Source organism: Centrocercus urophasianus, unplaced genomic scaffold (assembly GCF_019232065.1).
Source record: "Centrocercus urophasianus isolate 14NV4802_14NV808 unplaced genomic scaffold, USGS_Curo_1.0 seq_18, whole genome shotgun sequence".
Lineage (NCBI taxonomy): Eukaryota > Metazoa > Chordata > Aves > Galliformes > Phasianidae > Centrocercus > Centrocercus urophasianus.
The window spans coordinates 3,760,121-3,829,134 of record NW_024884733.1 but is presented as its reverse complement, the minus strand read 5'-3'; the positions used below and the strand labels follow the sequence as shown (position 1 = coordinate 3,829,134).

The 69,014-nt window shown below is 50.5% G+C and overlaps 2 protein-coding genes across 4 annotated transcripts; both read left to right on the top strand.

Moving 5' to 3' along the window:
- The first annotated feature begins 3,645 nt into the window (after window positions 1-3,645).
- LOC122160746 (quinone oxidoreductase-like protein 2) lies at window positions 3,646-8,620 on the top strand. 2 transcript variants are annotated; one of them, XM_042819598.1, is made up of 10 exons: window positions 3,646-3,688; window positions 4,157-4,280; window positions 4,440-4,536; window positions 5,378-5,436; window positions 5,775-5,840; window positions 6,037-6,146; window positions 6,304-6,385; window positions 6,825-7,006; window positions 7,478-7,621; window positions 8,390-8,620. In XM_042819598.1, exons 1-10 carry the CDS (start codon window positions 3,669-3,671, stop codon window positions 8,391-8,393), a joined length of 888 nt encoding a protein of 295 aa, XP_042675532.1. In that variant the 5' UTR covers window positions 3,646-3,668; the 3' UTR covers window positions 8,394-8,620. The 2 variants fall into 2 exon arrangements, with proteins under 2 accessions (XP_042675532.1, XP_042675531.1); XM_042819597.1 differs by having other exon boundaries at window positions 7,393-7,621.
- Window positions 8,621-15,186: 6,566 nt separating this feature from the next.
- Window positions 15,187-26,252, top strand: LOC122160950 (protein transport protein Sec16B). Of its 2 annotated transcripts, XM_042819978.1 has the most exons (26): window positions 15,187-15,225; window positions 15,594-15,840; window positions 16,037-16,143; window positions 16,342-16,447; window positions 16,560-16,650; window positions 16,805-16,931; window positions 17,136-17,287; window positions 17,713-17,774; window positions 18,851-18,986; window positions 19,496-19,720; window positions 20,014-20,111; window positions 20,683-20,764; window positions 20,852-20,969; window positions 21,106-21,217; window positions 21,431-21,536; window positions 21,782-21,922; window positions 23,381-23,494; window positions 23,677-23,746; window positions 24,472-24,660; window positions 24,900-24,958; window positions 25,072-25,191; window positions 25,389-25,487; window positions 25,657-25,735; window positions 25,815-25,858; window positions 25,960-26,016; window positions 26,117-26,252. In XM_042819978.1, the coding sequence occupies exons 2-26, from the start codon at window positions 15,620-15,622 to the stop codon at window positions 26,180-26,182; spliced, it is 2,781 nt and encodes a 926-aa protein (XP_042675912.1). In that variant the 5' UTR covers window positions 15,187-15,225; window positions 15,594-15,619; the 3' UTR covers window positions 26,183-26,252. The 2 variants fall into 2 exon arrangements, with proteins under 2 accessions (XP_042675912.1, XP_042675913.1); XM_042819979.1 differs by lacking the exons at window positions 15,187-15,225; window positions 16,037-16,143 and having other exon boundaries at window positions 15,604-15,840; window positions 25,960-26,252.
- Window positions 26,253-69,014: the final 42,762 nt, after the last annotated feature.

The window sequence follows — 69,014 nt, the reverse complement described above, 5'->3', positions numbered from 1 at the left end:
GCTCCTCTCTGTCCACAACTTCTGCCTTTATATAAAGATACAAATATTTTTGCCTTTATTCTGACACTTAAACAGCGCTGTCGTTGGCACAGTCATTACCCAGCCATAAAGCTGCTCCAAGCCAGACCCGACTCTCCCATTTCCAGCCATCCTGCTCGCTGTCCTGTTTCATTGTGAGCTACAATAAATAAGGGCATCCACACAGTGAGTTACTGCACCTTGGCTGAGAGCCGTGACCTCCCTCTGACGATGCTGTAACTCAGCTCTGTGGTGTGGCAGGATCGCCCACTCGAACCCAAAGGTTTGCCTTCTGTGCTGAGTGTCACAGCTGCAGGACTCACACGATGGCAGTGAGCCGACTGGATTTGAGTACCTCCTACTGGTGTAGTGGGATGCACGATGGAAGACATATAAACTATTTCAATGGAGAAGTCCTGCCAGCCCTATGACCAATTGATGAAACCTTACTTCCTGGGGTTTTATGTCTCATGCTTGACTGAGAGCTTGGCCTGAATTTTGCCCTACAACTAGGTTGTTCTCTATGCAATTGGGCTCTGCTTTCTGGATTGGGATGAGGTGCAGTTTTTTTGTTGTAGAATGGGAAGATGCACCTTGCTGCCATTTCCAAACTGATTTTGACAATAAAGAAACCTTCCTCAAAATGTTGTTTTGTGATCAGCAAAACCAGTGCAACCTGGTTTTCCGCCAGTTCACATCCCAAAGCAGAGTCATTGGGATCTGGCAAAGGGTGGGTGCCTGCTTTGCAGAGCCTTGTTGGATCTTTCTTTACCTTACCTCCAGTGTTCATTATTCCTACAGGAATTTAATTATCTCTTGGACCCTTATCACTGTTTGAAACAGATCAGCTGGCTCAACACTTACTGCAGTTGTAGGAGATGAAACACAGGACAATGGGAGAGGGGACATCCCGTGAGTTTGTGTTGTCAACCTCAATTTTCTGGGAAATAAGGGTTAAAAACATATCCTGCTATCCAAGAAGAGTTAAACCAGGCAGGAGCCTGTTGAGGATTCATCCTTTTCTCCCAGTGACAGGCAAAGGATAATTCTTGAACGTGTGTTGCAGCATGGCATAGCCCCTCACCTCCTGACCTGTCGCCTGTGGAGAGCCAGGACACCCAGTAACACTTCCTGGTTGCTTCCTGTCCCACACCATGCCTTGCATCGTGCTACCCAAAGGCCTGGGAGCTGAGGGTGTGCAGGGCTGTTCTTTTTGCAGAGAACATCAGCACAGATTGCCATAATGACACCACAAAGCAGTAGGGCAGCCAATTTCTCTGTCCTATGTTCTCTTTACCACTGCTCGTTCCCACTACTGCTGATAATATACTCTCCAAGTTTATCTTTTAGTGGCCATAATCCAATTAACTTGATAGTTGAGGTTTTTTCTCTGCAGTCCCCTCCTCTCCTTCAGCCTGCTCTGAGCTTGCATGGGCAGCTGTGGGGAAGTGGGGACGGAGCTGCTTGTATTGCGAGGGAAGGATGTGGCTGTTGAGCTTCTGCCAAGAGAAGAATTGCAGAGTTTTTAAGAGTTGCCACACGGAGCTGGGATGACAATTTACACAGGATCGGCATGGGACAGCAGCGACTGGTTCTCATCAAGTAGAGTCGGCCCACTCCCAGTGCAACCCAAAAGTGGACTCTGAAATTTCGTGCTCCGTTGGGAAACAAAATCCATTCTTCTGCCTTCATTTGTGGGTTTTGGGGCAACATAAGCAATAATAAATAGCAGAGATGACTAAAATAGGAAGAGTGACAGTAGCAAAAATAGACATATTTTGTAAATAAGGATGTCCTGGAAACAAAGATGCCAGAGTTACATGCTCATTGGTGCAGCTGTTCTGGCTTGAGGTCCTCTCAGCCCGTGATGCAGCAGGCATTTGTGAAGGGAGCATGACAGTGACCCAAGCACATGTGTAGGATTCTCTCTGTGAGAAGCAGAGCCATAAAGCTGCTCGTAGCCCTCACATTAACACAGAGGCCCTGGGACTGGAACTTTGCTCAAACTTATCCCAAAGTTCTCCGCCAAGCAGCACGGAGAGGAACTGCCGCATCCAAAGCGGACAGAAGGAAGCGCTTTCTCACGCAGCACATAATTATATTCTGCAACTTATTGCCACAGGATGTCATGGAGGCCAAAAGCATAAATGAATTCAAAGAAAAAAAAAGAAAGGATTAGATGGATCCGTGCAGCCTCTGGCTCAGGAAGTCCCCCCGCCGCCGAGTGCCGGAAGCCGGGAGGAAAGCTTGCTTTGTGTGCTCCCTTTCCGAAATCCTTTCCTAAGCATCTGCAGCTGGAGCAGCCAGGGTTGCTACCCACATCCCACTGGACATTCCTTATGGATGGAACCTCAGCCCTGTTTCGTTCCCTTGGACCTGCTGTACCAGGGCTGGGTGCCAGAATCTCCACGGCAAAGCCCATTTGGATGGGGATGGTAGACAGTGTGCACGCTGATTGAAAAAGAGCAAAAACAGCGTGGGGGAAAGTTAAATATTAAAGAACGTCCCTCCTTCATCTCGTGCCAGCTGCCCCCAGGGTACGTGTACGGATGTTGGGTTCCTACCTCGCCTTGAGCTTTATGCTGCTTCAGCAAAATTCTAATTTTTCTCTAATGGAGGAGAGGAATATCTGGTCCTGTTGCAGTGGGACAGTGTCCTCTGAAACACTAAGTGGCCCCGAAAAAGGGCTTTTGAGAGCCTTTCCTGCCAACAGCTGCCCGTGGAAGGGAAAATGGAGCTGGAAAAGCATGCTGCAGCCACATGGGCATTGTCCCTCTGATTTTGGGAGCTCTGTGCCACTGGTCAGGCGCTCTGAAGCGGATCTGAGAAACCCTGCAGCTGATGTGAAAAGACATGGGGCTGGCACTGAAGAATATTGTCTTTAAGTGGACTTTTTGGTGATCCCATATTATCACTATTAGGTTGATTACCCCCAGGCTGCCGGAGCTGATGGCAGTGGATGGTGGGTCAGGGTTTGTCTTTGGGCTGCGAGGAACGAAGGATTTATCCCTACTTTTCTTGTTGGATGACTTGGAGAGTATTTTGAGAAGCGAATAACCACTGGATTTGCTTCCATCTGCAGGAACACGGGCTTCTCCTCTGAGCTCCTATCTCACTGCTTCATCCATGCCTCTCTGCTGCGTTTCCGCTCCGTGTTGCCTAAAGCAGCAGATCCCTGCCCACGCTACTGGGAGCACAGACATGTGCCAGTGCCCGGCCCGGCGCTGTGGCTCCCTGGGGAGGCGGCTGGCTGCGAACAAAGGCTGTGCGGAGACGCGCGTGGGCCGCTCCCGCAGTCCCCATCCTGCCCTTAATTACGAGCTAAGCGGTGGCTAATAAAGATGAGGCAAAGCAAATAGATCGAGCCGCCGTTCTAATTAAACGGCGTGCGACGGGCCAGACTCATCTGTGCGACAGATCAGCACGAGCCGAGAGGGCTCCACGAGCGTTGGATGGAGGCTGCATCGCTCCGAGCGGGGAGCGCAGCGCCGCGCATCCCCTCGGCCGGCACCCGTACGGCCACGCTGCTCACGGGCTCGGCACGGCGCTACTGGGCGCTGACACCTCCCTCGTGGCCAATCGCTGCCCAGCGCGGCCCGGCCCCTCCCCGGGCGGGCGGTACGCGGGGTCCGGAAGGCAGCGGGAGCGGCATGGCGGCGGCGGCGCGGCGGTGCGGGGCGGCCGGGCGGAGCAGAACGGGAGCGCGTCCACATCGCGTTCCCTGCCCTTACCCATCCATTTCAGAGTCCCCTTGCCTCCTCCCTTTCCCCATAAACTCTCTTCATCGTCTATCCCCCTAGTCCCCATTTCCCCTCTTCCATTCCCAGTCCTTTCCTCTATGACCCCCTATACTCCCTCTCCATTCCCTGTCCCTCCCATTCCTCATCTTTCCTATTTCACCTCCGCCCATTCCAAATCTCATTACCCCCATCTCAACTGTTCCCCATTTCCCCTCCAACCCCATTGTTTCCCATCCCTTTTCCTTATCCACCCCACTCCATTCCTCCACCCTTTCCCCCATCCCTCTCTCCATATCCCCATCACTCCCAGTTCCCATCCCTTTCTGCCCTACCTGTCCTCCCAGCAGCAGTGAGGGGTTGGCACTCCCCTTCACAGTTCCCCTTCACTTGCCTTCCAGGCTCTTCACCCTGAAGCTACCTGCCCAGCATGGTGCCCGGGGATACCGAGCAGCACTCTGCATGCAGCTGGCACAGCCCCTGCTTGTGCAAGACCTCCCAGCCCCTCAGCTGCAGCCATGCCAGGTGCGTGGGGATCATTGGGCATCAAAGGGAAGATTGGCTCTGGGTCTCTGAGCTGTGGTACACACGTTGTGTGGTCTCCACCAGGCTGGGGCAGTGTCTCTTTTAAATCTCTGCTCTTGGCTGAATGTAGGAGTTAATGTTTGTCCCCTTCTCTCGCAGGTCCGTGTGCGTGTCCATTACTGTGGGTTAAATTTTGCTGATATCTTGGCCTGCCAAGGGTTATACCAGGAGAAACACACTCCTCCGTTCACCCCTGGTGAGTGGGTGACCAGATGTCATAGGTGACCAAGTATCACATCCTATGGGAATGAGCTGCCTTGGAGGTCGAGGACGCTGCTGACTTGAGGCAACTTCTGGGGTCAGTAGGATCACATTTGGCATCCTCTGAAAAATACCCAGTGCAAAATACTTTGCCTTTTCAAAGAGCACTAATATAGAGAGAGCAACAGCAGATATCACCTTTGCTGGAAGCTGAGAAAACTGAGACATGCAGTGCTTTGGGGTAGGCAGGGTCTTCCTGTCTGGAGCCCAGAGCTCTTGCAGCTCAGTGACTGCCACAAGCGCAGGTGGCAGCTGTGCCACTCTAACGTCTGCACAAGGTCAGTCACTGTGTTGGCGGCACCTCCTGTCCCCCTGCAGCATCTGTCTTCTGCAAAAATGCATTGGGATTCTGAATTATAAGGAATTCTTAACGAGAGGTGTTTGCTGTCTCTTGTGCTGATGCTGCCATCTTCTGCCCAGTTGGTGCTTTGCTACTGAGAACTTCAAATCGTAGAATCTCTGAGGCTGGAAAAGCCCTTTGAAATCATCACGTGCAGCTTCTGCATGGCCTGGCCCTGGGGCTGCTCCATGGGTGGGTGCTCAGCAGCCACTGGAGCAGAGCCCAGGGATAATTTCCTCACATCGTGTTGTTACAGCTGATGCTTGGAGGGCTTGGGGGCACAGCAGTGCCTGTTGCTGGAAGGTTTTCTCCCAAATTCCAGGTGCTGGAAGCAAGAGCTCATGACCTGGCTCTGTTAACTGAGGTTGCTGCTAATTGTGGGTGTGAAGGCGGGTTGTGTCAATGTGTGCCCCATGTGCATGTACTTATCCTGCAGGAATGGAGTTTTCAGGGACTGTAATGGAGACAGGAGAAAACGTCAGTGCTGTGAAGGAGGTGAGAACAACATGGGGATGTAGGGAAACTCAGCATACAGTTAATGCAGTCACTGTTGGTAGACACAGCTTGAGCCGTTCACAGTTCCTTCTGAAAACATAGGAAAATGAAATGCGCAATTAAGAGGGGGCTGCACCATTTGGTAATGCATACAAACAGGCAGCCCAGAGCCCCATGATGGAGTCACAATCCCTGGAGGCGCTCAAGAGCTGTAGAACTGAGAGACATGGTCAGCAGGCATGGGTTGATGGTTGGACTAGATGATCTTATTGGTGTTTTTCAACCTTAAGGATTCTGTGATTTCTCTCCCAGTCTCCACACAGTGACTGTTTTTGCAGGGTCACAGGGTGATCGGTGTGTCTGGCATCAGCGCTATGGCAGAGGAGTGCATTGTCGATGAGAAGGTGAGAACACCAAGCATTTGGGTTTCCCTCTGAGATCAGCACTTCAGCCCTGCCACAGCTGCAATGGGATACAGCATGCTTGGGGCATCTTTTCCAAAACAGCATGCATCTACAAGATGCAAAACCTCTTTAAAAACAAGTCCTTTCACATGGTGAGCCCCAGTGATGCTGTTAGCCCATTGAATCCCACATACAGGCACTGTGGCAGATCCCTGACAACGTGTCCAGTGAGGATGCAGCAGTGCTGCCCGTTGCTTATGGCACAGCCTGGCTTGCTCTGCAGCACCGAGCACATCTGCAGCCACGGTGAGCAGCTTCACTTCAGTTCAGCACAGCCCCCAGGGTGACTGGGACTCAGCATGCCCTGATGGCAGGACGATCCCCATGCTGCTGAAATATTGCTCTATGAGGGAATTATGGGCGTATTTCTATTGTGCTTTCTCATTCTTTCTCCTCCTGCCAGGGAAACAGTGCTAGTGACAGCAGGAGCTGGAGCCACTGGCCTTGCCATCATTGATCTGGCTGTCAGCGTGTTCCAGGCAAAGGTACTGAGGTGTTGTCCTTTTCACCTGTCCTCATATGCTCCAGCCTTGGCAAGCAGGTGGCCTGGAGTCACAGTGATACAGTGGCAGAAAACCAGGATCAGGCATTTGCTGTGTCAGACACCAGAACCACAACCCTGGTGCCTCATTTCCCAACTTTACTCTACCTTCATTATAGATCCCCCACTGCCCCCTTGGGCAGCACAAAGATCCTTTGCATCTGCCCCATGGGTCATCATTTCAGAAGGGGGTTAGAGTTCTGGAACTCCTGTTTCCAGCCCCATGAAAATTGTCGCCTCAGTGTGCTTCTTTTGATGCACACGAGAAAATATTTGAATATACATAAGGAGAAAAGTGAGGTTTCCAACTCCATTTTCTCTAATTAAAATAAGCACACCTAAAAGCTGAGTGGCTGCAGCACAGGCTTCCCCTCTGCTCTCAGGTGATAGCAGCAGCTGGCAGTGACCCCAAGTGCCAGCTGGTCCTGGCAAATGGGGCAAGCCATGCAGTGAACTACAGCCAGAACAGTCTCAGGGAGCAGGTGACAGCACTCACAGGTGGCAGAGGGGTCAACGTGGCCATCGATGCTGTTGGTGGGGACATCTTCAAGGCGGCCCTGCAGAGGTGAGTGAAAGTAAGAGGTGATGCTACTGGCATGCCTTGAGCAAGGTGAAGCTCTGCCTGCCTCAACTGGTGATCATAGAATATGAGAGAGACCATAGAACCATTAAGGTTGGAAAAGGGGGGTTGGTTAAACCCCAGCCCATTCCCACCATGCCCACTGACCATGTCCCTCGGTGCTATACCTCCACAATTCTTGAACACCTCCAGGGACCTCCCTGGGAAGCCTGTGTCAAAATCTCACCACTCTGAGAAGAAACTTTTCCTAATATCCAAGCTGGAGGATGTATAAGATGCATTTGCTCAACCCCACATGGCTTCTTATGGCCAGGGTAGCATATATTGCCTTGGGATGAGGTTTCAAATACCTGTCACTTGTCTTCTCGCAGTCTGGCTTGGGAGGGCAGGATTGTGGTGATGGGTTTTGCTGGAGGGAAAATCCCCTCAATTCCTGCCAACCTGCTGCTCCTGAAGAACGTGTCAGCCATGGGAGTGTACTGGGGTCGGTACCAGCAGGAGGACTTCCCCCTTTTCTCCTCTGCCATGTCCTCCCTTCTTCAGTATTGCCAGGAGAGAAAGATCCATCCACACATTGGAGCGGTCTTCAAGCTGGAAGAGGTACACATGACACAGAACTGTTAGCCAAGGCCTTTTTATGGGGGCAGAAATAGGTTTGTCTATGCAGTTAGACCCCTGGCACAGAAAATGCAGGAGTCCTAAAAAAAATATTAAATCAAAAAATCCCATTTTCCCTCACCCTTTTTAATCTTCTTCCATTGGGTTTCAGCCAGAGAGTTGTTAACTTCTGGTTTGTTACTGCAAGGCCAGAACTGCAATGTGTTCAGTGGGGAAATCATAAAAACACACGCTGCTACACCAAAGAGTTCGTGGTCTTAAAGAATAATGTGCTGGGATAATATTTTCGAAGTGGATTAGTGGATTGTGATGTGCCTTCATTTGCATTTCCCCCCAAGCACCTCTGAAAGTGCTCAAAACACTTCTTTTCCCCCCGTTACGATGGTCTTTCAAGCCTTATATAACAGCTCCTTAGAAATGCCCACGTAGCCCCCATCCAGCAAACAGGGATGCAAGGTGGAGGAATACCCAGGAGCTTGTTGACTTCTGAGTTGTTTCAAACCCAGCATTGGATTCCAGGAACAGAAAGCCCAGGCTCAGATACAAAACATGAGCTCTTTGTTCACACCAAACAAAACATTACAGCCTATTGTACAGCCCACATAAATACAACCAGACCCTTGGTTTAGCTTAACCTCTTACTGAGTGAATAACACTGCAAACATTGCAGTACAGCGACTACTTCCACATGTTCTGCACCTCCTACCCTGATGATCATCCCCATAAGCACTCAGAGTTTTGTGCTTGCAGGTGAATGAAGCCTTCAACCATGTGCTTCAGCGCAAGTCCACTGGAAAGGTCATCATCTCCATGAAGTAAAAGGGCTGTGAGGGATTTCTTGCATGGCTGTGCATATGGTAGACTGGAGGACCCTCAGCCGACCTTGTGCATGTCCTGCATCATCATACGTCTATAAGAGCAGTAATTTTCACAAGGCTCTCTGACCTTCCAAAATCATCAATAAAGTTATATGGCACTCCACATCTGACCCAGCAGCATTTCTGGGGGCAAAGAGTCACGGGGCTGGTGTGGATGTAAGCTGGATTCTGGCCAGCAGTAGGCTGTGAGCCACTTTTCCCCCACTGGGAACAGCTGAACTTCCTACATTGGCTGCGGGAGGAGAGGAAACCAGCTCAGTTCCAGCCTTTTCCCCACCCTTTTTAATACATTTTGAGCTGGACAAAGAAGAAGATAATTAACTTGAGTCCTGATGATGCTCATTTGTGAGCCACTGGGGTAGGTAGTGGAACAGTGCCCTGCCAAGCACCTGATGAACACCTTGATGGAACACTTGGATTTGAAAGAAAGAGCAATGGGGAGAACCTGGGGGTGAAGCACAGAGCAGTGACGGCTCCCTCTGCCTGCCCTGCCAGGTGCCTGCGTCTGCTCCTGACCCCACATCAGCTGGCTCAGTCCCAGGAGAGTGATCACAGTTGCAATTACCTCCATACCCATTATGGCAAACAAAAGCAACCCAAAACTCTAGTAACATGCATGCTATACTCTTTGAGGCTTAACAGGAGGGACTTGAGCTTTAATGGACTGCAGAAACACAATAGTTGAGCCATTTGATCTGACAATACTTAAATTTGTCTGCACTGTGTCCTGCTGTTCCAGCTCCCAGTGTTGTGTACGCTCTGGCCCCAAAGACTACTACAGCATCACCTCATTATGAAGCACTGCAATAGCCCTCCTGCTTTCCTAGCATGCCTCCACTGCAGCAACTCCAGCTCAGCCATACTCCCCTGCTTGCTGCTGAGCCTCACACCCCAGAGGAAATTATTTAACTCTCATCCATCCTCTAGAAGCCTTTCAAATTCATCATGGTACATGCAGCTTCTCCTTTCAGAAGAGTTTTTTTTTAAGCTTATTCCACTGGTAATAGCAGGAAACTGCCTGCTGCAGTGAAGGATTCGTCCAAATAAGCTGAGAGCCATAGCTGGGCTGTAGAAAATGCCCAGCTCACTTCAGTGCTTGAGCTATCACCACACTTTAGGTAAACGGGCTGCCTAAAGGAAAAGCTCTAGCAGAGGCTATGGTACAGTGACTTCAGCCTGCACTGCTTGAGCCATCTCCTGGGTGTTATTGATAACATTTACAGTTAGTGGTACCTGACAACAGAAGAGGAGGACCCTTGCCCTATTCACCTACTAAGCTTCCCACAGCATTTAAGGTCAGTGCACTCATTAGCCTTCAGCGCTCATTAGTTTTTAATCACCACCCTTCTATCAATTTGCTTAACTGAAATAATAACTCTGGTTTCTTCAGGTCACACCACAGGGGATCCTCAACTTAATTATGCAGAAGATGTAAATAAACTGATTTTAAGAATGCTTAATCATGCTAAAATTGTTCTATGACGAGGGGCTCTGAAAAAACCCTCTCATAATTATTTGAGTATTGCTTACCTCTATCACACCTTGATATTCCCCTGTTGAGGGAGAAGGACCTTCAGGCATTCAGGGGCACCATACCTTACCTCTTCAGTAATTAAGACAACTTGAAAAACCTTTTACTTGTTGTTCTCAAACAACAGTTCCAGGCAATGGAATAATAAGCTGTTCAGCTCATAGCTTTATGGTACTTTTTAGGCTTTACTAACTACTTCTCAGCCTAACACACAATTCCTACAGCCATTTTTCTCAAGTACTACCAACAACCAGCACTGGAATAAAACTCATCCTGTTCTATTCAATACATAAACCCCTCAGCTCCCTCCGAGTGCTTTCATTAGCCTTAATGGCCATGATGGGCCTCACCTGAGTGTCCTCACCCATGGACTGGGATCCTATACAAACTCAGCTCAGGAAATCATTTGGTGTTTTTTTGAATTGTGTTGTAGGTGCACTATTTTTTTAGTTTACCTGATTTTGTTTTTTTGAGTTGTGAACTAACTTCATTGCTGGATTTCAGGCCTTACCTCTATAGGTGTGCTTAGGAAAACATCTTTCTTAGAAAGAACAGTGAGGTATTGGTACAGACTGCCAGAGAGGTGTTAGAGCCTCTACTCCTGGAAGTGTTCAAGAACTGTAGAGGTGTGGTGCCGAGGGCTGTGGAAAGTGGGTATGATGGGGTAGGTTGGGTTTGATGTCAGGTTTTTTCAACCTGAATGAACCTGATATAAGGGAAGTTTCAAGACCCTTGGCTGTCTTGTTCCCATACTGGGATGGATTCTACCAGGCTTGTTTGCTCAATCCAGCAGCATTCTGATGCTCCTTTAGCTCATATCTTGAGTTTTACTGCTCATATTCTGGTATTAATACTACGTCTGCTTGGCCTTGAAGATCATCCACTATCCTAGTGGTTTCTATGTAGCACCCATGGAGCACTGAGGAAGGCTTGCTCTCCATCCTGGTCCTGGCACCCCAACCTGAACTGCACCTCCTAGGTGCTGTGAGAATGTACTGCATTACACCCAAACTCTATCCATCTGCCTTGAGATGAGCTCATAGGTACCAATGAACTGCCTACAAGTAGTGGTGAGTACCTGCTGCCTCTTGCTGAGTGCTTGCTATTGCCTACCCCTGAGTGAGGGGGTAGTAAGGCAATGGAGGAAAGGAGCATGCAGCATGCCAGGGTGTGTTGCATCCCTGTTTGGTAATAAAGCAGTAGGGAAACAATTGCAACTACCTGCAGGGTGCTGCCTTCTCTGAGGCTGTGAAGGATTTATCCAGCTCTTCAAAGCAGCTGCAGTTTAGCTACTCGCAATCTGCAAAAATTGGAGTGGAGCAACAGTAAAGCACAGCTTTCAAAACCTCATTTTCCTTTTTTCCTTTCAAGCTGACAATAAGATTTTAAGAAAAACTTTGAATAATGGATACACTTTTGAATAATGGATGCTCTGTAGCCCAAGTCCCTTGCCTTTTCTCTCTGTGCCTGAGTGAGAAGGCTTCTAATTGCCAGGCACGTGGAGAGGAGGTGTGGAGCGCTTTGTCTCTCGCACTGCTGATTAACCAATGTGTACGTGCACATTAAAAATTCAGAGGTGGGTAAGCACATCCCAGCCCTGGGCTGTGTGCTGTGCACCGTGGCTTTTATCAGCAAAAGATCTGGCACAAGATGTTTTGCATTTGTTCTTGTTTTCTTTTTGCTGTGGTTGAGCATAATCCTCCTTTTTGGGGGTCAGATTTGGCTGTTTCCATGGAAGTGCTGTTCCTATATGCTGGTCGGGGAGGGAGTTTTTAAATAGGGCTACCCAAACCAACACCTGTCCTGAGGGTTATGGCCTTGTGGGGGCTGTCTTTTGGGCCGGTGTATGTTTTTTTGTGCTGGATTCTCATCTGCTCCATCCCTTTGTGCTGCTCAGTGTTTTGAAACTAATATTACGTGTGCTGGTGCCCCTCTGGCTCCTCAGTCTGCCCAGAAATGCGCCAGTCTGGAATATTTCTTCTCCAAGCAAACAGTGATGCAGTGGCACAGGCTGCCCATAAGAGGTGGTGGGGTCACCATCCCTGGAGATGTTACGGAACAAATGGAGATGTGGCAATGAGGGATGTGGTCAGTGAGCATGGTGGGGGTGGGCTGATGGTTGGACTTGATGATCCTAGAGATCTTTTTCAGTCTTAATTATTCTATTATTTCAACCCTTGATGCTAGAGCAGTGAAATAGCTGTGGAGGTGCACTGAGGTGAAGCGAAGGGTCCTCTGGTCTCTGCTAATCAGGCATTTTTAAGAACCTCACCAGAGGAGGTTGCCAGCCGGATGTCTGCCTTCACACAGCTTGTTCCCTCTCAATTCTGCAGCTTCTTGCCTCAGAGGGTAACTACAATTTAGTTTTATTTGCCAAAATTTGACATGACTTGAGACTGTGATTTACTGGCCTTGAGGAATATGGTCTATGTAACCGTGGAGGGTGTAAGTGGCTTTTCATGGCCCAGGAGTTGTAAATTGAGATGAAAAAAAATGAGGGAAACATTACTGTCCAACTTTACAAGGTAGCACTAACAACAGGACACACTGAAGCCATCTGTAACTGTCATGGGTCTTTATGGTCCCTGATTGTGTGCAGTAAAGCTCCTGAATGAACCCTGTGGTCTCTAATGCAGAGGTAACCAATGCTGAGTGCCGGAGGAGACACCAGATGGCAATCTCTTCACGAGCTTGCTTGGTTGCCTCAGGTCTGAGGGTTTGCAAGCTTTCCTTAGGCTGGTGCTTGCTGGGGGCCTGGGGAAGGGTTGCTGCTACAGCAATGCTTGCTGGGGGCAGTGGGAGCATTTCCTCTGCATTTTCATAGAATCATTTGAGCTGGAAGGGACCCTTAAAGGCCATCTGGTCCAACCCCCTGCCCCGAGCGGGAACACCCACAGCTCCATCAGTGCTCGGAGCCCATCCATCCTGACCCTGTATGCAGGGATGGGGCATTACCACCTCTCTGGGCAGCCTGGGCCTCACTGCCCTTATTGTTACAAAACTCCTTCCTTGTACCCAGTTTAAATCTCCTCTCCTTTAGTTTGAACCCATTTCCCTTCCCATCACTGCAGACCCTCCTAAGTTGTTTGTCCCCTCTTTCTTATAGCCCTCCTGCTTGCCTTGTGACAATTTCCAGGCTTCTTGGTTCTCTGTGACCATTTTCAGCTGTTCTGTGTTGCAATGTGGCAGCGTGACCCGGGCAGTGTGACAGCACTGGGTTGTTTCTGTTTGTTTTTATCAGCAGACAGCCAAATTTGCGATGTGTAGTAATCGCTGCAAGGCAGTTAGCAAGTGAGATAAACAGCAATTTTATGGCTGGGAAAACAGGCAGGAGGGGGCTGCAGGGAAAGGTGAGATGGCAGCGGCTCCGAGCACCTGATGGAGCTATAGGTGTCCCTGTTCAGTGCAGGGGAGTTGGATCAGATGACATCTAAGGGTCCCATCCAAGTCAAATAATTCTATGATTCTATGACTGAACTCCCTACTCAGTCCCTGTTATCCTTTGGGCATCTCCTAGAGAGATGTGCAGCAGCGTGGCCTTCATTTGGGCTGGGAAATACTGGCAGCAAAGATATAGCATCCACAGCCAGGAGCCAGGAGCAAAGCTTCCTATTGATGCCATTTAAAATAACGATCTCATCTCAAAACTGATTAGAAACAACATAAACCACCTAAAAATACGGCCAGGGACTGCAGCTACCTGAGTTTCTTCTTGGGGTGCAAGGATGTATGCTGATACATCCTCTGCAATCAGGTTTGGTGCCCAAGGTTCGGGCTGGTTGTGAGCAATGCTATGCATGCCCCAGGGCATGGAGAAAAATGTTTTCCATCTAATTGTGACATGGTGACAATAACAGGGAAGCCTTTTAAAGAAAAAATAAATAGGGTTTTTTTTATATATAGCAAGTGCTGTCCATGCTGTGTACTGCCTGCTTTGCAATATATGCTTGATGGCGTTCACAGGTCTGAGTGTTTCCTGGAAATCTTCCTAATATAGAAATGCATTGGCTAGAGGAGGTGCAAGATGCTGCCCCTCTCTTTCCACCCTCTCTCTCCTTTTATCTCTGCTTCTCTACCCTCACTTCTCATATCCCAGCTCCTTTCCCTGGCTCTCCTCTTCTAACGTGTTTTCCTGCTTTCTTTTTCTCTTAAATTGATTGACCTGTGTGTTTTAAGCTGGCTTGGCTCACAGCTGTTTGTTGGTCATGCTCTTGCATCTCCTTCTCACACAGTGCTTCCCACATACCACACCTGAGTGTGACTGCTGCTTTCCTGAAGGTCGAGCATCTTCCCTGCAACCCAGAGCACAAAGCATTGCTGGCAGCAGCTTGAGAAACCACTGATGAGCTGAGCATCTCCATGCAGCTGTGAAACCAGTAGGAGAGACTTAATCCCATCCTGCATCTTGCTGGTGCAAGGATTGTGCTTCCCTGCTTGGTGTTCCTCTGGGGCTGGCAGCGTGGCTGAGATGCTATTTTTCAGTTGAAACCTTAAATTCTGTGGAGAGTGAGTGCTTATTTCTTGGGGTCTCTGGGGAAAATTTCTTGCTGTCCCAGCGGGGTAGGAATGTCATTTTCTGAAATCTCTATCATGTGCAGTTTAAATGGGGTTTTCCTGGTGGTGTGGGTGGGATTGCTGTACATTCTGCTCTTCCTCCAAGGCCATTTTGCTTTCAATATAGTTTTATTCTGATGCAATTTACCTTCGTCCCCTCCATTTTCACTGTTCTGGGGGGGGATCATGAGGAAGAAGTTGCAGTTGCCTATAGAGTAAAGGTGTTGCTGCAGAGTAAGGAATTAAGGCATCACTGGGGTGAGCCTGCAGCCTGCCCACCCTGTGTCCCATGCTCAGCCCAATAGAGCAGATGATATTTTCTTGAGTTAACTGAACAGCTTCAATGGGCTTTATTTGTTATTTCTTCAAACAAATGGGAGCAGTGTTAGGATGGGAAGAAGAAGTGTGGATCATGTCTTAGAAAAAAAACCAACAGCCCAAAAGGGGAAAAACATCTTTGGCTTATTTTTCTTATTTTTTTATCTCGGAGGCTCATGTCAGGCTCTATCTCAGGTGGAAGAGCCTTGACTGGTCCCGGGCTGGGCTGGGAGCTGCTGCCCTTTGTCCTCTGCAGTGGCAGTGGACTTTGGCAGTGGCGCCGGGGAGAGGAAGTGGGGCAGCAGGTGTGTGTACGGCTGGTGGGGGTGGTGGGGACCCCGTCCTATAGGGGATCCAGGGGACCTGCACCGGGGTGGGAGGACTTGCTGGGTCCATCGAGACCCAGAATGGCCCCTGAGTGCATTAAAATCTGAGTGCGAGGGGGTGATGTGCAGTTCAGTGATGGCTTGTTGCATCCTGGTGTTTTAGGAAAGCTTCAGGTGGAACCAAAAGGGAAAATGCGTGTTTTACCCCTGCTTCCGCTGTAGGCGTTTTGGGAACAAAGGGCGGCAGCAGGGTCGGGAGGTGGGAGGAAGGTGGCAATGGGCTTCAGAGGAGGTTTTGGGGTGGGTGGAGAGCTGAAACCTGCAGGGATGGGTCTCGCTGCCTGCAGGCCATCGGAGCTCTTGGATCTGCTGCATGGAGCCCTGGGCCCCATCGCGGCCACCTCCAATGCGGCACAGCCGAGCTGCTGGGAGTGAGCAGGCAGAAGGCCGCCATGGGACCCCACTGCCCTGGAGGCCCATCCTCCCTGGCCCTCTGCCTCGTCCTGGCTCCTGGGACCCTGGCAGGGACCTGCACCGGCCGGCGTCCCGGGCTGAGAGCTATGAGAGCGGCCATGCCTTCCGAGCCTACTCCAGGTGGGAGCCAAGGGCTGCTAATGCAGAGCCCCCTGCCTCAGGAATGAGTGTTCTGTGAGCTCCAGAGCTTGGTGGGGAGGCTGCTTTGGTCTCCATCACCTCCTGCCCTGGAGATCCCATCTGTAGGTCTGTCTCTGGTGTAGTCCAGTCTCTGGTGAGATGTCCTCTCTCAGCTCCATGCGTTACACTGTTTCAGGCAAGGATATGAAGACCCCCACTGGCAATACCCAGCAGCTGCCTACAGGGACAACTATGCTTACCAAAGTCGCCAGTGGCAGCCCACAGCCTGGCAGGGCGACAGAGGTACCTCTGGGTCCAGGGATGGACCACCTGTGGTGATGCTCTCCCCAGGATGGGGGATGTTCTCCAGGGCTTCTCTCAGGGCATCCTGATCTGCATGGCTAAAAATCAGCATCAACCCAGGGTACAGGCTAAGTGTGGGGATGCTGATGGAGCTGTGGTCTGTGCCTGACTCATTGCTTTGCTTTTCTAACTCTCCAGATGTGACACGGGTTAAGCCTCACAGCAAGAGTACTGCTTATAGGGACCAGCACTACTACAAGGGCTACCACCCCAACCTGGCTGCCAGCCCCTCAGGGCAGGATAGGTAAGGAGGTACCTGGGCTGTGCTTCCAACTGATCCCATCATTTGCTGCAAAACCAGTGGGTTTGGTGCCAGTCTCCACATGTCCAGCTTCCACATCATCTCCTTTCCACAGGTCTCAGACCTATGATGCATATAAGGAGGGCTTCAGGCATTCATGGGCTGGGGTCAGCAATCTGGGGGAGGCTACTGGCCAGCCTCAAGAGGTAATCCCGAAGTAAGCAGGGATAGAGGAAGGCTTGGGGCTCTCACAGGGATTTTGGGAGCCATTTCTGTACCCCCTCCAGCTGGGAGACAGTGAGGAAAGGTAAGTGAGTTTTAAGGATTTATTCTCTTTTTCCTTGCCATGCCACGGGCCAGCCCAGCCTGCTCCAGAAGTACCGTGAGTCAGGACTCAGCTCTAGTGGCTATGAGCTCAGCCAATACATCCATGATGGAGCTGAACCGGACACTGCATTTTCGGGGAGCTGGAGCCCTGTGCAAAGAGGTGAGGGCAGGTGGGGGTCTTGGTGAAGCTCTGGCAAGGGGGGAGCAAGTAAATAAACAGCAGATCTCCCAGCATCAGCTGTCTCATAGCTTGAACCTTGGCTGGAGGAGGTCCAGCAAAGGGCTGCTGTGGGGTGTATGCATGGTTTGGTGGCTTTGCCATGGTGGGTGCAAGGAGCTGTCATCTATGTGTCTTCTGCTTTAGGAGGGTCTTTGGAGTCAGCTGTGGTGGCACCCCTCAAGTACCCGCAGCCACACATGCCAGTCTGCTTGGGAGCTGGAGGGCAACTGGTGCTGGTGCGTCCCCACCGTCCCACTGGAGGGCAGCTCCCCCTGGTTGAGCTGCACAGCCTAGAGGTAAACCCTGGTTCCTCAGAGAGCCTGTAGTTCCCTCCCTAGAGCTGCTTCTTCCACCCCAGTAGGGTCAAATACCATTGCTTGCCTAAGTGGGGCCCCTCAGCCACCTTCCTGTCCCCACTGCCATCTTGCCTCCATCCCTATGATCTCTTAGGCCTCATTCTGCCAGCCATATCCATTCCCTGAGCCCACCACAGCCTCCCTTCCTTGCCTTGCAGATGCCATCTTAACAGTCTGGTCCTTAGCACTGGATTCTATGTAATGGTTTAGGGTCTGTGCTGTGGGGGGTTAACCTTAGGATGGCATGGAGATTGAATTCACCAACACAGTTAAATCCTTGGCCAAGACACTAAACTTTCATCTAGTCCAGTGGGTGCTAGCCTCATTGCTGGGGTCCAGCTGCTGAATTTGCTCTTGATTTTCAGGTAATCCTTCAAGGCACGAAAGATCAGGAGGAGCTTCAGGCCTTCCCAGGGCCCCTGGCCAGGTATGGACACAGTGGGTTGCAGACCGGTGTCCTGTGCTGGCACAGCTGGCATCTCTCCTTCAGCAGGAGATGAGCCTGAGGCAGGCATTGCTGCCTCTGTGGCTTTGGGAGGTGATGTGTATAAGGGCCATGTCTGGGTTCAGATAGAGAACCCATCCCATCTCTGTGGTTTTGATTGGTTTGTGTTATGGGAATTGGCTTTTTTGGATATCCAAAGGGTGTGGGTTTCGTGTGGTTTCTATCTCTGACCTTATTTTGTGTTCATGCCCTGGCAAATTGATGGGACATTTCCTTGGCCCTCTAAAATCGTGAGATGTGCTGTGGTTTAGGCTTTGCTAAGTTTTTGCCCTCTGAGGCTGCTGAGCATCTTTGTGCAGAGTGAGCCCAGGGATCAATCATAGCATGTTGAATCAGGCTGGCTCTCTGTCATCTTCATTACACCAGAGTGCAGAAGGAAAGCCATTTACTGAGCAAAAGGACTGGGGAGACCTGGAGATCCCTCTCCTGCCTGATATTCCTGTGTCTCTCAGCCTCTTTTGCTGTCCAATTGTCAGTTTTTTGTTTTTTTTTTTATTGTAAGATGGAATAGTGCTGCTTGGTTTGCGCATTGCTTGAAGTTTTCTGCCTTTCTTTCAGACCTAGAGGGTTTATATGGTCACAGGTGTCTTTTTCCCTGTGCCATGCCAATTAATCAAGTAAAAGATATTGCCTGTGTGTGTACCTCTCACAGCCTTGGATGTTTGTGGCTATAATGGCACTGCACTTAAGCAAAATGGAGGTTCTCTGCAGGTTAATTGATGAGCAAGTTAGTAGGAGGAAAGAGAGGGTGTGAGATGGTCTCAGAATCTCTGAAACCTGCAAAGTCCTCATAATGACCAATTTTCATAAGTATCTTTGAGCTTAGTGTGGCTGATGCAGTGTGTAGTCATTGACTACTTAGGATCTTCTCTCTTCTGTCTTTTACTTCTTTGAGTCTTTGTCATCCTTGTCAGTGAACTCAGAGATGCTTTGGCTCTTAATTTGTCCTAGATTGCTCTCCCTTAGGTTCCTTTGGATGCCTTTCTTTGCTGCCGTAGGGAAGATCTGCACAAGGTAGATGTGATGACATTTTGCCAGCAAAAGATAGCCTCAAGCTGTGATCTCTCAACACAGAGAGGCAGAGATTCAGCTCTTCTCTGGAAATTCCTGGTCCTCCTCTGCCGACAGAATGGGGTAGGTGCCCCCAAGAGGGGCTGACCCTTTTGATCTTTGTGCTGAGGCATGTTAATATGCTCCTCACATCTTTCTTGATCCAGCTGCTGTTTGGTGGGGTGCTGTACCTTGAAGTCATCCCATTCCCAAAGTACCATCAATCACTTTGGTTCTGTCTGGGTATTTGGAGCAAACCTCTGCTCCTGGATTGCTTTTTGTCCTTGTGAAGTGCCAACATCGCAATGCAACAACAGCTCTGAGAGAGAATTTTGCTGTCTTTATTGAGGAGACAGCACTTGTACTTACAAGCAGACTAATCCCTTAATCCAATGAATTCTACCCAATCTAATCTATGGCTGCTCCTTGGGAGCAGGTGAACAAGATCATCAGAACAAGTTGAGCTGGCTACTTTGCCCCCGAGAAGTGCATGCTAGTGGCCAAGGCTGGTCTTGCTGGGAGCAGTGTGAGGGCTGGAAGTGCCACAAGGAGGCAGCCTCCATCGGCTTTTCTCCTCCCCTTCCTTTTCACAGTCCACGGTGGGCTCGGACGTGGCGGAGCTGCTGATGCAGGACCGCCGTCAACAGGAAAGATACAAGAGGCAGGAGCCGGCGTTGGGCCCCGTCAGCCTGGTGGATGAGGAGTGGCGGCAACTGGGAACACTGGACCTCATCACAGGAGAAGTCCCTCCTGTGGTGGAGACACAGGCACAGATAGTGGAGAAGTTCACCAAGCTCCTCTACTATGGCAGAAAGAAAGTAAGCGTGGTTTGGGAAATAGTGCTGATTATTTTTTGTGTTGGCTTCATGGGCGTCCTTAAAGGGAAGGGTGGTCTAGAAGTGCCTTGTGGTTGTGGCATCCTTCAAGTTGCATTTGTACAACATTTGTCACTGTGGAAGGTAGAAAGCTAAGGAGGCCTTAGTGAATATACTTTGTGACTGTATATAATACTGCATAAATCCAATGGGATTTGGGGCTCTTCTCCAAAATGAGGAGCAGGGCAAGGAGTTGAAGTGTGTGCAGACCCCTTAGCCCTCTGCCTTGACTTCAGGATGCACTGGTTTGGGCCATGAGAAACCAGCTGTGGGGCCATGCTCTCTTCCTGTCCAGCAAGATGGACCCTCGGACCTACAGTTGGGTGCTTACTGGGTAAGCTGGGGAGGTTAAAGCTCTGTGACTTTGCTGAGCACAGATGACCTTGGGTGCTCTTAGCACCTACCGAAAGAGCCCTGGTTTCACCTGGACATTTTTAGAGGAGTCAGAGGGGACGAAGAGCATCGTTGAGTTCTTCAGGCTTCCTGATGGATGGGAAGAATTAAACTAGGGGTTGGGAGGCAGAAGGAAAGCTGTTTCTCAGAGTCATGGGATGGTTCTGTTGAGTCCTTGGTTTTGCCCTTAGCTGCAGGTTGGCAAAGGGTGGGTGGTGAGAGCCGTCTTTACCGGGATCCAATTCAGTCTGAGTCATTCATTCCACTCATACGAGTGTTTTCTGGCAGAATTAACGTACTTAGTCTGGATTGAATTGATCCCTTCAGGGAGAGTTAAGCAAAAATTTTCTCCTGCGTAACTCAAATCCATTTAAGGAGGTTTTATCCAGCATTGTCCTTGAGACTCTGCTGGAGGCAACACAGATCCCCAGCCTGATGGGGCCTGCTCTCCTTTTTGCCTTCCTTTCCCCAGCAAGTACAGCTCCCTAGGATGTGCTTTCCTGCCTCCACAGGTTCACCAGCACATTGGCCACCAACGACCCTCTGCAGACCTTCTTCCAGCTCATGTCAGGAAGGATCCCGCAGGCAGTGCAGGTCTGTGAGCAGCAGGCTGGCCCCATTGCCCACCTCACCCACCTCGTGACAACTACCCTGCCTCACCTTTGCTTCCCTCTCCTCCAGAGCTGTGGGGATGCCAGGTGGGGAGACTGGAGGCCCCACCTGGCCGTGCTGTTGTCCAACAAGGTGGGAGACCTGGAGCTGAACCACCGGGCCATCGTCACCATGGGAGACACCTTGGGTGAGCTGAGGCTACTTGAGAAGGAGAATGGAGTGGTTGGGTTGGAATTTGCCTGTGAGTTTGGAGGCCTTCACAGCAATGCTGAGCACATGTTGCTGTTCCTCAGGGCTAAGTTCTGTGTCTTTCTCCCACCCAGCTGGCAAGGGAGCAGTGGAGGCAGCTCACTTCTGCTACCTGATGGCAGATATTCCATTTGGTTACTTTGGGGTGAAGGCAGACCGCATGGCTCTGCTGGGCAGCAGCCACCGGTGAGTCAGCCCAGCCCTGCAAGGCTACATCTCCAACTCTTCCCCATTCCTGTGATCTCTTCTGCAAAATAACAAAAACAAAACAAAACTTTAGGTGTTTTACTGCCCATAATGGCAGCTGTGCTCTTCCAGCTGTGTCTGCCACTGTAGCACAGCTTGGGCATGCAAAGCCTTGCTACTGTGCCCTAAACATCTCTCTCCTCTGCTCTGCAGCCAGGCATTCACCCATTTTGCCACCACTGAGGCCATTCAGCGCATGGAAATCTTTGAGTACTGCCAGCAGCTGCAGCACCCCACATCCTTCCTACTCCCATTCCAGGTATAGGGTTCAAGCAAGAACAGCTGCTGCTCAAAATGGACTGAAGGCACCCCAAAAGCATCCTCTGCCCTGATAGAGCTGAGACGGAGGTTGCTCTCCAAAGTTTGGCTCCTTGTTGGGTTTGGGGGACACTAGCAGGACTGTGCTGGCCAAGGGGCTGCTCCAAGGCAGGGAACTGAGTTTTGGGCTCTGGCTTGAGTGGGAACATCTCCTTGCTCCCATCTCATGGCTGCTGTTCTCCCTAGGTGTACAAGCTCCTCTATGCCTCCCGCCTAGCTGACCATGGGATGCCAGCCCAAGCGCTGCTCTACTGTGAGCAGATCGCTACTGTGCTCCTCCAGCAGGACCCAACCAGCCACCCCGTCCTGGCCCAGCAACTGATCAAGGTGAGTTTTGTGCCTCTGTCATATGGATCCTGCATGGGGATGTTGCTGGGGGCCTGCTGGTTTGGGGATTTCACGTGGGTGCCTATACTTATCAGTGTGTTTTGTGCCATAAAGGGTAGGAGCTGTTCGGAGACAAAGGACTTTGGGGTTTGGATATCCCCAAGTCACCTCCCCCAGGTGCTTGTTGTCCCCGTGTTTGTGCATCCAAATGTCGCAGGCTGCATGCCTCCCCCCATGACAACACCTTTGTGTGGGCAGCTGGATGCTGCTGTGCTGCAGGAGCTGCCCCCAGCCCCAAAACTTGGTGCTGCACACTGCAGCCCCCCTGCTGCATCACAGAAACCTATTTACTGCCTAACAGCCTCTCAGATCTGCCGTTCTGCTGGGGATAATGCTCCTCCTGGGAGAAAACACTTTCATCTGAAAAACCAGTGCATTCATACACACTCTTGTCTTTGATGTTTTAGACTGTGTTACAAATTATGATACACATTAGTGTTTGATTAAGACTTCCCCTCTTTTGAAGCTGGGGACGATATACAACCAGGTGCTGGTTCATTAATATTGGATCAAAGTGCACATTAGCTTTTGGATTAAACATTCCCCCCGTTTAGGAGTAATCATGCTTATAATTTCCTCTTTCCTGCCATTGATTTGGGATGAGTGCATGTTTGCACAAAGCTGGGACACACAGGGGTCCGTCTGTGCTGGGCAGCTCTGGCCAGTCCCTGTCCCCAGCATGTGTCTCATCTGGCTGTCACCAGTGAATCATAGCATCATTTGAGCTGAAAGGGTCCCTTAAAGGCCATCTGGTCCAACCCCCTGCACTGAACAGGGACACCCACAGCTCCATCAGTGCTCAGAGCCCCATCCAGCCTGACCTTGGCTGTCTGCAGTGGTAGGGCACCACCTCCTCTCTGGGCAACCCATGCCAGTGCCCCACCAGGGTGTGGATACAGACCAGTCTCTTGCTGGAGAAGTGAAATGTGCAGCAGTACTGCAGTGAGGGACACGGGGGAGACAGCGGAGCGTGGAAAAAATACAGAGCACAACATGACAGCAGGATGCTGTGGTGGGGGAAGAGGGGGGAAAAGAAAGAAGGTGATGTTATCATGTTGTTCTGGGCTGTGAAAGCACAAATGGCATGTGTGAGACAAGGAGGTGATAATCCCCCATGCTTGAGGGTCTCAGCTGGGGCACTGTGCCCTGTTTGGGATGCGCAGCACAGGGACAGTGCCAGACTGGTGCAGAAGAGAAGAGCTCAGTGATAAGAGGTGAAGGGAAAAACGACCGCAGGGTTGTTTTCTGCAAGTCAGATAAGGTGGAGAGGAAAAGGGTGCAGGGGGCTGTGATAAAGGTCTGTGGGAAAAGCGTGCGGGAGGCTGGCTTTAGGTAGCAAGGATCGAGAGGCTTAATTTGCAGTGAGGTCAGGAACAGCTCTGTGTCCCTGCACCACAGCTGGCTGAGCGACTGAAGCTCTGTGACCCACTGCTACTGGAGATGCCTGAGCAGGACCTGGCGCTGGAGCCTGAGTGGCTGCTGCAGCTCCGCACCCACTGCCAACACTGCGAGGTGAGGAGCAGCTTTGGGCGTGCTTTGCCTTCTGCTTTCCCCTCCTGCCCTGGGGTGGAAAGTGGTGGTGGTGGTGGTGGTGGTGGTGGTGGTGTTGTGCTTCTTGTGCTGCAGTGTCCTTTGCTCTTTTGCCCCATGCCACGTTTTTCTGTCCCCTTTCTTTGCTCTCTGGCTACCTGCAGGTACAGGATGACCTCACTCCAGAGGTGGCACCAACCCAGCCAGAGCCCTGGGATACTGCAGCCACCCCAGGTAAGGAAACAAAGCCCAGAGGGCCCCTGCCAAGCAGCTAATTCCTTGAGCTCCAGGTTACCCCATGGGTGTTGTGTGCCCATCCACAGAGCCCCATAGAGATGCTATAGCCGCCTCCATCCATGCAGTGCTTATGCGCACCTGGCTGCCTGGTTGAGTCTGGTTTTCTGGAGATGCCAGCACTGATGGGTGGAGAACTGATGCAGATAGGATAAAAATGACAAATCTCTCTGAGCCGTTTCTTCCGATCAGCTTTCCTCACTGCTGCCAAATTCTCTTTTGAGGAGCTCTGCCTGGCAGTAAAAAGGATCATCAATCCTGATTGCCTCCTGCTGCTATTGGGGTTGAGGCTACGATCATCCCTGTCTGAAAAAAAAAAAAAGAAAAAACAAAACAAAAAAACAAACAAACAAACAAAAAAAACAAAACACAAAAAAACCCCCAAAAAACATTGCAGGTGGTTTGGGATTGCTCCTTCAAGCCATGGTCTCAGCAGTGCTCCTGCTTTCCTTGCACCTGGGGCCTCCCTGCATTGGGTCAGGATCCTGCCTGGTGGTACCTTTGGCAGTGGGACGGAAGATGCAGTACAGTACATTCCATGTTGTCCCTGGGGTCCCTGTTCACCCTGGCAGCTCATGCTGATGTGTAATGGAGAAGGAAAAACCCTCTGCACCAGCTCTGATGGACTTGCAAATGGTGCCGTGAGCTTCAGGTGTCTTTTCTAGGCAGAGAGACGGACCATGAACAACCTCAGAGTGATGGTCCCCAGCATGAGCAGTGGTATCAGCCTCCTGTGCCTGATCCCCACCAGGATGTGTCCATCCAGCCCCAGGAGGTTGCAGTGTTGGGCATGGGGCTGACTTCCCAGGAAGAACTTTGCCCTGAGCCCTCTCTGCAGGCAGTGCCAACAGCAGGTAAGTGCCCAAGTGCATCTCCCCATGCCGTAGCAGTCATGAGTGGTGTCTCCTGGGAAGCGTGGTGAATGCTACTGCTGCCACACCAGCACCTTGCTTCCCTGAATCATGCTTCACCCAGATTCAAGGTCACAATCACCTTGTCCAAAGCAGTAAAGGACTAAAACCACCTCTGGTGGAAATGGGGCAGGAGCAAAGTGGGCTCAGCCCTGGCCGTGCCTTCTCCATCTCTCATCTAGGCGATGCTGAGGAGCCCCAGGATGCCCATAGGGTGCAGCAGCCGGTGCTGGCAGAGCTGGTGAGTTGGGGCAGTCACTGCATGGTGCTTGGGGTTGGGATGTGGGATTTGCATGGTAGGTCATGCTTGTTGATCCACAAGTGCCATGTTCTAGCCTTCGTCTCCAATGCCAGCAGGAATTAAGCACAAGGGCTCGCTCAGCCTCAGAGAGCTCCACGGCATCCCTGGAGGAAGGCAGCCAGACATCCTCAGACAGCACTGCTGAGGAGCTGGAGGGGGCATCGGAGGACAAGGTGAGTGGGTTGCAGGCAGATGACATGTGGCTGTCTCTTGCCTGGCCGCCCTCTCCCAGCCATACCATGGGCAGGATGGCATTGACAGCCACATGGGGACATCTGTCTGTGTGGGTGTTGATGATTTGAGGGGAACTGTGGTCTTATGGCATCCTCACCCTCTCACTTCTTTGACCACGGAAACCTGTCCTTGCCAGAGCTCTGGATTCCGATGGTTTGGCTGGTTTCGGTCCAAGCCCCAGAAGGAAACTTCTCCCAAAGCCACGACCTCAGGCTCCCCCATGCCAGGACTGCAGGTAGGGGGGACACCCAGGGTGCAGCACGGGGACGGTGGCACATTGCTCCCTTCATCCCTCCTCTCCATTCTTTTGCCCTGGAAGTGAATCATTTACTGATAATAACTGTAAATAAATAGAGTGCCTTTGCTGTGCGAGGAATGCTCTAACCAGGTCAATACATTTTCAGGATCGGAGGTCCCCATCCCCACCTGGTGCTGTCCCTTCTGCTCAGCGCTCAGCATCCCCATCTCCTTACAGAAACCCCGGTAAGTGCTCCTATTGGGAAGCTTCTCCTTTCTTTTTGGATCGGAATGACGAGAGGGTGAAATATCTTTGTTGCTGCAGTGTCAATCGACATGAAGGGCCAGTGGGATGCAGACGGCCATGAGGTGAGGAGAGCTGTGGCTGTGCCCGTGCTGGGGATGCTCTGCTTGGGGTGGCTGCGGAGCTGCAGTCGCCTCAAAGGTTCTTCTCCCTTCACCCATTGCAGCCCAGCTCCCAGCAGCCAGGGATGGTTCCGCTTTTCAACCCTGCGCAGGTTTCCCAGGTGAGGTGGGCAGCGCCGTGCCTCGGGGCTGCCCATTACAATGGAGAAGGGGTGATGATTGGTGTATAAGCACTTCTGAACCACTCTCTGTGCTTCCCAGCTCACTGCTGCCTGGCCCACCCAACCCAGACTGCTCTCGCAGCGCCGCTACCCCAACCCACTGTGAGTGGGGGTCGGTGTGTGTGTGTAATGCTCAGAGAAAACAACAGCACTTTGTGGAATGCTTTCATCCAAAATGGTGTTTGCCTTTTTTGTTGGTTTTTCTTTCTTTTCTTTTTTTTTTTTTTTTAACGGTGGAGAGGGGGAGGAGGCACAGGTTGGGCTGGGTGGTAGTGAAAAGCAGTGAAATGTGATAGGACAAGGGGAAATGGTTTCCAAGTAGAAGAGGGGGGATTTAGGCTGGATAGATTGGAGACAGGCCATAAGGTCAGCAAGGCACAGGCTGCCCAGAGAGGGGGTGGTGCTCCGTCCCCGCAGACGTGGAGCTCCGGCTGGATGGGCTGTGAGCGCTGGCGGATCTCCAGCTGTCCCTGCTCAGTGCAGGGGGTGGGACAGCTCTCACGGTCCCACCTTAAGCACGAAAAAGTTGTCCGGCGGAGAGTAGTCTGAATTAGGTTGTGCGGCACTGCCCCACCTCACCCATTGGACTCAGTACGCCGGCCGTGAGTCTGTCTCAAAGCACCGCGGGGCCACGAGCATCCACCCCGGCTCAGATCAAATCCGCAGCCGCTCGGGCTTCTCCTGCCCAGGCCGGCCCGCGCGGCGCCCCCCCTTGCTGGTGGCTCACCCACCCACGCGGGCGGGGCTCTGCTGGAGCCGCGTCAGGCCCTTCCCTCAGACCTTCCCCGAGGCGGGGAATGCGGGTGACGGGCACCCAGTGCGTGGCCTCGACGGTGAGCTTCCTCCGGACGCTGTCCTGCTTTCCAACGGAATGTATATAAAGCTCTAACTCTCGAATGCTTTACGGCTGTGGCGAGTTACCCGGCATGCTCTGCGGAATATGGTAATGAAGGTGTCCCCGCCCCTTCTGCTAAGAGCGACTATTTACGGAGCGGTTAGAAGGGTGCTTCGCGTTAGAATGGGGCCCCGGGCAGCCTGAGCTGGGGGGTGGGGGTGGGGGGGGGAAGAGGGAAGAGGGAAGGAATATGAATGGGTCGGTGCTGCTGGAAGCTCACCCCCAGCTTGCAGCAGCGCGTGGAAGCTCCCGGATGGGTAACTGGCTAACAGAGCTCGTTGCTAATTAGGGAGGGTGCGTACTTTCTTCCCCTGTCACACAGAATCAGGCTGCTTGTGGGGCAGCCTGTGGGCATTACTTGGATCTGGAGCCAACCGTGCCCCGAACAGCTATGTATTTAGGAGTTAGATACCTGATGAGATGCTTTGAGGCACCGCACAAGGGGATACCACTGCACTCAGCTTGTTCTTCCAGCATCCTCCTCCCAGCTGCACTCAGTGCATGTGTCCCACTGGGCTCAGCAGGGCCGTGATTTTTTGGAGCTGTTATTTATTAGATGAAGTGCTGGGTGATGACCTTGTCTCTGTTCCTTCAGCTCCCGGTGCCACCCGCCATGCAGCTGGTTGTCTGGGGTCACTTACTGATCTGCTGTATGAAGCAAGCTTTCATTGCTTGCTCGAGTGTCCCTAGGACATGAATATTAACAAAGCTCAGGTATCCCGTGGTGCTGGCTGTCACTGTGGGCCACCGAGGGCTCGTTTGGAGCTGCTTTGCTCTGCAGGGAACTCTGTGATGGAGCTGTAATCAAGTGTTTGTGACCTCTGCTCCAAAGCACCGTTCAGGACTTTGGAGCATGGGGATGTTTGTGATGCTGCTGGTTGATCAGGTGATACACGTTGTTTATGGAAAAGCACCTTGGAAATCATGGAATATTCCAATTTGGAAGGGACTCACAAGGATCACAGAGTCCAATTTTGGCTCTCCTGGAGCCTGGGCTGGGAGCAGCAGTGTGGGGACAGGCACAACACACCAGCTGTAGCAGTGCCTCTTGTACCCGTGATGCTGAGGGACCTATGCTGTTCTTGGAGATCCTAAATACTGAATACATCATCCCGAGGCTGTGAATTACTGTTGGAGAGCTGAAAAAAGCAAAACAAAAAAGAAGTTAGAAGCTTCTGACAGCATAGGGTAAAAGCATCACCTTTCTTGATGTGTCTGTCATGAGCAGAGATCGTATCTGGTGGTGAGATGAAGAGAAGTTGTGTGCTGGCTGGTGTTAATTACAAAGAGAAAAACACATGAAAATCAAGTGAAACTGAATCCCACTGCATCTGCTATTCCCAGAGTGGAAGGCCTCAGTGCATCTCATTAGTTTAAAACCCCTGATGGTGAGAGCTCGGCTTCCAACAGGAGATTGATGTGACATTGAGACCAGGGAGAGGATTAGCTGCCCGCCTGTGAACTTGTCCAAAGGAGTTTAACATGTAAATGTTCCGGCAACGTGGCTCCCAGTGAGAAGGCATGCCCGTTAATTAAGGCCCCTGGGATTGCATGGTTGCAATGAGGGAGGGATGAGCTCTGTGCATGCAGAAAGGCCTGCTGCTATTTGCTCTGTGGTAGAGCCCTTCCAACTGAGAGCTTTGCATGGGTGGGTGAGCTCTGCTGGTCACTGGGATGATCTGCTGTAGGGCAAGGTGAGCACTGTGGGTGCTGGGTTGGGACTGCACCTAACAGTCATGCAAGAGAGATTGGGATCCTCCTCCATCCTTAGCATCATGTCTCTACTTCTTACTTCCCTGCCCTCAAGCCCTGCTTAAAACAAACAGACCTTCAGGTATGTCGTGGGAGGAGAGGCTCCAAGAGGAAAGCTTGCATCCTGCTGCGGTGCCTTGCAGCTTCCTCATGAGGATGAACCAGATTAGGATGCAGCAGTCTGGAAAAGACGGAGTGGTGAGAGACCTACACAGTTCTAAGCAGTGCTGAGGAGGTGATTAGGAAGCAATGGTTTGTTGTTTCCTGCAGTGCAAGGAGCTGGGGCTGCCTGCTGAAAACTTCAGTCTCCATGCGGGTTTGGAGCAATGTGGGTTTGAACTGAACTGCATCACAGAGCTGTGTGTGTTTGGGAGAAGTAACTCAGCTGTTGCAACTAGGATGTCCTAGGATGTGAGGAGACCAGAAATATAATGAGCCTTTAAAAGGGAATTTGATTATGTCGTGGCAGGTAACTCTTGTCAGGGGACCTGAACGCAGCCCCAAGAGGTGGGTGACCCAATGCTCCGCAGGAAGACCCTCTTTTTGGGAGGCTGTGATCCAAACAGCTCTTTCAGCTCAAGCTGAAGAAGTGTTCCTTGGTGCAGACGCTTATGTTTCTTCTTGTACCCACGCCTGCCTTGCAGAAGTTGCAGCTGCGTGTGGGTTGCTTGGTGACAGTTCTTCTGGGCAGGGCAGGGAATTAAACAGTAAGTAGGATTAATAAAAACGTATCAAAATATGTAAACATATGCATCAAGTCTCTTTGAAAATGAAGGAGCAGTTAATAAGTATTTGCAATCAACGTTCCTACGTGGAAGCCTTCTCTGAAAGCAGCTCTGAGACTGCTCAAACAACCCATCTCTTTCCATCATTTTAACAGCCTGTTTTCTCGAGGCAGATGAAATGATTTGCCTGAAGAGCTGTCTCCCCTCCTCCCCACCTATGACAGGCTGTATCAGACAGGTGTCTGTCTCCTGGCTGTGTCCTGAGATGGCTCCTGGGAATGGTGGTACCTGGAATCATAGTTACAGCATTGTTTGAATTGGAAGTGACCATTAATAGCCATCTGGTCCCACTCCTTGCACTTAACAGGGAAACTCAGCTCCATCAGAGCTCAGAGCCCATCCACCCTGACCTTGATGTCTGTAGGGATGGGGCACTACCGTGTCTCTGTTCCAGTGCCTCACCATCCTGAGTTCCTGCTCTGGGCAGCTGTGGGTCACAGTGAGTAGCCAGATCATGCCTTCTATTTATTTCCATGGAAACTGCAGTAGATAAGAAGAGCACAACAACATGTAGTGGGATATTGGTGGAATGTTTCAACCTCTACTGCTGTTGCACTATGATCTGCCTCTGACATCGTGAGCTGGCAAAATAAAATAGAAGGCATCACTTTTGGAGCAGCCATCGTACAAGCTTGTTCTTCTCTGGGTTGTGGGTCCTGAAGCACTGCATCCAGGACAGGTGGGCACCATCTAGATATGGTAAGGTAGGATGGCAGGTGATGAGCAAAATGTTCTATTTCTGGGGCTTACACCTCCATAATTCCTGCAGGGATTTCAGTGCTCAGGTGATGTTGCTACTTTGTCTTTCCCCAAGGCTACAGGAGCTGGGAACCACACAGCTTATAGTGCTTCCCTGGTCCCTGCAGTTGTTCCCTGCCCCTCTCTTTGAGTGTGTGTTTGAGTTCAGCTTTGTGGGATAACGGATGGGACTGTCAGGCCTGTTGTCCCAACAACCCAAGAAGATAAATTGTCCAATGTGTGCAGCAACCTTTGCCGGTCCCTCACCCCAGAAGGAAGCAGCCCCATGACAGATGGGCTGACGAGCAGCACTGACACAACTGGGGCAGTGTGGATGTCAGAGGGTGAGAACCACATCTCTCTTCTTTCCACTTGGCACCCCAGCGCCTCTGGGCCAGGCAGCTGTTGCTTATCACTGCCTCCCTTGGTTATTGATGGAAGCTGGCAGCATGAGAGCCCTGTCTATGAGAAAGACACTAGTCATGGTCCCAACATTGCACTGCAGAGCTGCCATCTGTCCTCTGAATGCTGGTAATGGATCTGAGCGCATCAGTGCTAACTTTCTGGCTAGACTTGACTCTGCTCCTCTATCTTGTTTTCCAGAAGGGAAGATCCTAGACTGGATCCTGGGCTGTCCCTTCATCTTCTGTTCTGCTGAGGAGCAAGTAATGCTGGGATGGATGGTTTTAAGTTTTGGCACATGCTGCCCAGGAAGGTGGAGGGGTCATCATTCCTGGAGGTGTTGAAGAACCATGGAGTGGAGATGTGGTCAGTGTTGGAGATGGGCTGGGGTTGGGCTTGGTGATCTGAGAGGTCTTTTCCAATAGTCCAGTGATTCTAAGATGCCTCACCTAGAGCAGTTTGGAGAGACTGTGCAAATAACAGCACAACTTTCTCCTTTTGTCAATATGTGAGGAAAGTTTGGCAAGGCCACAGCAAGGTGAATCTTGTGAGCATCCTAGAGCTGTGAGCTATGAGCCAGCCTTACTATGAAAGTCCATTAGCCACGAGCAAAACTGCTCCTGGGCTCAGCATTCAGCACCTGTTATGGGCTGAATTAGTCCTTAATTTCTATCTCTGACAGTTAAAATGACTCAGACATTTCTTCCCAAGACTGGGTATTGCTTCTGACTGCATCCCTTGCAGCCATGGCTCTACTGACAATTAAATTGTTCTCAGAAACCTGGTGACCATCGTGTCTGCAGGTCAAGGTAGGCTGCTGCTCTCACATGAGCCTTGCTATGTGGCCAGAAGAGGAGCTCTGCTGTAGAAAGCAAAAGATGAGACGCATTTGAGGACTCAATGGCTGCAGGTTTAACAAGATCAATACCACCTCTGCAAAAGATTACATGGTATACTAGGCAGCAAATAGACCACTTCTGCTGGATTTGGAAGCCATTTATAGAGTCTATTAGGGATGGTAAGGTAGAAGGGACGTATCTGGAGTAAATTGCACAGATGCAGTAACTCACTCTCATGTTAAGGGTTTTGCAGTCTATTAAATAATGGAACTAAAGGCAAAATAAATGAGATTTCTTTTTCTGTAAGAAGCTTTACCACCAGCAGCAATGATAGGGCCAGGCTGTTGCACTATTCTGGCTCCCACTGCTCACATTAGGAGGACTAAACCTAACGCAAATTTGGTGCTTTGGCACTGGCTGAAGACTGAAGCTTCACCCTCACAGAAAGAATTGTAGCATCACAGAATGGCTGCCTTGGAAGGGACCTCAAAGACCATCCAGCTCCAATTCCCTGCTCCAGGCTGGTTACGAACCACTTATTCAGGCACCAGATCAGGCTGCCCATGCATGCTACATGGCCAGCGCTCATGTTTGCCCACGGTGAGCAGGCAGGAGCTGAGAACTGCTTTTGAGAGCAGGCTCTCTGAGCTCAGGCTGCTCCATTGGGCTCGTTTGAGCTGCCCTTGTGCCTTTATCACCTCCTGCGGTGTGCCCTCTGAATAATTAGCTCTAATAATGCATGAGCAATGGCCTGCCTGGTCACCATGCCCGCATGGCAGGGTGCTCTGCTTCTGTCATTCCTCCCATTCTCTGTCCAGTCTTATTTGAAATATCCTGCAGGATGAATTATGATGCTCTGAGAGAATCTGCAAAATAGGATCACAGGCCAATTGAATCCATCTGCAAAGTATAGGAGCACAATATATCACCCTACAGATGGATTTTATATATATATATATATATATATATATACATTTATATTTTTTTTTCCCACTCCCTTCTTTATTTTAAGGGGTTCTTGAACCTAGAAAGAACAGCAGACACAAGCTGCATGATGTAATGAACTGAGTGCTGCCTGCAGGTGAGCTGTGCAGGAGGGATGGTAATGCTGAGATGTCTGTAGGGAGGCAATGGGCAGCAACGGGTTAGGGAAGCAAGGCAGGGCTTCACACCTTGGCACTGCCCAGCCTGCTCCCTCCTGCAGCAGAATGGTGCTGTGTGAGTCTCTGGGAGGATGTCACAGGGCACAGCATTCGTGTGCTGAGAGAGACAGGAGCTGGCAATGTTTACCAGCAGCGGCAGGCTTTAGGGACAGACTTCTTTGCACTCCAGGTGGATGGAGGTTGGCCTCGTGCTGCTTCCCAAACCTCCCTTGTCCTCGGGCTGGGATGCTCCAGTCATTACCCAAGGGGGAAGGGAAATGAGTTAAACCCATCTTCAGACACGTTTGTATTGATTCTGTCACTTTCTTGCTGCTTGCTGACAGGTGATGGATGGCTCATAATGCGACTGGCACAGTACATTACGTTTCCCATCCAGGGACTCCTAAATCATTTCAAATTTTCAAATTCCCTAATCAATATTTTATCAGTAGCAGAAGAAAGCGGAACGGGCCCATTTCTCAAGAGGGAGGGGAGTGAGCGTGTGTGTATGCGTGCCTGCACATGGATGTGAGTTTGTGTATTTGTAATAGCAACTAAAGCATCGCTAGCATAGTGATTACAGTACCTGCAGCTGTAAAAATAAATGCAGAAGTAGGGCTGGGAGTGGTGTTTACATTCTGGTGACTACAGGATGAAACAAATTAAGGACTCGAGCGCTTGGTATTAATGTATGGGGCTATGGCCTTCTTCCTCTTGGCCTGTGCTCTACCCTTTTCTCTCTGTTGTTATATGAAGAGGGCAGCTGCTCTCACCTGTCTATTTGCTGGAGCTGGAGATAGATTTTGGGTTGTGCTGCCCAAGGTGCTCCCTTCCCCAGAGGCACCATGCGCTATGGGATGCAGACCTTGAGTCCTTGCTCAGCCATTACAGTGCTGCATGTAGGAATAACCCATTTCTTGTTCTGAACCACAGAATCACGGGGTTGGAAGGGACCTCTGGAGATCTCCCAGTCCAATCCTGCTGCTAAAGCAGGTCCCTACAGTAGGTCACATAGGAAAGCGCCCAGTTGGGGCTTGAATGTCACCAGAGAAGAAGACTCCATCACCTTTCTGGGCAACCTGTTCCACTGCTGTCCCATCTCACAGTAAAGAAGTCTGAGGACTGGGCCTCATCAGCAGGAATCCTATGAAATGGATCCCATCAGTGAGCAGGGAGGATGCTCTGGACCAGCAACAGCCAACAGAACCCCTCAGTGTTCATCCTCCAGAAGTCAGTGCTGCTCCTGTCTCTTTCAACCCTACAAGTGGTAAAACCCCATTTTTTCATACCTACAGAAAAAAAAAAACACCTAGTTGAATTAGGGACAGATGGCTTTGCTGTGCCAGTGGGTGGTCCTGCAGCTATTTGGGGTTGGATGCAAAAGGGCTGGGGGGGCTCTGCTGGGAGTACTGGGGTCAGCTCATGAGGGAATGGGATCATAGAATCATTGGAGTTGGAAGAGACCTTAAAGGCCATCTTGAGTTCTCCTGCTGTGTCCGGGACTAAGCTAGATGCTGATAAGCAAAGAGCTGTTTTTCCCTACCATTCACTTCTACTAAGCCAGAAATAGCCTGCCCGAGTTAGCTCGCATAGCAGCATTTCTCATTCAAAAGTTAATAAGCTTTGAAATTGGATTTTAATCAAGTAATCTTTGATCCTAGGCACTAGAGCTCCATTAGGAGGGTCCAGTAAACCAAGTTTCATCTCTCTCTCTCATGTTGTTTCTTTATTTTTTTTTTTCCTCAGTCTTGCAGAGATGTTTTAGCATTTGAAGAGCTGCGTGTTGTAGGATTTCTGTTGTCCCTGCTCTTATGATCTCATCCCATCCCGTAGATGAATGGAAAAACTGATCTGACTAACGTCTTCTTTCCCAAGGTTTGAAGCCTGTAAGTACTTTTTAACAGCTTCTTTTGGGAAAAGTGCCAGAGCTCTTGGAATCCAGCTCTTTGCTAGAAATCAGTGAGGGGGGGACAAGGGGCAGAAGATGTGTTGTGGCTCTCAACGCATTATTTGCCTCATAGAAAGAGTACAATGAATTCTGTGTCCAATTGCAGAGCAGCTGGGGTTGGCGGGAGCTCATCTTTTCTGACCTTCCTGCTCACAGTTGGGTCAGATGGAGCTGGCTGCCTGGGACCACAAAAGCATTGGGTTGTCTTCAGGGAGAGAGACTTTGAGTACCTCCAAGGATGGGTGCTGCTCTGGCATCAAGTGTTCAAGGAGTTCTTACATATTTAAACAAAATTTCTTGTGTTCAATTTGGACTTCTGAGATAGGTCTGTCTCCCTTGTCTTTGCTCCCTCTTCCCTGTGCATGCAGTTGCGCTTGCCCACATTCAGGGCTTTCTCTTCATGAGATTCCCATCTGCCCATCTCTCCAGCCTGCTGAGGTCCCTGCAAAGGGCAGCACAACCATCTGCTCTGCTGGCCGTTCCTCCCCACCTTGTGTCTTCTGCGAACTTACAGACAGTATGCTGTGTCTGGTCATCTGAGTCACTGGTGAAGTTCATTAAGGGACCTTTCCTATCCTTTTCACGAATTTTGGCAGGCAGCAAAGGAAGTTATAGCTGGACTTTGGGGTTATGTAGTTGCACTACCACTCAAGGGATGGATTTGGTTCAGACCTCTCCAAGTTGTTATTCAGAAGCCTCATAAATCTGCACAAGGACTCCTGTCTTGGTTTACCCTCTGAAGACTTTTCTCTTGATCAGATGGAGTGGAGCTTGGTTTTATTTTTCAAAGCTATATTTAGATTCTGGTGCACAGGCACCCATTTCCTGCCGAAATACTAACTTAGTGAGCTCTCCAAGGACCAAACACAGTTCCTTCCTGGGCTCAAGTAATGATCAAATCAGACGGGGGAGGTTTCTTTCAGTAGCAGAATAACCACGCAGAGCCCCTGCACAGCTTTCCTGTAGTAGTCTTGTTATCCCACGAGTCGTCATTTGCTCAGGGTCAGGGCTCTAATGAGCATCTCAGCCCAGAGCCTGCTGGGAGAGGCTGTAAAGGATCTGCGGTGGGCTTGCCAGAGGTGGTTTGGGTAGGATGGCATGTTGGCAGGCCAGGTGTGCTTTCTGTGAGCCGTGCACTCTGCTTTCCCTACTTCTGTTGGCTGTCACTGAGGACATTGCACTTGCATCGCCTTGGGCTGTGAACACCTGACTACACACTTATCTCCTTTCCTCTGGGGAAGAAGTATGTTTGCCTTTCCGTACACTTTACAACCCCAAATACCTGCATCTGGTATAAAACTACCCTGATGGCCAGCTTTTGCCATTTCTAGTACTGCTCAGGACTGCTGAGCCCTGTGCTGGTACTTGCTGGGAACATGAGCTGTCACATGCTGGCTCTATGGGACCATGCAGTCTGTGCCAGGCTGACAGCACCTTGAAGGAAAGCTGGTCTGCTGCACAAGACTGGCCCTGCAGAGAGCAGGGTGCTTAGGGTGAGCCAGCACCACCTGCAAGGGATGCTTCCAGCCAGCCAGTCACATGAGAAATTAAAACTGACATTAATCTAGTGGATGCCAGGCCAACACAGTTGGCAGAGCTGATCATACCATGTTTTGGAAAGGGACATCAGTCCTTTCTTGTGTTAACAGAGCAAGCAATCTCTCTCTCATGGCATTTAGTGATCAAATATTTTGCAAAGCTATTTGGAGAGGTTACCCATTCCCATAACTGAGCAGCAAGAAATGTAGTGTGGCTAAACAGCATTGTCCAGCTTAACTCCTCTTCCAGGCTGTGTGCAAGGTGTGAATGAGCTGTCAGCAGCTTGCTGGGTGCTAAGGCTAGACTCTGCTGTGGAGGGTGAGAATTTGGTTTTAGTCTTTCCAGGGCTTCCCATTATGTTTTAAGGTCTGGTTACTGCCAGGGCTGTGTGTCTCTCAGCGTGTCCGTCTCTCTTGACCCCACCAGTGGCGGTGAAACATGGAGCCAAGTTTCCAACACCTCTTCTGGAAACCATCCCATGCTGTGACAATTTTCTGTTTGGATGAGAAGCAGACATAGCATGAAATAACTAGGAGCATTTGCCATGGAGAAACTCTTCCCATTCCATCCCTATATCCTCTTCTCCAACTGCTTAGCATCTTTCATAGGATCACAGAATCACTGAGGTTGGAAAGGCCACTAAGATCCCCAAGTCCAACCTAACAACCATGCTCACGTCCCTCAGTGCCACATCTCCACAGTTCTGTAACACCTCCAGGGACGGTGATCCCACCACCTCCTTGGGCAGCTCATTCCCTGGAGATGCCCTCACTGGATATGCTTGCATGAAAGACACGCTGGCTGTGAGAGAGACTGAAGCTGGGGCATGAGGCATGAGTTCAGGATAGAGCAGATTCAGCTTTGAGTCCCTGCTATGCTAGATTCAGGGAAAACAGCTTTTTCTCCTCACTCACAGGCTGGGGAACCTCTGATCTGTGCAGTCGTTCCCCAAGCTCACAAAACTTCACAAATATATCTTCCTGAGAAAGGTTGCTGGTGTTGAAATAGCATTTTAACTGTCTTTTTCATGGTTGTGCTGTATTGTGACAGGTTTGGAAATGATTATGGGGACTGGTAGGAGGATGCTATAGAAATGCTATATACCGTGATTGTGCGGGCCTAGGCAGGGGGAGGAGGAAGGATGGAAAGCTGTTGTAAAACCATTGCTCCAAGGGGAGAAGAGAGTGTTTGCCTGGAGCTGTTCCCAAGGGCTGATGCCCAATGCACAGGCATCTATCAGTCTGTCTTCTGGTGCGGCCAGTGATGGACCACTTGGCAGATCTGACTGTACCTGGAAGAGCAGACTGAGGGCCTGCTGGGGACAGGCATTGTCCTTTCCTTATTCCCTATGACTCTTTTTAATGAGGGTAGAATTTGTTCTCTATATACAAGGACCATACCCTGGGCCTACTCGTGTTGGGGTGGCAGTCCCGCTTGGACTTGCATACTGCTCAGGAGTGCTGCTGGGGGAGCTGTAAAGTTTACCTGTCTGTCTTCTCCCTGTACCAGCAGTTACATCAACAAGCCAGCCTGCAGCAAGGGATGCAAATGGCTTCACCTGGAGGTAACTGTTCCCAGGTGATGATCCCCAAGGACTGCTTTGCAGAGCCCTGCCAGAGCTGCAGGCAGACACGGGCTTGCTTGGATTTCAGCGCTGAGCTGGTCGGTGCCAAAGCCCATTTGCATCACTGTGAAAAATGGTAAAATTATCGTTAGGTGTTCACTAAAATACTCTAAATTTTGCAGAACATGAGGCATGAGTCAGGCATTGAGACCTGCATCCTGAGGAGGAACAGAGTGCGAAGAGGCGGCAGGAGTGCTTATGAAATATTTTGTTTCACTGGCAAGAGGACAAGAAATAATTGGGCCCTAAATCAAGGAAATGGGAGAAAAGGAACAGCAAATCAAGGGAAATGGTGGAAAATTAGGTCTTAGAGTAGAGAAATGTGTACACATGATCACCTGGTAGTTCTGGCAAAGATATATGCCTATAAATCTCCTTTTTTAACCTTTTCTCTGCTGCTTCAAGGGGATTAGCATCAGATGTGCTCATCCTGTCCATCTTTTCTAGATGTGACTGGCAGTGCACCCCAAGGGCTGTGGGCAGCCTGGGGAGCAGGAACCCCATTGCATAGACCCTCCCTGGATGTGCAGAGGGATACTCATAGAATTGAGTAGAAAGGGACTCTTAAAGGCCATCTGGTCCCACTGCCTGCACTGAGCAGGGGCACCCACAGCTCCATCAGTGCTCAGAGCCCATCCAGCCTGACCTTGGCTGTCTGCAGGGATGGGGCACCACCACCTCTCTGGGCAGCCTGTGCCACACTGCCCTTCTTGTTAGACAGCTTCTTCCTTCTATCCAGTCTAAATCTCCTTCCTTTAGTTTGAACCCATTTCCCCTTGTCTTATCACAACAGGCCCTGCTAAACTGTCTGTCTCCTTTCTAATAGCAAGTCTGTGCCATCTCAACCCTGGAGACCCAGGGCAATCCAGGATGCCCAGCAAGCTGCTCCAGCCCCGAGGCTCTCATCCTGCATTTAAACAACCCCCTGACTCCCCTCACTCCCCTTCAAGTCCCTGGCTTATTTTTCTTATAGAAAGAATGAAATATAAAAATAAAGCTTTGTGTTTGCTTTTCCAAGCCCTCCCTCCCACTGCACGGTGTGCATTAGCTCCCCGAATGCTCGAGTCAGACGTGGCCTCTGGTTAAAAACAGCAACCACCCTCGTGCCTCGCCTGTTTCCCAGGAGCTGGCAGCCAGACAATAACACTGATGGGATCGTCTTCATCAGAACATGTCAGCCCCTCTGTGAAATTTAAGTAACTTCAACTGGGAGGCAGAAAATGATTAAAAAAAAAAAAAAAAAAAAAGTGCTAGGGAGAAGAAGCAGGGAGATCAGAGGAGAGCTGCTGCAGGAGCCGCCCGTGCTGGGACAGTGGGTGCGGGCAGGTAGGAGCTGCTGCTCCTGGATCAGAGGTGATACAAGTTGTGCTGCTGATTTGTTTTGTGGTTTTTGTTTTGCTGGAAGAGCCGACCCTGTCTTTCTGAACCGTTCGGATATCTGGAGGTAAAAGTGCTCTGTAGAGTGAGGTATTAAATTATTCTGCTGAAAACAAAAGTCTTGGCTGAGCATTGCTCTGAAGTCACTGGCTTTGGCTACGTGACTGCGTGTGGCTGAAGAATTCTCTTAGGCAGATGGAAGTGTTGTCTCTTTCCATGATATTGAAGCACTATGGGAGTTTCCAGAGGTGCCTAATGCAGTCTGATCCAGGAAAGCCTTCTTCCTGGTGTTGTCTGGCTGTGGGTCTGTCCTGGTGGGATGCTGTGTCTGTGCGGTGTGAAGGGCACAGATAGAGAAGAGGGGTGGGCTGGGGTGGTGTTCCATGGCCCCAGGGTGTGTAATACCATCACAGATCCCTTTCTGTGGTCTGTACATTAGACTTGTACAGTTACCATAGCTCCAAAGATTGTGGTGGAGCTGAAATGGGTGCCAGCAGCAGACGAGGGGATGGGCAGCTGTCTGAGCCCATTAAACAGAAGATCAGGGTTGAGACAGTGCTGAGTGGTTGCCATCTCCTGCTGACGAAGCCCAGGAGATGTCAGGCAGAGCTTGTCATCTTCTGCTTTTCTGTTTCTGTAAACCTGGAAGGTGCTGGAAGATGCTGCAGTAGAGAGGATGAGCAGGCACGACGGTTGCTTTTTCTGCACGCTCTCACGTCGTTTCAGTCACTGCTTGTTTGCTTGCCGTTGTTGTGGCTGTGTTTTTTTTTCCTTCCCCTGACTTCATTTCTAACATAAAAAGTTATTTAGCCTGAAAGTGCGCGGGAGCTCATTGTGCAGGGAGCTGCAGCACAAAGGGTTCCAGAAGCAATCATGTTTCCTCTCACCAGCACAAGCCATGCGACCAGATGATTCAGAAGCACAACATCTGCAAGTCTTGAAAGGAGTTCTGCTCCATTTGACTGAGAGCAAGGAGAAGGAGGAGGGAGAAGGGGGACGGAGAAGCTCTTTTGGTGCCTGGTATTGGGGATGCGGCTAATTGCTGCGTCACCACTGCATCCCACTTATGCCATGCCCAGGGGTGCCTGAGTTTGTCGTGGGTGCAGGGGTGAGCAACCCATGACCGTTCGTTCGTTCCCTTTGGCCTTGGGAACCCAAGCACGTCCAAGCCCACAGGCCAACCTCCCTTGGGATGCTTTGGGTTTGCATGCACATTTCCTTGCTCCTTGGGTGCTGTTGGAATGGAGCACTGCACCAAGTGGGAGAAGAGGAGGAGGCGTTTGAGAAAATGGCAGGGACAAACAGCTTTAAAAAAAGGCCTATTTTCGGAGCGCCGTTTCTCATAACCTTTATCGTCTCCGCTTTGCTTGCCTTCACAGCCTCCTGCTTTGATTTCCCGTTCACAGTTGTTATTCTGGCAGCCCCTGGAAGAAAGGAGGGTGTGAGGGTTAAAGAACAGCTGTGGGAACGTAATTAATGCTTTGCAACTGTTCTGAAGGCCTTTAGCACCTTGCCGTGACCCAGCCGGTAACATCTGTGCGTTGGCAGCAGCCAAGCCGTAAAATTTCCCCCCTCCAAGTCCCACACAAAGCAACTGTCATCTGCCTGAGGCACGCAATCAGGGCACAAACTTAACAAATCTGTAGAAAGGCTGCAGTGCAGATGGCAGCTTGTTGGGTGCTGGGGTTGGTCAGAGGCTCCCAGCTGCTGGTCCATGTACGTGTCCAATGCGGGAGGTGGAAGAGACCCTCTCTTGCAGGGATCTGATGGTTGAGATGGGATGTATCCAAATCTGAGAGTGGCACCAGCCCCTTAGCTCACTCAAGTTGGATGGCTCTGGGCTGAAAGCAGTGCCCACAATGTCCGGAGCTGTTGGGATGACTTCAGCACAGCTGTCCCCAATTCCACAGGCTGCTCAGAGCGTCCCTGTTTGAGGACGTGTTTCATCAAGGTCTGTCTTTTGCAGTGCTTTTCCCATTTTATGGCTAAAGGGCACCTTCAGGGCCTGCCACCCTCATTTTTATGTAAGCTGTAATTCAGAGTAAAGGAGGCACGAAAGTGCCTCCAATTCTCAGGAGCTCCAGCTAGAGTTTTCTTTCAGTCCCAGAACGCGAGGCACAGCTGGCGCTGCCTTGGTGACCAAAGAGAAGATGAACGAAAACACTTCCTGTTTTTTAAAGATTGGCTTTTTCTTCTGCCCTATCTCCATTTCCCCCCCCTGTTTCTCCAAAGCCAGCCCCCTGAGCTCCCAGCCTTCAAAGCCCATCATGCACAGCTGGAGGGGAGTGAGCCTGCCAAGGGCAAGCATTCGTCCTTTGCTCTTTTTGGTTTTCTGAGAGGCCTGTGACTGTGCTGAATGCCAAGCAGCCCTGACCTTCACCCAACTGGGGCTCCCAGCTGCTACGGCGTTCTGCAGCATCCCTGCCTGATAGGAATTCAGCCTGGTGCTTCCCACCTGCAAGTTTTATCTGACAAATGGGTCTCATTTCTGATTCTAGTCTCCTTTTGATGGACCAGACCGTCTGCTACCTGGGAGAGGTTCATAGATCTGAAAGGCCGGAAGGAAGCATTACATTTCTTCTCCTTTGCCTCCTATTAAGAGTGTGCCAGAGACGCTAATCCCACATTTGAATTTCAGCCAGGTAGCTGGAAGGGATGGCTCAGCAACCTGCTCTGATGGACTACCCAGTGCTGCTTCTCTTCACGTCTTCCCGTGTTTCTCTTGCCTTTGGGCAGGAGGGAGGGGTCATTGATGAGAAGAGCTTCCTCTAAAGCAATCTCTTTCTTCACAAGTCAGATGAGGATGTTTTTCTGCATTTCTGATGAAATTTCTTCCCTTCAGAAGAAAATGTGGTTGGTTTTGCAATTGGCTCCCTCCCGGTAATGAAAGCGGTGGGGCAACAGGGGGGTGGCAGGAGGGGAATTAGGGCTCACACTCTGACGGCAGTACATGATAACATCTCAGGCACCTTTACTCGTGCAGCTTAAGCCACGTAAGTGGGTAAGACATGATGTCCCCATAGGCCAGCTGTGCCTTGCAAGCTGTATGGCCTCTCAGCATCTTGGACACCTCTGCAATGCACCCCTGCTACTGCACTGCTACACCACTCTCCTCTGAAGAGGGATATGGATTACTGACCTGCTGAGATGCAGCTCGGCTGCGCCTACATTCCTCATCCTGAATTATTTTTTCTTTGGTTGACATTTGCAAGTAGGTGTCTTTTTTTTCCTTCTTTTTTATTCCTGGTAGTCGTGTCTTAGAGTCCTAATTCCTGAGCAGCACCTCTTGCTGGTGCATCCTGAGCAACTGTTTGTTGCAAACAGTTTATTTCAGGGGACAAGAGGCAGGAACAGGACGTGACTATGGTTCGGGGGTTGAAATACAAACTTCTTTTTTCTCATGTTCAGTGCAGTTTCAGGCATGCCCAAGTCCTGCTGGATGGAAAACAGTCGTCAGGTCGGTGGAGGCTGCATGGCAGTGAGAAGCAGAGTCTAACCATAGAAGGAAGGCTGAGTTGGCTCTGAAGGTTGGAGAAAAGGGGTTGCCGGCGAGAACAGGGCGGCGGATAGATAAGTTACACAAAGCAGATTGCCATGGCTTCTTTTCTTGCTCTTAGCCCCCTCAACTCCAACACAGTGATTTTTAGGAGAAAATGAGTGCCAAGACTATATAGGGAACAGCCACCAACTCCCAAGTGTTCTGTGAGGCAACTGCTCTTTTCTCCTGGGGCCATTCTGTGCACACAGCACATGTCCTGGGCAAATTCCTGTGCACTCATTTGATGATGGAGGCCTTCAAATCTCAATGCTTGAAGGAGACACTGTTTCACATCCCCACCACAATTTCTTCTCGTATGGAAAAACCCCCACGTTCGCAGGCAGCTCTCCTGAAGCAAGGCAGCGTTACATCCCTCCTATTAGCAGCGCTTCCAGAGGCTCTGCAGCTCCTGCTGACGTGAGCAGAGCTGCTCAGCAAACAAGATGTAAGAGGTCTCCAAAGAGCACAGCCCTCTGTTTGCTTTTTGCTAATCGGGTGCTGTAGTGCCAGGCCTGGGGAAACAAATCAGTGAGGGCCCATCTGCTGAGTGCTGGATGGGGTTGCGTGCATGCTGGTTGGCATGGCAGAGAACGTGGAGATGTGGCACTGAGAGAAATGGTTCATGGGCATGGTGGGAATGGTTTGGTAGTTGGACTTGGAGATCTCAGTGGTCTTTTCCAGTGTTAATGATTCTGTGATTCTACGTTGATGCTGGAGAAAGGAGGTGCCACCTGGCTGTGTTCGGGCTGTCACCTGGAAGTCAGACGTGTGTGTGTTACCTGCAGGTGGGAGGAGGGAGAGCCAGGGTTATGGGATAATATGGTACAGAGCAGTCAAGTAATTTAATTCTTAAATCTCGTCTCCCTCAGGCTAATCTCCTCTGAGCCTCTCTTTGCTCAGGTCAACTGCTTTTAATTAGCAAGCTTCATTGATCGGGGTGGGAGCGGGAGCTGCTGTCCAGATCTTTTTAACCTGGAATCTTTTCTTCCTTGCAGGAGGGATGGTGCTACTCGCAGAGGGACCCGCAGGGACATCGTGGGATTACTGGTAGGAGGATGGCGTGGGGCTGCCACAGCACATCTCCTCTGGCACTGCCTGGGCAGGGAACCCTGCAGTCCAGCACAACCCAGCTCCCACCACCACATCAGCCTCTTGCAGTAGCTCACTCTGAGCTGTCGCTAATGAGGATGGTGCTCATCATGTGATCGCGCCTTTGGGCAAGGGCGGTGGTGCTGCTAATTGGCTTCTCTGGCTGCAGTTTCCTTAGGAAACAAGGTTAAAGCAACTCAGCTCAAAAATGGACCTCCCGGAGGAAGGCACTTCAATATTTCTTCCCCTGTAAATGGAAACAGCTCTATGCCTGACGCCAGCTCCTTTCTATCACCAGGTGGAACCAAAGGATGTAGGTGCAACTCTGCTATGTTCTCTCTTGGTGTGTTGGTCCTGTGGCCCAGCCCTGGATCAACACATTTTCTATCTAATGTATTTGACCATCAGAGCTATGAAAATTCTGAAATGAAGTTCTCCCAAATAAATCAAATAGAAAGGAAGTGGCTTTGTATCAAACCACTGAATTAATATAATTATCGTATCGATTAAATCATCAAACAAACCTGCAGCTCCTCTATCAGATTCACTGTGCCTGGTTCACGCTCTCTGAAGCACAGACCACTATGCCAACCATTCCCTTTGCATTCCAGGCAGAGAGCTGCTCCTCACTGGGGCTGCAGTGATCTCTGGCCACATCTCGCACACAGAGCAGGCCTCCACTGCCCATTACAGCTGTCAGCCGAAATTATATGTATTTGGGGAAGAGGTGATCTCTCACATACCCACTCCGATGTGAGTCACTGATCCTGAGCTGGCATTACACAGCTTGATGCGTTCCAAATTACAGAAGGAAAGTGCTGTCGAGTCATGGCCCGTTGGGGCTGAATGTGGCACGGGGGCACGTGCACCTCTCCTGCAGGCAAAGGGCTGCGTGGAGATGGGGAGGGGCGAGAAGTGATGGCCTCAAGTTGTGCCAGGGGAGGCTCAGGCTGAGTATTAGGAAACATTTGTTCTCCAAAAGAGTGGCAATGCAGTGGCACAAGCTGCCCAGGGAAGTAGTGGGGTGACTGTCCCTGGAGGTACTGAGGAACGATGGAGATGTGGCACTGAGGAATGTGAGCATGGTAGGGATGGGTTGGAGTTGGACTCGGTGATCTGAGAGGTCTTCTCCAACCTTAACGATTCTATGATTCTATGATCTCTCACCCAAAGGACTCTCCTTGAACATTCACCCCCTCTGCTCTTGTGCCTGCTCCTGCTCTCACTGCTCTGCAGCTTTGGGGTAAGGGAGTATTTTCCACCTAAAAAATGCAGCTGTAAGATGTGGTCTTGACTTTAAAGCAGGGTCGGAGTCAGGCAGGCAGCCAGCCAAGAGCTGGGCGTGATTATTCAGAGGATTATGATCAGTGAGTCTACATCCATTGACCTGCAGGACTCAGCTTGAAAACATTAAGAACTTGTCACAATTTGGTGCTAAAATTGCCTTTGAACCCCCAACAAGTTTTCTCCTCCATAGGCAGCTACAAGAGGCAGTCGCTGTCTCTGCAAGCAGTGGCTTAACTTGGTTTTAAGTTCTGAAGCAATGCTGGAGGAATGAAGCCAATGGCTGGGGCAGTGGGAATGTCCCCGTTTTGGGCTCAGCAAACCCCAGCATGGCTCACAGGTCCCGCAGCCACATCCCTGCTGGCTCAGAGCTGATAAGCGACGCAATTTCAGCCTCATTCCAGCTGACAACAAGCAAAGACTGACTCATCCCCAGCAGTGTTATTTCAGTGTGAGTTTAGCCTCCAATTGTGCCGTAAAAAGAAGAAAAAGCACGACTGCTTTGCAGAAACAGCCCTCATTGTTCCTTTAGTTTGGGGCTGCTCTCTGCTGCTCGTATGCTAATGGCAAGCTTCTTGCACAGCTCAGTGGGGGAGAAGCAGCAAACAAGAGGCATGATCCAGGTCTGGCTTTCTGCTGTGCTCAAACTTTTCCATGGTTCCTGCTCTTTCAGGAAGCAGTCTGCAGGTGAGGCGTGAAATGCTTCCACTGAGCAAATTGAAAGAGACTGTCTCGGCAGGAGAGGGATTTGAATAACCTTGTGCTGTATAAGTTTTGGGGGGAGGCTCTCACCCTTCCTTGCATGCAGATTTCCCAAGGGTGGTGCTTTTCGTCCTGCATGTGATTTGTTTTGGTGTGTCTGCGCCACTGTGTGTGGCTGGAGATGGAAAGCTGGAACAGAGCTGTTCTGAGCATGCAGGTAAGAGGTTGCATGGCCAGATTCACCTCGACATGATGGTAAACAGCTCTCAGAGGCTAGCATCCTGTTTCCCTGCACTGTGCCCAAGTGAAGAAGCTGATGGCCTTCCTGGTGGAGGCAGTGTTTTGGCTGCAGCCCCAGTTTCAGAAGTTGAGCAGCTGAAGTTACCCCCATGCATTTCTCCAGGCGTCTCCTGGAGAGACATTCTGGCGACCTGCTGGTTTCAAACCCCAGGCTGTGCTGGTGGGACCTTCCAGAGCATCCATAGCCTGCATTGGGTTAAACCACCCTAGATCTGTACCAGCCAAGTTCCAGGTTGCACAGAGAGCTGGAGGTGCCCCAGGCCACAGGTGGGCCCTGGGCAGCCTGAGCTGGTTGGCAGCCAGCCCATGGCAGGGGAACTGGGGGGGGCTTTGGGGTCCTTTCCAGCCCAACCATGCTGTGATTCTATGATTCTGTGAAGGCAGTGCGTGAAGGCTCTGAGCACTGGGCTGCAAGCAGGATGGTGCCTAGGATTTCACACCTCGACGAATTTCTGCACATTCAAATATGGCATCTCGGCACTCTGCTCCCCTGCTCATCTGTATTCTCCCCCCAAAGGCAGATGCTCCAGCCCGGCATTGGCATTCAGTGCTGGTGCCGGCACCTCTCACCAGATCAGAACTGGGATCGATTCCCCCTGCTGTCGGCCGTTTGCGCTCTGCCATCCACCCAACGCCCACAGCAAAAACTCTGCCTCTGCTCTGCAGCTTCTCCCCGCACCCTTCCCTTCCCAGCATCCCCCCGAGCTGCTCCGCTGCCCGGCCAGGGTTCAGCCCTTTGTCCTGCGGACTGCGCTGAGGCTTGGCTGCTCCTTTTTGCAGAATGAGCCTCTGCTTAGGTCAGCTGTAATTTAATCAAGCGGTACAAAGGATTTAGTGCACCTTGCTGATGGAAATTGCCTTGGGCTGGACAAAAGAAATATGCATGCCTTTCCCTTCGCTTCCTCCTGCAGCAGCTCAGGCTGTGGTTGGTGTTTTCCTTCCCCTCCCCGCTCCCTGACACGTAACTCAGAGGCAGTTCACATCTCGCTATCTGCCTCAAAGTCTTACGAGGCTTCTTCCCTCACAATGACGAATTCAGCGAATAAAGCCCACAACCATGATTTCCCTCAGGGTCCCTTGTAATAATAATTTCTGTAAATAAAGGCTGGAATCAGGATCTCTGTTGTAATAGGATTTTGTTTGTGTAAGGGCTGGAGCTGCAGCCCCCTGGCACTGCCCTGTAATAGGATTTGGGGCGCCGTGGCAGTGCTGGGGGGGCAGAGGGGTAGGAGGTGGATGTGGGGACGTGCTAGGACATTTGGGACGCCCTGAGCACAGGGCTGAGAGAGCAATTTGGCAGCTTCCTGAATGAAGGGTGTGAGAAAGCTGTGCGGTTTATTTACGGCTGCTTGGGTGAGAAGAGGGTGAAGGAGGCAGGTGTGATAGCATGCTTGTGGGGCTGCTACATGGTTTTCTCACCTGTTCTAGCGGCGTGAAGCACATGGGTGTGGGGGTAGCACATGTATGTTCACACCACTGTCCCTCTAGGAGGTCTTCCTTTGCCAAGCTGTGGGTGTTGGTGGGCACTTGTTTTCATCTGGAGGGTGGGAATGATGGGGTCTCTGTTTTGCATGGTATCCACAGCTTGCTGGATGGAGGTGGTGTGTTTTGAACACACACCCATCAGTCACATCGTTAAATGAAGGCTTTCAATCTCTTGTTTCTGAATGGGGAAAGAGGTGGGGAATGGGAATGATGGAGATGAAGGGAGATCGAATGGGGAACGCTAGATGGAGGAATGGGATGGGGAATGGAGGGGCAGGGGTAAAATTAAGGCCTTTGACACAGTCCCCCATAACATCCTTCTCTCCAAATGGGAAAGATATGGATTTGATGGGTGGACTGTTCTATGGAAGAGAAACTGGCTATGAGACCATATCTGGGGAGAGGTGGTCAATGGCTCAATGTTCAGATGGAGATTGGTGATGAGCAGTGTCCCTTGGGAGTCAGTGCCAGGACTGGTGGGTGCTCTTTAACATCTTCATCAGTAACACTGACAGTGGGATTGAGAGCACCCACAGCAAGTTTGCTGATGACACCAAGCTGCGGGGTGCAGTTGACACATGAGAGGGGCCGGATGCCATCCAGAGGGACCTTGACAGGCTGAGCAGTGGGCACAGGTGAACCTCATGAGGTTCAATAAATCCAAGCACAAGGTCTTGCACCTGGGTTGTGGCAGCCCCCATTATCAGTACAAGCTGGGGGATGTAAGGATGGAGCACAGCTGTGATGAAAGGGACTTGGAGGTACTGGTGGATGGCAGCTGCACATGAGGCAACAGAGTGCCTTCACAGCTAAGAAAGCCAACCAAATACCAGGTTGTATTCACAGCAGCGTGGCCAGCAGGGTGAGGTAGGTGATCCTGCTCCTCTGCTCTGCACTGGTGAGACCTCACCTGGAACACTGCATCCAGATGTAGAGTCCTCAGTATAGGAGAGACAGGACCTGTTGGAGTGCATACAGAGGAGCGCCAGAGAAATGATACAGCAGTGAGAAGCTTGTCCCCAAGCACCAGTGGTGGCAAAGGGCTGGTGTGGAGCTGGGTGCAGGCAGCAGCCAGCTCTGCTGCTCTCAGAAACAAACCAGCTGCCAAAACTGCTTGTCACCGTTGCTGTGTGAGAGGCATGCTGGCACTCACGTACCTCAGTAGCATCGTGGGGAAGGCTCAAAGTTAGCTCTGACAAAGCCCGCACACCGTTCACAGCGTAATTAGCACCACTAGTCTAGCTAATTGCTGAGTTTTTCTCCCTCTTCTCTCTCTCCCCCTCCTTTTCTCCAGCATGAAATTTCTCCAGTTATCTTGGTTTATCATCATGGTAGACAGCATGCTAAGCCTGGATGCTCCTTCAGAGAGCTGGTGTCAGGAATAATTACTGCCATAGTAAGCTGATCAGCCCTTCATTATTAGCTGCTGTTGTTGTTACCCGACATTGATTAGTAATTTGTAGCTGCCAGTGCTTTCCTCTGCCCTCAGAGCTGCTGTGTTCGCTGGTTCTGCGCGCTGCGCTGCCAAGGACAAGTGAGCATCTCTCCCGGTGCCCCCTTCCCCTCCCTTCTACATTGCTGTATGCACCAGTCCTCACAGTAAGAGCAGCGCCAGCCCCATCCCAGAGCTGACCCAGGGTCCCAAAGGGCAGCAGTGATGGAGTGAAGAAGCTGTGATGGGACAACATGTGATTTTGGATGGAGAGCCTCACAGTGCTGCCCTGCAAGCCCCACAGTACCCAGCACTGCTGAATAGAGGTGTCAGCAGGGAGGCTGCCATAAATATTAACTGCTGGCTCCAGAGCCCCCAAAGGTTTTGGCAGGTGGCTGTTCACGTGCACTGCTGTCTGGGCTATGAGAGGTGGGTGTGGGGAGAAACACAGCACGGGGCCTGCCCTATGGTTAGATGCTCTGGGTTGCATTATTATGACCAGTTAGCAACTGTTTTAAGTTGCATTAAGAGAATGCTGGGAAGGGGGGAGGGCACCTCCCAGGATGGCTGGGGGCCCTTGATGTGCACAGCCTCCTGTTTGGTGCTGCTTGCCCTGCAGCCAGGTCTGTCTCATGTGTTTTGGCTGCTCCGAGCTCTGCGAGCCGCCTGCCACTGCTTGTTTGCCTCATCCATGAACCAGCTGTGCCCAGCAGAGCAGGGTCAGGAGCAGAAGAAAGTGCTGTAGGTGGGGGGTGGGTTGGGTATGTGATGTTGGGGGGGCAAATGTCCCGTTGTCTGCATCCTGACCATGTCTATCGTGCCATTCATTGAATAAGGTCTATTCCCCAGTGCGGTTCTAAGAAACGCGCACATCTCATGTACAAGCAGGTGATGAGCTCCGAGGGGCCTGTGAGGTGGTGTGGGGGCTGAGCATCCTCCCCTCTGTCTCCAACCATCCCCCATCCCTGCTCCATGGGGACGCTGGCATGCAGCTGCAATCGGGGAAGAGGCACAAAGCCATGCCAGCCTATGTAAACGTCTGTCTGACACAGCGGGTATAAATCAGGCAATGGCAGCCAGAGATACACCCTGTGGAGCCCTTCTCTGCCCAGCGTCCCCACCATACTAAGGGGTGGCAGGGGGCAAAGCTTGATGTCACTTCTTGGCGCTCCGAGAGGACGTGATTCAAAGACGCGGTGACCTCTCCTGGCACGCTGAGCTCCACCAAGACCTCCGGCCTCGCGTCTGCAGCAAATCGAATGATGTGTGGTGGAGAGCAGGGCTGGGGCTTAGACATCCATCACGGTGGGCCAACCACAAAGAGAGGCAGCAGAAGCCATCTGGAGGCTTCCAAGGCGCCGGGAGCTCCGTCCTGGGGTGTCTCGTCCATTAGCAAGCACTAACCGCGGCTCCGTGCGCAAGCACACTAATGGCTGCCTGGTCTGGACCAGCACTAATTAAGACCAAATAGCGGTTTATTTTTAAAACCCTCATTTGAATGTGGCTTTTTTTTTCTTCTTCTTCTTTTCCCCCCCCAGTTTCTTACCTTCCTTCTGGAATTCACCAGTGTAAAAAAATGCGATGTGATGGTGGGACACCCAGTGAGACTTTTCTTCTGATCAACACACAGAGAATTTTATCATCTTTTCTTCTTCTCCCCAGACAGCTCAAGCTCCAAAGTAGCTCAGGTAGAAAACTGCAAATGACAGAAATTAATCTTTGCTGACAAAAGCTTCCCTACAAACACCGGTCAGGATGTGAGGATGTGCCTGAAGTTGCAGAGCCTGTGTGAGCTCTGCAATTGAAAGGGTGTGGGGTGCACCAGGACGTGCTCCCACCACCTACAGCTGGATGGCCACAGGCAGTGTGCTTGCTCACCATGGGGCAAAGTTAACTGTGAATGTTCAGGTGGCAAGAGATGCTGCTTCCAGCCTACATGTATGGGGCCCCAGCCACTGTCATTGCTTTCAGGCTCTGCTGCACCACAGATGGCAACGTATCATAGAATCATTGAGGTTGGAAAAGGCATTTAAGATCACCATGTCCAACTCCAACCCACCCCCAGCACTGACCGTGTTGCTCAGTGCCACATCTCCATGGTTCTTGAGCACCTCCAGGAATGGTGACTGCACTACATCCCTGGGCAGCCTGTGCCACTGCATTACTGCTCTTTCAGAGAAGAAATGTTTTCTAATATGCAACCTGCAGAAGCAGCCAGGAGCTGGGGCTCTTTGGAGTGGAGTCAGGAGGCCTGGCTGGGAGGAATGTCTTATTTTGGTTGCTTATTTTATTTCTGGGAAGTTGGTAAATGTGGTGATTGATTATCAGCTCGGTGATATTGCCAAGCTTCTTAAGGCTGTCCTTGAAAGTCCCACATGACACAAAACCAGTGTTTGGCTACAGAATTGCTAAAGCCAAGTGATCACAAGGCAGCAAAAGGCTCAGCCACCTCAGCCAGAACACTGAGCCCCTCCAGAGCCACTGCTCTGAGTGCCACAGCCCAAGAATCCAAACACAGCTTGTAGGCTGAGAGCACCTCCCTGGGAGAGCACTGAGCTTCCCCAGCTTTACCCTGGATGAGGGAGCTGCAACTCTCCTGCCTTGCTAGAGGGGAAGGGTATCCCAGATAGTGATGTGAAAGGTGACTCATGCTAATGAGCAATTAACATCCAAGTTACAGCTGATGCTCTTCAGGGAGCAACTTAGAGTAGTTCTTGGGTGCTCATTGGAGCAGCTATCACAAATGCTAGGAGTGACAGGAGTTAAATAGGAAAGGGTGGTAGCTGTAGAGCTTTTCTCTATTCTTTCCTGTTGTAGCTGGGCTGTGCTCCTCCGTTTGAGTAGCTGTGTGCTGGGAAGCTGATCTATTTTACTGTACTACGTTGGCAGGTTAGGCACTATCCTTCATTTTGCTTTTGGAGGTGATGCTGGTTCCCATCCTCTGCTGGTGTGAGAGCTGTGGGGATAGCCAGGGATGGGGTTTGTGCTGTTCCCAGTTAAATTACTGGGCAAGGTCAAGGGTAGATGTGGCACTGAGGGATATGGTTAGTGGGCACAGTGGTGTTGGGTTGGACTTGGTGATCTCAGATGTCTTCTAACCTTAATGATTCTGAGATTTTTATCTCTATGCACAGATGAGCCTTGGTGTGTCTGTGGGCTCTTTCTATGGGCAGTGGGGTCTGGACAGATCACCCGGGACAAAGCTCAGCTGCGAACTGTTAAGGTCTCTGGACTGTCCCTGAGCAAATGTAAATGTCAGCTCTCTGGGCATCTCTGTTTTGGAACAGGGGCTCTGCCCAACTTGAGATCTGCTGGGATCTGAGCATGTGCTTACAGAGCGCTTTGCTGTATCATTAGCACTTTCTTGGGTATGGAAAGCATCTCAGAGCCATAACTGAGCTTTCATACACGCCTCTTTTTGGTGGACTCTTTGGTCAGACCTGGCTGGTGCCTCTCCACAGGACATCACAGCCACTGTAGGAGGAGGTATCTTCCTATGGGTGTGGGGAAGCTTTGCCAGCTCACTTCTCTCCAGTTAGATTTCTAAGAGCAAGGCAAGCCTTCCCACTCACTGGAGCAGGGTAAACTGTTGCCTTTAGGCCTCATCAAGCTCTCCCAGTGAGAAAAGCTGGCTGAGTATTGCCCTACCAAGGATTTTCCCAGGCCAATCCAACAGGCAATGCAGAGGGCCTCTAGATGGCAATGTTTCTGTTCAGGAGGCTGGAGCTGCTTTCAGGCAAGCTGTGTAATTCCCTTCTGTGCTGGCTTTTGGGAAGCTCTGAGATTTATTCGGGGCTGAAGTGGAAAGCTTAACACCCTGCTGCCTCTCACTGCTTCCTCAGTGAATACGGCTGGGATTTGGTCACCTTGGGGGACTGCGGTTTAGCAGGTTGGGTGGCAGCTTCTCACCTTCCTTCCTTCCACGTGAGGATGCTGGCTCAGGCCTGAAGGTGCTGAGAGCTGCCTGTTGGTCTGGGAGATCCCAGATTTTTGGAGGCGATGGGAGTGCCTTGCTGGGTACTGATGGTGGAGTGCTTGGCATTGTCAGTGTTATCAAATGCTTGAAGATGGATGACTTCTTCACACTTAGAGCTGCCATGTGCTGCGTCTTCCCTGCGCACAGCTCTGCTCAGTGCCTGAGCGATGGGATGCAGGGACACTGGATGGATGCTTGGATGCTGTACCTGGATTTGTTACCTCTCTGGGATGTTGGAGCAGCAGGTGTTTTCCTTGTCCATCACTGGCAGCGTGGGAAGCCAGCTGTCACCCCACAGACATAATCAGATTGAGCAAAATCTGTTGTGTTCACACCACAAAGCCCTCTACAGGGTCCTGCAGAAGTAGGGCTGGGTGTTGGGCTGCAGCTCCCAGGGATGTGGAGCTCAATGGCCCCTCAACACACTTGCACTCAGAAGGAGGAGAGGAAGACTCGGAGCTCAGGATGCCTCCCTGCCTCTGAGTGCTGTGAGATGAAGGATGTGTAAGCTGGGATCCTTTTCCCTCTGCTGTCCTCACAACAGCTGGTAAGAAAACACAGCCTTCTCCAAGGTCCCCAGCAAAGCAGGGTAGACAGCAGCATTGTGTTCGACAGAGCTCTGAGTAAGAGATCAGGCAAGCAGTTCACACGTGTTACAGCTCCTCATAGTTTTATGAATCCAATTACATCCTCATCCTGGGAGGGCCATCTCTGTTTTGAGGACCAGAAATAGAGGCCAGGATCCTGCCTGTCATCTGGTGTGGTGCTAACAGCTGGTGTGGGGCTTCTGCATAAAACACCATGCTCCTCTCCTTGCTTTCCTGAGCTAATACTGAATGGGAGAGACCGCCTGCCTTGCTCCTTTCTCCCTCGATAGCAGTCTTGGTGTGCTCATGCCAGGGCTCTCCAACCTGCTGAGAGCTGCTAAGCCCTGGCCTGGGGGGAGGGCAGCAGCAGTGCGCTGGGCTTACTCCGTGTCTCCCCAGGAATTCAAGGCTGTTCTCAGGCTATCTCTCGCCTCCAGCTCACGCAAAGCATTTTCTGCCAGTCCTGCACCTGCAGCACTGAAGACAGCTATAGTCATGCTGCAGTGGGCATGGACAATTGATTATAACTGGTCGTAGATTACCTGGAGCAATGCTATTAAATTTAATACAGTTCTCCGCTGGCTCTTTGGGCACAGCCTTGGGTTGTGTAACTGACATCTTGTTGCAAAGCATTTTGGGGACATTGCTAGGGGCGGGAGGCAAAGAGATTCAGCTGCAAAGCGGGAGAAGGAGATGAGTTTCTGTTGAGATTTATTTCCTACCCAATAATTGCCCAGAAAGGCTGTGTAAACCTTCTCTGTTTGTGGAACAAATACTGCAAGAGTTACTGCTCTGACCTTTTTTTCTTTTCCGCTGGACAATTGTCTGTGCTCTTGCTATTCAGAAGCCTTGATGTGCTGCTAGCAGATTTATGCCTCGTTGAAACCCGCCTCTGAGTTGATTGGGGGAAAGGAGACTTGTTCGCTGGAAAAGAAACCCACTGCAATGTGCCATGCATGCCAAGTCAGGGTGGGAGCTTGAAAGAAGAATTTGGAATCCTGACCTCTTTTCCTCATCCGCTGCTTATCTTCTGTCACTGAGTCAGCTGGGACAGGTGGGTGACCAGCTCTGAGCAGGATCTCTGTAGGGTTTGGGCAGGTACCTGGTTAGCAAGCCGAGCTGTGATGGGATGGGTTAGGGCTGAGTGCATTTCCAGGGAAGGGCTCTTCAGTGTGAGAATCCTGCCCTGGCTTCACAAAAGCTTGTGGTGAATCCCCATGTGAATGCTCTTCCCATTGATTTGGCAGCTGTTAAATTTGGGAATAAATCCACCTTCCTTGGCAGCACTAGTAAATCAGCAGAGGCATGTCCAGCAGGAGCAAAATGTGCTGTTTGTGTGTGGCTCAGGGCTGTGCTGAAGAAGAGCTGGCACTGGAGCTGTCTGGAGCAAACCTTTGAGCTCCCAGTAGTTTGTTGGTGCTTTTGGGGGGCCTCCACTGCTCTGTACCTCTCTGATAGAGGTGCTAAGTGGCCCTCTTCCCTATATATCAGCATGGAGCTGGTAAGCCAGCAGGGCTGTGTGGTGGCCAGAAAGCCTGGAGAGGCTGCACGAAGGCCACTTGGAGTCACTGAAACTTCCCTTGGATGCTGCACAGGAGCAGATGTGCTCACAAAACCAGCTTGGCTCCTCATTGACGCCGAGCCTTTGCCACCGAGACTGCCTGGAGCCTTGGAGCCTCCACCCTCCTGCCAGCAAGCAGGGACAGTTCTGCCTCAAAGTTTGATTCCCGGCAGTTTCCGATCTCTGGTAGCTGGCAAATGTCAGCCCTCATTAGGGAGTGTGTCTCGTGGGTGTGCTTCTCCTCGTGTGCAAACCTGTTGGAGGCTGCTGCTGTTACACTGCGTGTCCAAGCAGGAATTGAGCCCCATACAGATGGATGTGTGTGTATATGTGTGCATGTGCTTCCTGCAGGTGATGGGAGAGTGGAGGGTGTGGGTTTTAATCCAAGTGTGTGGGCAGCTCTGCTGATGCTGTTTGTCAGCTGGAATCCCAGCGCAGGGCTCTGCAGCATCCGTCGCGGCTGCTTTTTCCTTCTGTCACATTCAGAGGGAGGGAAGATGTAGCTGAGTCTTGCAATAGTAGGTCAGAACATAGCGCAGCACCAAAGATCAGAGCAAAAGCTTTCTTGTACAAACACATGGTTTTATTCATCCTGTTATTTTCTTTATCAAATGTTTAATGCTCTCACAGAGGAGCTTTCAGCCGCGGGGGAAGCAGAGTCTTGCTGGTTGGGAATCGGTTAGAATGGGTCACGGCTATGGAAAACAGATCCGGGCTGTGGTTCTGGCCTGGGGCACGGCTTTGGAAATGGTCTGCTCCATACCGCTGGCCTCTCGTCCTCCAGATCTCTGGGAAGACCTGCAGAAACAAAGCAGGAGCTGTCAGTGTGTGTGTGTGCGCAGCGTGATGGCACCCCCTGAACATCCCTGACACAGCAAGATGATGGTCGGGCTGTGAGCAAGGCTTGTTGTGCAGCTGTTTCTGGGTGGGTTACAGGGTGTAACCTGGTATGGGCGCTGTTTTAGCCAGACAAAGCTCTGCTTGAGATTCTTCAGTGCCCAGCTGTGCAGACAGCTTATTTTTAAGGTCTCGTTTGAAAGATGTCAGCTCCCCCTCCCTACTCTTCCCCAGGCAGCGAGAGCAGAAAACTAAATTTATCTGCATCGGGACAGAGAGAGCTGGAGTACAGCAGGCAGGCACTGCTCCAGATCTGCTGGACAGAGAGAGCAGCACACCTCTGCCTGCCTGTCTGTCTGTCTCTGTCTGAGATGCTCCGGGTGCTGCTGATGCTGCCGTGGCAATGAGAGCTGCATGGTGTTTTCCATTCCAGCCCCTAGGTATCAGAATTGATGGTTGGTTTACCTTGTGGGGGTGAAGCATGGGTCAGAAAGAACCCAGTGTGGATGTGGACAGGTGTGAGTTGGGTTGGCTGCTGTGTGCCTGAAGGACAGGAGGCTGCCCACTTCCAGTCCCTTCCTGTTCCCAATGGGGCACATGCTGTGTCTGGGGACATGGGGATTGAACATAGGGGTAGGATCCATGGATCCATCCTTCCTTTTCACCTCTCTCCTGCTGTTCAGAGCTTGTCCTTGTTGTGCCTCTGCGTAGGCATCTTTTTCTAAGGAAGCAGGGGTAGAAGTAAAAGATGAAAGCTTTCAGTCTGGAGTACAGCTTGACAGGAAGGCTAAATGGTGGCGAGAGGCATATCTGACAGTCCTGTGTGTCCCTTCTGTTTCAGATGGCTTCCATTGCTCCCCCCCCAGGCTTTTGTTTCCAGGCAAAGAAGAGAATGCTTAATTCATCTCTCACAAGCTGTTTTGATTCGGCAGTTTGGCCAAGGCTTAAAGCCAACTCTTTCAGGGGCTTGGGCTGCTAGTCAAGATGCTTTCCAACACATGTAATGAAGCAAGAAGTTGTTATTTTATTGCCTTGAGGAACCTAGGCAGGAGGATGCAATGGGGAAGGCCCATAGGAAGGGTCAGTGCGCCGGCTTGTTTGCAAGAGTTCTGTGCTCCTCAAAGCCAGTTAAATCCATCCTTAGCTGATGTCCTTAAAAGAACCTGTAACCAAGAGCAGAAACCCAGTTGGAGGTGAGCATGGGAGAGCTGTGTGGGGGCAAAGGTGAGAGGTGATGGTGTTAAGTTGTGCCAGGGGAGGTTTGGGTTGGATATTAGGAATCATTTTTTCTCTGAAAGAATGGTGAGATTATTGGAATGGGCTGCCCAGGAAGGTGGTGGAGTCACCATCTCTGGAGGTGTTACAGAACCATAGAGATGTGGCACTGAGGGATGTGGGCATGGTGGGGGTGGGTTGAGGTTGCATTTGGTGATCTTGGGGGGCTGTCTTCCAACCTTAATGATTCTATGACACCTAAAGGGCAAGCTGCCCTGGCAGAATTATGTTCTCTTTCCAGGCTTGCTGGCTGGAGTGAGCAGACAGCAGCTCGCCCACCTGGGGCTGTTATGTGGATTGTTGGGAGCTGAAGTGGTGCTTAGTGCCATGTTAGCACCATGTGCTGGAACTCCAGCTCCCTTGCCTTCCTGCATCACAGTGCACCGAGTCCATATTGAATGGAAAGCGTCATTGCTATTCTTCTTTCAGTCCTGCAGCTGTTGATGTTTTGAAGTTAAGAAAACATTTAAATGATTAAAAAAAAAAAAAAAGGAACAGCCTTGCCTTATCAAGGGAGCTTCTAATGAGCAGAAAGGGAGGGGGAGCAGACAGGGGAAGGGCAGCAGAGACTAACAGCCTGGCAGAGCACTTGTCATCTTGACAACACAATAAGTTTCAAACTGGGCTCGCTCCTGATGCTTGCCTGAAGGTATATTTAACAAGTGCGGGAGACGTTGGAGCAGGATGGTGCACCTTTGAGCCCAAGAAAGGCTCGGAGGGGGGTGGCAGAGTTTGGGAAGGAAGGAGATCAGCTCTGTATGGAAAATGTGCATCCTTCCCCTCCTTCCCTGCCTGTGTGAAGGCAGGCTGAAGGCTGTGCTCGCAGCTTGGTGAGAGGATACTAATGAAGCGTGAAGCGGCTGTGCGCAGTGGCAGCTCCCGTGCTATCTGCCACCAGCCTGCCCACTGCTTTCATTCTTGTGGTATTTGCATGTTGTCTGTGTGCTGTTCGAAGAACGGAAATGCAGGCTCTGCTTTGAAGCAAACAGGCAGGGCGGGGGCTGGAATTGTGATGCTCAGCCCCCAGCCCCTCTCACCCCACTGCTCCCAGTGCATGTCCCATCTCCCTCACACCCTCTCCAGCTCACCCTTTCGCATCAGAGCTATGCTGTCTCTCCTTGCCCAGATCCCCATTCTTCCCCCCCCCCCCCGCCCTCCTCCATAGCACTCCCAACACCGGAATGCCTCCACTAGGTCCTTGTTGGCTTTCTGTCTCTATGCTCTGTGCTGTGGGATTTCAGACACCTGGATGCCAGATGTTTCCCTGAATCCTAAGGTGGTCCCTGAAGGCTGGGTTTGTGTGTTGCACACATGCTATATGTGTGCTGGAGCAGAGGGAAACCTGTCTGTAAACTCGCCTGCTGCCAACGTAGGCTTGCAAGGGTGGGTGTGCGACGGGGAAGAAGGCTCGTTCTATATTGTGAGATGTTCCTCCAGTAGAGCTTATGGGGTCACATTGACACTGGATGGTGCTGCAAATGGGCACGTTTGGTATCTTCTATTGACTTTTGGGCATTTCTGAGAAGCCAGCCCAAGGCTAGGAGGCCAAGCAAGCTGGGATGAGACAGAGAATGAAGCTTGCTTTGTGTTTGTGGCTGTGCTTGGAGCTAGGCAGATGCCATGGGAAGAAAGGCCAAGAGAAGCATGGCCAACCCCAGGCAGATACCTGACATCTGGAGCCTTCTCAGGCATTGAGCTTCAGTGTGCAAAGACAGAGCAAAAGCAAACCCCGCACTTGCGCTGGCATTGCAGAACAACCACCTTCCCAGAAGAGCAGCACTGGAATACAGTGTTAGAAACTGAAGCGGGGGCTCTGCCCATGTGTCTTGCCTGGAAATGGGTGTGTGGTGGGGTGGGAGGGGGATATTTGTCCAGGCGCATTCCTTGTGGCAATATGGTTTTATCTTCCTTTCCAGATTGGTTTTCTGATATAGGAAAATGTTGACGTTCCTCCCACAGGAGAGATTTAGCTGAGGTCCTTAGCTGGTACAAATCAATCAAGCTCTAACTTACAAAGCACCCTATAGGGACACAGCTTTGATAGGAGCCTTCCCTCCGAAGTTTGATGTGATTTCCTTTTCTTCCAGCCACACAGGTGCCTCTTTCTATCATGGAAATAAAAGCTGTGACACAGCCTGGCAGAGCCCAGGAGCTGGTCCCAACCTCTCATCCCATCCTTGTGCCCTCCATCAGAAGACTGTGAGTCATCACCTCTTGGCTGCACCGCTGTTGTAATTTTTTTTTCTTCTCATCCCCCCTCACCCAGGCTGGGGTGAAGAAGTGAGAAAGCAAATAGGAATAAATACCTCCAGCCATAAAAGTGAAATAAATCAATACCTCTTCTCTGAAGCCAGAGATGCTTAATAGGCAAGATCACTGCCAGATTGTAAAAAATGTGTTTAGTGTGCGGCTGGGGCAAGTTTAACCCTTGGACATAAACAGCAGAGCAGCTTCTCTCACCTCTGAATTAAATAACTTTAACTGCAGAGGACTGTGATTAATAGAGGTGCCTCTGGATGGGACATGCCAGGTATTTGTGCTTGTGGATCATCCTCCCAGGCACTTACCTCTGTACTCCCTTCTGCACGTGCAGTGGTTCTTTATTCATGAAGGGACAGCTCTGTTTGCTGGGATTTCAGATGCCTGCCCGAGGCATTAAGGTTTTCCACACTTCCTCCTGCCATTCTGTGGGGATGTGGAAGGAGCACAAGTGAAGTGAGTCAACTCTGTCTACACAGACTTGGTGCTATCTATGCTGGAAGGAGATGGGAGATGCTCATGTCCCTGATGTTCTGGGCTTTCCCAGTGCCCAGATGGGGCTGTATCAGCCTCACTGTGCTGAGGGAGTGAGAATGTCCTGGAGGGATAACCCATCTTGGGGTCATGAGGCACCAGAACAATGAGATACTGCCCATGTTAGAGCAAATAGAATTGTAGGAAGACCCAGTGAGGTGTTTCTGCCAGGCTGGTGGGGTACATTAGCACTGTCACTATCTAACTTGGTGAAATCCAGCCTGGACGCCCTTCCTGGGAGACTGGCAGCAAACAGAAGTCTCCTTTGTGAGCAGAAAGCTTCTGATCCCACCTCTGGTCGTGAAGCCAGGAAGCCCTGTGACTGCTTTAAGGCAAAGCTGAGCTGAAGTGATTAGTGATGTGACTCCAGCTCTGCTCAGAAGCTGGATGCAGGGTCGTGGGGTTTCTTGCTGGTCTTATTTATGACAGTCTGTGTGCCTTTTGATGGGGCTGAGAGCTCAGCGGTAGCCAAGATATTTCAGAAGAGGATTAGGGTCAGTTTCCTGCAAAGCCTTCCTGCACCTCGGTAAGCTGTTTGTTCTCCTGGCACACACTCATGCTCAGTTAAGTGCTGCCTGGCATGTGAATGTTTTCCTGAACTACGGCAGAAGTGTTTTGCTGCGAGGAGCCACGTGATGGAAGTTAACTTTGTGTTGAAGAGCGCTGGTGCCAGGGGCATCTGGCACAGATCTTGCAGCAGCAGCTGGCTTTGCGCTAGGGGAAGGCTGTACTGGGAAGGGGGATCCTGGAGGTGCTTGCATAGGTTTTTATTTTCATGCTCAGAGCAAGTTACGTCTGTGGCAAGCAGGGGTTATTGCCATAAGGCAATTTTTGAAGTAGCAAAAAAAAAATGCTATTCCATGTGAGCATGGTTATGCTCTATCCCCATGAAGCATACTCATCTTGGCTGGGACAGGTTAAGCAGATTGAGGTCACTGTCTGTATAAAATGGATGTGATCCATTGTATCACTTGTGCAAGGACTTCTATATGGGCAGGAAGGGAGAAAGGTTGGTCTTCTGACAGAAAAAATAGAACTTTAGCAAGTGTGTGAGTGATGCCTTGATTCCACCTTAGAATCATAGTCATTAAGCTGGAAAAGCCCTCTAAGATCACCAAGTCCAAACCCAGCCCACCCTCACCATGCCCACTGACCACCACACTGCCATATCTCCGCAGTTCTTGAGTGCCTCCAGAGATGGTGACTCCACCACCTGCCTGGGCAGCCCATTCCAATGCTTGACCACTCTTTCTGAGGAAATCCTTTTTCCTGCTATCCAACCTGATCCTCCCCTGGCACAACTTAAGATTGTTACCTGCTCTGGTTAACTGGATGGCAGCTCCTTCCACTCTGACCACCTTCAGGTATTCAATTCTGGACTTTCAAGTTCTTTGAGTTAGAGCAGAAACAATCCCTGATGGTTCTCCACACCTGAACCTCTTGTTCTCAGCCCTTCATATATGTGCAAATGATGAATGATATTCTCAGGTGAGCTCTGTAGGAGCCTGCTGCCTCCAGGGCCCAGTCCTTCAGGTGAGGGCCCTTCTGCATGACCTCATGTGCACCATTCCTTCCTTCTGCCTTCTTCTACCTCATGCTTGGGAGAAAATGCTCATCATGTTGCCCTGCGAGCTGTTGGTGGAAATCTGGCTGTGGAAGAACTAGTAAATTGCTTTTGTGCCCGCGGTAAGCAAAGTGCTCCCTGTGCAGTAATCAATCCACCACGAGCTCCTTGGCTGAAGGTGATCACCCAGATTTTATGGAGTGTGGAGTGTTTCCCTGGAACGACCCTTATGTGCTGCGGTGCCCACAAAGTCCCCTCCACCCTGTGGCACAGAACAGCTGCCCGTGGGGCACAGAGAAATGCTTTGTGGAGGAGAGCTCTGAGCACTTCAGGTTCGTTGGTGTAAAATCAGAGTGGCAGGTAAATCCTGGAGAAATAAAAGGAAACTGATGAAATTAACCCAGGACCACGTGCGGGAGATGGGGAACCTTTGTGCTGTGTTTAGTCCTCCCTTGTGGCTCCCACATCACTGCAGGTAATTTTTCAGCTTGCTGCAGTTCAACCCAGAAAGGATCCTTGTTGATTAATGCTAATGAGGGACTGGCTCTTTGCTGGTCTGGAAGTGCCACGGTGCTGCTGTGTTTTCTGAAGTGGTATAAGAAAGCTGTGTTTGCAGGCTTTTCAGGATGCCTGTTGGCAAGCTTCTTGGCATGCTGCTGTGCCTGAGGGCATGAGGGTTGGGGAGAGTGGTTCTCCTCAGTGCCTGTGAGACTGGGCAAGCTGTAGGTGTCAAGAAATGTATAGATGTGGTACTTAGAGACATGGTTTAGTGGGCAATATTGGCAGTAGGTGGATGGTTGGACTGGGTGTGGATAATACTGAGAGGTCTTTTCCAACCTTAATGATTCCAGGACCTAAGCTTTGGCTGCATGGGGCCGGAGCACCCGGCTGCTATATGTGGGTGAGGGATGCTGGTGGGGGAAGGGAGCAGCTTAGCTTCCTTTGGCATCAGAGGATGGATTAAGTGGAGCATTCCTTGTTAGCTAATTGAAACAGTCAAAATGTCAAGCGCGGCATTTCAATAATAGTGATGTTAGGAGCTTTACGTTTTTATTTCTTTCCCTCTCTCTTTTGTGTTGCGCCTTCGAGACATGGGGACATAAGTCTATACCAAAACCCTCTTAAAGAAGGGTTTTGGGGGGATGGGGCAAGGACAGAAGCAGCTTTAATCCCCTCCAATTCCGACATTATTGTGTTTCAGCAAATATTTTGCAATAGGATTTTCAGGCTGAACTTCAAACAGGCAAATGCCTCACTCCAGTGACTTGGGGAGCTTTGCAAATTTAGGAAAGAAAATGAAGATTGTTTTAGCTGACATTTAAACCTTTTCTCTTCTTTTCCTAGCCTGTCAGGAAGCTTCATACACTTTGGGTCAGATGCTCTTTCCCTGAAGAGGAGGAGAATATTTATAGCCGGGTAAGGCTGTAATGGGGAAGTCTCCAGGCTGCTATACCTGTCAGATAAAGTTACTTATGGACCCAATGGTAACAGCCCACGTGGAACGTGCTACAGGAGGAGAGAAGATGGGGTCTGAGTTTGGGGCACAAGGGGGTTCCCAGCCCAGATAATTTGGCTGAGGTCCTGGAGGGTGGAGGAGGCTGGGCTGAAGCATGGCACTTTTGGGAAAAACACTATGGTTAGTTTTGGTATGTTACCCTTCTAAAATCTGGGGAGTGCTGGGGGGAAATGACGCAGTGAGATCACTTCTCCCACTTGAGGGGGCTTTAACTAGAGGTGCTGACCCCAGGGGTGGCCCTGTGCAAGTTCTCATGATCCCTGTGATGGAAAGTGATGAATCCCATCCGCTGAGAGCCCTCTGATGCAGTGTTCCTGCCATCTGCCCACCCCGGTGGATGCTAACAAGCTAGTAGATCTAGACCCGCTGTGCCTTGATACAAAGATTTATTTTTAGGACCTTGATATTTAAAATGATCTGTTATAATTTCATGCTTAAATAGCACTAAATAATGCTCCCTGTTTGCACAGTGTAATTGGAAGAGGTGAATAAACCAAACAAACCAGCGATGACTGTGCTTCCTTAGTATTTTCAAACTGAAACAAACAGTAAAAAACAAGGGCTTGGCCAATTTAGCACTTCAGAGGTATTTTCTAGCTGGAATTCCACTTCTTCATTTTCACAGGCCAAGAAACACAGGAGCTTTAAAGAGCCGGTGGCTTCTTGCCAATGAAAACTCTGTTGGTCTTAGACTTGAAATAAAATGGGAAAAAAAGAAAAGGAAACTTACTGTGTTTTTTTTTCTGGTTTGTTTTTTAGGAGCTGCCAGAGCTAATGACTCTGGAAGTGCCTTGGGACAGTATATGAGTGCAGAAAAGGCTTAGGAAATATGCAGCAAGTTCATTTAGGCTCCTTTCTTGCTTCTCAAATCTTGAAGCTCCTTTATTGCTGCTTTATGTCAATTTGACACTGCTTGATTTCACCGTTGCTCTTGATTTTACTGTGATGGCATTGCAGTGTTCAGTCCCACACTGGTCCCATCTGCAACGTCTCACGTAATCTGCGTGGGGATTTGGGCAATCGAATTAAAGCTGCTACATTCAGATGGCCCTATAAGGGAGTAGGAAGCTCAGGCTGAGCTGATGTTACCTATGTGTGGAAACACAGGTGTAGTGTTGTGCCAGCGAGGAGATGCTATGATTAGTCATGAGTGTGGTGTGTTTCCTTCTGGAAAATTGCCACTGGAGTGTGAGCATAGCCTGGGCTGCTTAAGCTTCTACATGTTAACTAATCAATGCATCTTTAGCTGGAAAGATCCCTCCCAGCAGAGGGTGAGAGGAACTTTTCCCTATATGCCCATATGCGTTGGTCATCTCATAGAGCAGTGCTTCTCAGGGCTGGGAACTGTCAGTGCTCTGCCTGTCCCTGCTGAGACCTGGCTTCATTCTCTTGCTCTCAGAGGCAGGGACCAGCCAGTGTGCCCTGTCCCAGCTGTATGCTGCAAAGTGCATCATGAAGCTGGGAACGTGGGAAGGTGCAAGCCGCAAACACCTCCCTTTACCAACTCCTGCTCCTCCAAAACTCCCTCCTGCCGCACTGCTGCTTCCCTCCCTGTCCTGAGCCTCTATAGCATCCTTGCATCACGTGCCCCATCCCCTGCCCTGGAGGGGACAGCTGCTCCCATCTTCCCCCAACCGTTTCTCCATGTTCCTCTCCCTCTGCTCCTGCAGCTCCGTTAGCACCGTGGCTCTGTTTGTGCCCACATTAGCATTTCTGCTGACTGCAAGGATCGGTTTAATTTCATGGGTGTCATTTCCTTCAAGAAATCTCTCTCTGAGCAGCAGCCCGACGAATGCCTGATAAAACATATTTTCCTACGGTAATGATTTTATGGACCCATAAGTCATGAATTTATTATGATCTCAGCCCCTGCTGCTGATTGCTGTAAAATGCAAAGTAATTAACAGCAAGCGGTAGCAGCTATTCCCACCTGGTAGCGTGTTCTTGGGTACGCTGATGGGTTTGATTAAAGTAATGGCTAAAGTGTACAGCCCAGCTGTAAAATATTAGCATGATTAATGCAGTATCCTAAATAAGAAACAAAACGAATGGGCATGGTCTAAAGAATTTAAAAAAATATATAGATATTCCTTTCCTTCCCTCAAGCTATTGTTCTGGCTCATTTATGCTTTCTTTTCTGTTAAATAATGTATAGGCATCAGGGCCAGGGGGCACGCTGGAGATGCATATTGCAGTTTCATAACATCTTAAGTGCTCGTGTTAATTTTTCACTCCTCCTTTCTTTTTCCCCTCAACCTGCCATCTCCCATTGGATAGGGGGAGAAAGACAATCAGGTTTTCTGGACTTGGCTCCAAGTCAGATGTGATTTGATTTGGATTGCAGACAGCCCGAGGAAGCGGCTCGGAGGCATCTTGAAGACTTGGATCTGGTTTCTGGCCTCGCAGAATGAAAATCCGGAGACTGTGCTCACATTTCTATGGCTGGGGGTGATCTTCGTTCTGTGGCAGGAGCCTGGAGCCCGTAAGTTTTTCACACATGAACAATAACCACGTGTCCATCCACAGGCTGTAGCGCTTCCACTGGGAGAAGAGTGCTTTTTCTTCTCTTTCTTGAGCAGCTTAGAAGTCAAGCAGTGGCTGGGTTTGAGTAGAAAAAGAAATAAAATAGCTGAAATAAGGCTCAGGATACAATAAGTCATGTCAGACTTCTCTTTTTCTCCTCACCCCCCTGCCAAAAGCATGCAACGTTTGATTTCTATTACATGGGATTTTTCAGCGAGAAAGATCAAAAACTGCTTGAATTAAGGGGGCTGAGAATAAAGAGTAAAATAGGCATTTTTCCATGTCCAATTTCCAAGAAAATTATTTGGAAATGAAGAAAATACTTGTTTGCCAAAAAAAAAAAAAAAAAAAAAAGGCTTTTTTTTTACCTATACATTTTGATCAGCTTCTCTCTTTAAATTTCTAAAGATGCATCCACCAGTGTCACCTAATTCCCTCTGATCTGCCTCTAACTTTTCAGCTGTATTGATCTGCTCTGGTTTATGAAGCCACCGACTATTGGAAAAAAGAGTTTATAAATAACTACAGGCTTCCATATCACAAACGTTCCAGCAGGGCTGCTTTTGTTTATCGCACAACACACATTTTTGGAACTTTTTCTTCGCTGGGAGATTGCAAGGGAGCTTGGAGTGCCAGTGTGGCTGCTGCATTGTACTGTATTGTACTGCGCAAATGGCGTTTCCCCCCTTGGGACGGAGAGGTTTCTAGGTTTGTTTTTGTAGATAAGATATAAACTCTGCAGTGGTTCTGCTAATAAATACAAGTAGCCTGAAGCTCCAGAATATGTCTTGTTGGTCCCTCCAGTAATTTGACAAAGTATCCTTGCAGCAACCTCCTAAAAGTACAAGATGAAAAATGTCGGTGATCCTGCGGTATCTGGGATGGCTGTTGCAAGGGGTGACCATGCACAGGGGACAGTTCTCTGCTAGCACTGGTGTGGGGTCCTGATATCTCACGTGTTCAGCAGTAGTCAAAGCCAGAGGTAATAAGTGCTCCCAGGAGAGAGAAAATGAAGTTCTCTCTCTAAAATTGCCACCGCCGGAGTGGCGATTATCCTTTCTGGAAGGATATAGGAAACATCAAAAAAGGTAGAGATTGTGATCAAAGGTATAGGGGGGTACTTCTGAGTGAGGAGAGATTAAGCAGATTGGGATGTGTCAATTTAGAAAAGAGGCAGCTAGGAGAGGATATGATCAAGGTATCACGCAGTCCAGAGTGGAACAGAAGAGGTGGCACGGATGGTTGTTTGCCATGAATCAAGAGGGTTACCTGGTGAACTCATTAAGCAGAAGGTTCAGAGCAAACGAAGGGAAGCACATTTTCCTGAAGTGCATAATTACACGTATAATTCATCACCGTGGGCTGCTGTGCTGTCCGGAAGGGCAATGTGGATGTGAAGTGGGAGCAGGCTGGTGGGGAAGGCAGATCCCAGAGGGTCACTGGGCAGAACTGAAGGATGCAATGGTGCCACAGCACGCACCCAATGGGCAGGGGGAGGTGGATCCTTTCCATCTCATTTAGGTATCACTGCAGTCGGTTTGCACGGCCGCAGGTCATGTTTGGAAGGCTTTCTCAGCAGCAGCAGCACACACGCACACTGCTAATGATATTTGAGGAGTCGTTTCTGTGGGAGACTCAGGAGCCAGGCAGCTCTGCAACCCAGCCCATTAATATTTTTAAAAGGAAGCCTCCATCCTGCAGGAGCTGCTGCGGCCACTGGAGATCTGCCAGAACCGTATCCCAGATTGCATCCTCTTCAACCGTTAGATCTTTCCCTCTCTCCTTTCATCCACCCCTTCTCCTTCCCTCCTGGAGGGACCTTCTATTGCTATTCCATCCAGAGCGCACTCTACTTACGGCCTTTTGTGCTGGGAAGTTATGCACAAGGATCACTCGGTGTTTAATTTTTCCCTTTCTCCTTTTGGAGCTAATCACCCCGATGAAATTGAGCTGTAAGACAGCTGACAGCGTTCAGATTGAGCCCAACGTGTGTGCTCCGGGTTCTCGCATCACTAAAAATGAACACAGACAGCTGCAAAGCGAAAGAGATGGCGCTCGGCCTTGTTTAAAACGCGCTCACACAGCAGCGCGAGCAGCCTGAACAAAAGCTGCCTGTCTCCTCTCGGAGGCGGGTGAAGGAAGAAGTTATTGGGCTTGATGTGTCTCCCAGCTCCCCCCTCCCCACCGTCCATGGCTGTGTGGCAGCGGAGGAGGTGGTGCTTGGTGGGGAGGATGTATGGCTGTCGTCAGTCAGTCAGTGTCAGGGTAAATCAGGCCTGACGGCTGTAACATCTTCCCGCACCAACTGGAGCAAGATTTGTGAATTTATATCTATATCCTCCTCATGTAATCAAGAGATATGCTGACCAGATATCTTCCTCTTGTTTGGATCCTTTTGCGAGTTGGCCTGAACTACAGACCCGACCTTCTCTGTGGGGCATGTGTATCCCACTGATTAGTGCTGTAGGCTGATAGTTGTGGCTTCCCGAGCCTATCTCCTGCCGTGTGTCCCTAACCAGGTAAAACACGTGGAAAAAGACCCTTCAGCTGTGTTGGCTATGTTTATGCCTGGTCTTCTCATTCCTGCCCAGAGGCTTGGTTGATCCAGGCCCCGAACCGTACAACTGTAAATCCTGGTTGATTTGGGCTCTGATGTTCCTCTTTTCCCATCTCAGAACTCAGGAGAGACCTTATCACTCTCTCCAATGGCCTGAAAGCAGGCTGTGGTGAAATGGGGTTGGCCTCTGCTCCCAGATAACGGTGATAGGGTGACAGGCCTCGAGCTGTGTTACAGGAGGTTCGGGTTGGCTATTAGAAGAATTTCTTACCCAGAAGAGTGGTGATGCAGTGGCACAGCTGCCCAGGGAGGTGGTGGGGTCACCATCCTTGGAGGTGTTCAGCAACTATGGAGGTGTGGCACTGAGGGATGTGGGCATGGTGGGGGTGAGCTGGAGTTGAATTTGATGATCTTATAGGTCTTTGTCAACTTGGTTGTGGAGGGCTGAGCATGGGCATCCCCTGAGGAGCCCCACGAGCCCATGCTGATATGCAGCAGTTAGCCCCATCTGTCCCCTTCAATGAAGGATCATTCAGTTTTTCTTTTGGCTATCACGCCCTTAAACAAATACCAATTGAAACCAATTGGAGATTTTCATCATTTTCAGGGTGATAGGCTTGAAAAATGGGATACTTGGGGAAAAAGCAGGCAGGGAGGAGAGAGGGAAAAGAAGAGGGAATAAATGCTGCTGTAACATTATGGCTTACAATGTAAACAGATGTGGGTGAGAAATGCTTTCGTTACGATTCTACCAGCAGCCACAATTTGGTGGAGCTGTACATGAGAACATACACACAGAACAGCATCCTTCCTTATGCAAACTGTTCCACAGGCACACAGGGAGCCCGCCCTTCTGAGAGCCCTCTCTCTGCATGCCC

Coding starts and splice junctions, on each gene's coding strand:
- LOC122160746 (XM_042819597.1), top strand. CDS start 3,669: ATGGCGGCGGCGGCGCGGCG. Junction 5,437..5,774: donor ACGTCAGTGCTGTGAAGGAG/GTGAGAACAACA, acceptor CTGTTTTTGCAG/GGTCACAGGGTGATCGGTGT. Junction 5,841..6,036: donor AGTGCATTGTCGATGAGAAG/GTGAGAACACCA, acceptor TCCCACATACAG/GCACTGTGGCAGATCCCTGA.
- LOC122160950 (XM_042819978.1), top strand. CDS start 15,620: ATGGAGCCCTGGGCCCCATCGCGGCCACCTCCAATGCGGCACAGCCGA. Junction 21,923..23,380: donor TGGCCCAGCAACTGATCAAG/GTGAGTTTTGTG, acceptor CCTGCACCACAG/CTGGCTGAGCGACTGAAGCT. Junction 25,859..25,959: donor GGGATGCAGACGGCCATGAG/GTGAGGAGAGCT, acceptor CACCCATTGCAG/CCCAGCTCCCAGCAGCCAGG.